General features: G+C 41.1%; 2 protein-coding genes and 1 long non-coding RNA gene across 3 annotated transcripts; all 3 read right to left on the minus strand.

Annotated features, from left to right (window-relative positions):
* Window positions 1–23,676: 23,676 nt before the first annotated feature.
* Window positions 23,677–27,684, minus strand: LOC138880432 (uncharacterized). Its single transcript, XR_011403073.1, has 2 exons — window positions 27,301–27,684; window positions 23,677–24,287 (listed from the first exon to the last, which is right to left on the minus strand). It is a non-coding gene; the product is annotated as an uncharacterized lncRNA (long non-coding RNA).
* Window positions 27,685–52,624: 24,940 nt separating this feature from the next.
* Window positions 52,625–53,568, minus strand: LOC138880076 (uncharacterized). Its single transcript, XM_070159729.1, has 2 exons — window positions 52,768–53,568; window positions 52,625–52,663 (listed from the first exon to the last, which is right to left on the minus strand). Exons 1-2 carry the CDS (start codon window positions 53,566–53,568, stop codon window positions 52,625–52,627), a joined length of 840 nt encoding a protein of 279 aa, XP_070015830.1.
* A 3,623-nt stretch (window positions 53,569–57,191) lies between these two features.
* LOC138880077 (gamma-gliadin-like) lies at window positions 57,192–57,536 on the minus strand. The gene has a single exon (XM_070159730.1). It carries the CDS (start codon window positions 57,534–57,536, stop codon window positions 57,192–57,194), a length of 345 nt encoding a protein of 114 aa, XP_070015831.1.
* Between the last annotated feature and the right edge of the window lie 14,553 nt (window positions 57,537–72,089).

The raw sequence follows: 72,089 nt of genomic DNA on the forward strand, positions 1-72,089 counted from the left end.
CCTCACCAATAGCCTTGATTATTGCCGCTCCAATTGCCTTGATTATTTGGATTATTCCAATTTTCTTGATTGCCGTGACTGTTCCAATTCCCTTGGTTGTTCCAATTCCCTTGGTTGTTTTGATTGTTCCAACCACCTTGATTGCTTGAATTCCAATTTCCTTGATTTCTTTATGGTCGCCATTATTGTTGATTTTGTCCCTGAGCATTGTTTCTTTGGACTTGATAATTGTTGACATATTGCAATTCGTTGTCTTGCTCATTAAATGGATCACCCTGTTCATACCTACTATCATCTTGCATGAATTGTTCCGGATGGCTTTGTATTTGTTGACCTTTTTGCCGTCTCTTGTTTATCATCATATTTACACCTTCCATTGCATTCACTTGTTTCGGCCCTTGAACTTAATGAAGCTGAGCTTTATCCAATTGGTTAATTGTAGTTGTCAACTTGGCAATAGCTTGCCCATGATCATGTAGTTACTTGTGTAGGTGAATGACATTTGGGTCACCTTGAGGAACATTGGCTCTACTTTTCCATGCCGATAAGGTATCCGCCATCTCATCCAAAATTTCACAAGCTTTGGCATAAGGCGTATTCATGAAGTTCCCATCGACGAGTTGATTAACCACACATTGATTTGTTGTGTTGATCCCCCTATAAAAGGTTTGTTGGATCATGACCTTGGTCATATCATTGTTCGGGCACTCTTTAACCATGGTACGATATCTTTCCCAAATCTTGTGCAATGGCTCATTGGTTTCTTGCTTGAACGCAAGAATCTCATTCCGAAGTGTCGCCATATGCCCCGGAAAGAAGAATTTGGCAATGAATTTTTTTGCCAACTCATCCCATGTATGGATGGAATAATTGGGCAATCTCTCTAACAGTCCATTGCCTTTCCTTGTAGAGAAAAAGGAAATAACCTCTACCGTAATGCGTCCTCGAAGACATTAGTTTGCTTGCTCCCCCAACAAGTATCGATGAACCCTTTGAGATGCTTATAAGCATTTTGAGTCGGAACCTCGGTGAAGAATCCCCGTTGCTAAAGTAGTGTAAGCATCACATTGGTTATTTGGAAGTTGCCCACCCTAATGTGGGGTGGGACTATAGCACTTGCATAACCCTCATTTGGCAACACCTGGTGACCTGTCGCTCTTGGCAGAGGTGGGGAGAGATGAGAACATTATCATGAGGTGGTCGGCCTCGCCTATTTACTTGAGGTTCAGGAGGAACCTCATCCATTTGGTCATCATCCATGTTCTCCCCCATGGGCAAATTCCCGATGCGCTTGTTGTTAAGAGCCATTCTCGTACGTAAAATCAATTTAAAAACAAAGTTAGTGACTTGGAAGGAAAATAAAACAAATCACACAAAAACCTAGATATATAGCTAAATCCATTTAACTCCCCCGCAATGGCATAAAAAATTGATGTCGCCCAAACTCACACCACAAATATAGGTTATGAGGCGGTCAGAGCAATAATAAAAATCCAACGCAAGTCGGGGTCGAATCCATAGGGAGTTTGATATGGAATTACATTTATAACTATAATAGGTGTCTGATGTGCCCAATATTGCACTTCCACATATTCAGTTGTTGTTTCTACTTCTACTTTTAAACTATTGATTGAAATTGAAAAGCTAAAAGACAATATTTATAGTGTTGTTGTTTTTCAAGTTGATAAAAGATCTAGGGCTGTGACTTCCTCCTAGGTGGTTACCTAACAGGTTGTAAACTCTAGGGCAAGGTTGATTGGTCACCCCAATTCCTTGTTAGCTAAGTTTTCCTAGATTTAGTCTCTCTTTCTCTAGTAGAGACTAAACCAAATAGGCATGAATCAATATTTACAACCATTGATTCTTTAATTCACGCAAGAACCAGGCTGGATATCACTACTCCAATCACAAACAAGCCCCAACTCAAACACCCATTAGGTACCCATACTAGGGTTGGGTCACAACCCTAGCTAGACATTTAGATACTCATAAAAAATGCAGAAATTAAAGAAGAAATTAACATAGAATGCATAATAATTGATTAAGAAAGAAAATCTAATATTTAGAAGCTAATCTAGTACAATATTACTCAAACAGTAAAGAAAAACGTCCTAGGTGATCTGTACTCATGAAACTTGACCTAAAAATGACTAAAAGTTCTATTTATACCGAGCTAACAATATCTGACAAAATTGCCCCTGCGGAGATTGTGCGGCTGGAAAATTATGTGTGTGGTCCGCACTTTGAGCTTGACTGGTCAACTGGGCCTCCTGCGGTCGCATAAAAATAGGATGTGTCCGCACGTAATTTGATTATGTAGACCATACATTTCTGCGTGCCATCGCACACTTGAACTTGGTCTGGAACATGGCTCTCTGATTCTTCTATTCAGCGGGCCGCATAATTGTGAGTGTGGCCGTACTTGTCATCCTGCGGCCGCACAATTATGGTGCGATCCGCATATCTTCAGCCAACCCAAAAACCAACTCTCTGAATCTCTTCTTCTGTGGCCATACAATAACTGCGCGGTCGGCATACTCTGAAGGAAATCTGACAGTGCTCTCTCAATGTTTGCGGCCGCACACAGTATTGTGCGGTCCGCACTGTAGGCCTTTTTGCTTTGTTTTGGTCTTTGTCCACTTTTGACTCCTTTATGAGTTGATTTTCACTTCTTTGGATCATTTCCCAATATTCCTGCAAGAAAGCACATTTCATTAGTTCTCGGGAATACCTTTAAGCATTTTTAGCTTAAATGCAAGTAAAAAAGAGCAAACAAGCGGTCAAGTGCAAATAAACAATAAACTCACAGTGTAAGAGGGGTAAAGTACTTTTGCATCAACCCCTAGAAGGTTCACCCCTCCCCTTTGAAGTATCTCCATAGCCTCGAGATCTAACCATTATTTGTAACAAGCAGCAACATGAATCAGTTGCAATTCAAGTGCAAATAGACAGTAAACTCACAGTGTAAGAAATGCTTGTAGGGTGAGGAGGTGTGTTCCGCACAATTTCAAGTGCGGCCATAGGCTGTGCTGTGCGGACCGCATAAATGGATCTTGTGACCGTAGAATTGGTGTTGCGGTCCGCAAATCTATTAGTGCGACCCAGAACTACGGTGCAGTCCGCACTTTTATCATTACGGCCACACAATAGATATCCCAAAATTTCAACTCTCTAAAGGCAGGGATTGGGTTGTTTTTCAGCTGCACTCACTTTTCTGCAGCCGCGATGGGGTTTCTGTGGTCCGCAATTTTCAAGTGTTATTCGAACATTCATGCTTGAACAATCCCTCTAATCTCAATTTCTGCAGACCGCACAATTTCTTGTAAGGCCGCAGAATACAAAACATTTACGCACAGAGGCCTAAGGTTTTTATTTTTAGCACAAATTCGATATGGTATTAACAATTAAGCATGAAAATTAAGTTACCCACCCCCAAAGATTAATTATCAGTCTACCCACAACATATTCACCCCACGTGGACTAAGAAACTCAGCATGCCCTTTACTGAAGTTGTAGGTGGAAGTTTATAAATCACCTCAATCATTGCCTTGTCGACTTTAATACCATTCTTTGAGATATTGTTCCCAAGGTCAATGCCTTCCTCGACCATGAAATGACATTTCTCCCAATTGAGTATCAGATTTGTTTCTTCACATCTTGCCAAAACTTTATCCAAGTTTGCGAGACAATCGTCAAAAGAATTCTCGACCACCGAAAAATTATCCATGAAAACTTCAAGATAATCTTCCAACATGTCCTGAAGATCGCCATCATACACCTTTGAAAAGTTGTTGGTGCATTGCACAACCCAAATGGCATCTGCTTGAAAGCAAAAGTACCATAAGGACATGTAAAGGTAGCTTTCTCTTGATCCTTCGGAGTAATAAAAATTTAGTTGTAGCCGGAATACCCATCAAGGAAACAATAGAAAGCACAGCCGGTTAATCTATCAAGCATTTGATCTAGGAAGGGAAGTGGAAAATGATCCTTCCTTAAGAATTTTTTGAGCTTACTATAGTCCATACACACTCTCCAGCCGGTTACCATTCTTGTAGGAATCAACTCATTCTTGTCATTGGTGACCACCGTCATGGCCCCTTTCTTTGGGACACATTGAACCGGAGAAGCCCATGAACTATTGGAAATGGGGTAGACAACCTCGATATCCAATAACTTGATGATCTCCTTTTTGACAACCTCTTGCATGGCTTCATTAAGTTTCCTTTGATGTTCAATAGATGGTTGGGCACCTTCCTCCAAATTAATCTTTTTCATGCAAAATGCGGGGAATATCTCTTGAATATCTACCAATATCCATCCAATATCCTTCTCTCTCTTTTGTAGCACCACCAATGTCCTGCACATTAATCAAACAAGAGGAAAGAATAACCGGTAAAGTAGAAGAAGGGCCAAGAAATTCAAACCAAAGATGTGGAGGTAATGGCTTCAACTTCAAGATAGGAGGCTCTTCAATTGAAGGCTTTGTAGGAGAAGTTATCCTATTTTCAAAATCCAAGGACAATTTGGTGGGTTCATAAGTGTATGACTCATTCATTGCAAAAAGTTCACACATTCTACGAAGCCATCCATCCTGTTATCATCAAAGTTGAGCAAGACGGCATCGAACATATCATTAGCATTTATCACATCACTTATTTCATCCACAATCACATCGTCAAGTCAACGAAAGAGCACACCTCATTGCTATATGGTTGCCTCATGGACTTACACACATGGAAAACCACTTTTTTATCACCAACCCGGAAGGTAAGTTCTCCGACTTTAACATCTACTAGAGCCTTTCCCATAGAAAGAAAAGGTCTTCCAAGAATAATCGGCACCTCATAGTCCACTTCACGATCAAGAATGAAAAAATCTGCCGGGAGAATGAATTTATCAACATGAACCAAACATCCTCAATCACTCCCAATTGTTTCTTTATGGTACTATCGGCCATTTGTAATATTATAGATGTGGGTCTTGGTTTCCCAATTCCCAAAGTCTTGAATACCGAATAGGGCATCAAATTGATACTTGCCCCAAGTTCACAAAGAGCTTCAAAAAACTCGGCATTTCCAATGGTACAATGGATTGTGAAAGCACCAGGATCTTCCAATTTAGGAGCCATTGAATGAATAATTGCACTCACTTAGTGAGTGACTTTGTGTTACATCCCGCAATATTACGTCAATGTTATATTCTGCAGTATTATATTACAATGATGTTACACCCCGTAGTATTACGTAAATGTTAGGTTTTGTAGTATTATATTACAATGATGTTATGCTCCACAATATTATATTACGATGATGTTACACCCTATAGTATTGTACGTTGAAATTGTGATAAGATAATTGGCCCCAGCTCAAGGACACAATTATTTTGGGATTATAAATATTATGCTATATCAAACAAGTGAAAGTAAATTTGTGAAGGTGAGAGGGTAAGAGAATATAAGGAAATAAGTTTTTATCGAAGTTTGGCATTTTGAGAAAATACGGTCCGAACTATAATACCCGGTATTTATGGACTAGTTCCATATAAGGCACCACATGATCATGATGGTATGATGTATAAAGTGTGTTAAAAATGAGTAGTATTTTAAGTAATTTGAGATAATTCTTAATTATATGGGTAATTGGTTAATTATTAGTTTAATGGGAGATTAACCATGTAATTAATGATTTGTGGATAATTAATAGGTGGGGACAATGCCCCCCACGTGGCAGCAACTGGAAAAGATCTAATAACTCTTGACTTTAGGCAATTAAATAAGAAGGACACATGGATAATACATTCATTGCAAACACGTAGAAGGGAAGTTTACATTAGTCATCTTTACACTTATATTCAATTGAGATCAAAATTCATTTGGAGGGGATTTAGGACTGCCACTCTTTCTTCTAACTCTAGATCGTTTGGTAGAGCTCAGTTGTAAGAACTCAATTTCCTAAATTCTATCTTATTCGTAATACGACGATTCCTACATCCAGAAAGACGGTTGGTAAGAGATATAGCTGTGGAAGAGTTGTGTCAGAGGAACTCGATTTTTGCATCATGCTTATGATGAATAAGTATGAGGTATTCACCAGATCATGTGTGTATTATGACATGTAAGCTTCTTTAAAAGGATCCCTAAGGCAAGAATATCTATCCACCCATATGATGAAAAACAATGAGAGATTCAGAAGGTATATACAAGCTTCAACTAGTAAAATAAGCAAGATGAGAAGGGTACGAGGTACCCAGTTAATGAAGATTATCGGTATTTTCAACTCAAGCAGAAAAATATATGCATTGTGAGTTACCTTCAATAGTAACAGAAGTAGAATAAGAGACAGACGGATATCAGGATCCGATTGGGGTGGGAGTGACCCGAAATGGTGGATGGATTTTTTGCATTAGTTGACATTTCTGAAGGATATTACAAAAGTGCTAATAGATCTCCTTGTGAGATACGCAGATGGTGCACTCTAGAATATTACTAAATGTAAACACTAGCATGATCAAAAATTCAGAAGATAGGTACTAAAAGATTGGAAGGGACAAATATTACCTTTGTGTGCTCCCGTCCCTAGTAGAGCGAGAATGTTGAGCAACCCGAAGAGCCACTAGATAGAGCAAAGGGGAGATAAAAGCAAAAGAATGTCTTGTTGAAGTTTTCAGAATAAAGTGATAGACATAAATGTTAGGAGGAAATAAGAAGAGAGTCAATGAAGCATTATGAGTAACATATGATACATGGATGACAACAATAGATCAAAAAGATTACAGTATTATAGAGTCTATAGTCAAGTGAAGGAAAAGACGAGAGGTGACAGGCCTTGAGACAACAAAAGAATATAGGCCATAAAGTTATCTCCTCATTTCAAAAAAATAAGTTCGTGACTCTAACGCGATTACCAAAAGGAAAAATTAGACCCCCAGAGTAATAGAAATCAGTATGGACTGGTGAATAAAATAAACTGAACATGAATTAGTGACTAGGTGATCTAATAATGGTTGGCATCATGAGAATTTCAGACTGCGTTATGAAACTAATAGAATGAAAAATAGAAGTAGATTCATGGGAAATTCAGAGAATGACCATTCAGGAAAACGCTTCCCTAAAGCAAGCAAGGCGAGCAAAGTTAGGCTTAAGGGACTATATGTGCCAGTTACACTAGGTGTCACCCTCGTGAATAAGGAATTTTGTTATCCTTGGCACAAAAGGATTTGCGCAAGGCGAGTAAGGGTCGTTGATAATGTGAAAAGAAGCCAAAGATAAAGAGGTAAAACATCTATATGTAGATAATCGTAGTACTAAATCTTAGCACCTTCCTAAAAGGGGGAATATGGAGTGATGTAGCATTAAGTCAGAATTAAGTGGTTGTAGTAACTATGGAATAATAAACAAAGAATGCGATAAGACTGAGAAAAGGGATAAGATTGCACTTATTCAAATCCTAAAGATATGGTACAATTCCAGAACATTATGCAATCACGACGTCAAGGAAAGGAAGTATGGGTTCCTGCCCCACATATTATTGATAGATAAGGAGCTAGTGTGAGACGTAAGCTAAGACAAAGAAAATAACCCAAGAGAGATTACACGGAATATTGATATGAGCATGGTCCAATGAGTAGTTAGTAGTTGATTCAGGAAGGGCCTAGTTATGGCTAGACAAGAGGACACAGACGAATCAGCAGATTGTGCGAGATAAACATAGTAAACCCCAATATAATGAATTCAGCCTCACGGTTATGACATTGTAATACTTGAGATATATTCAGATAGGAGTTGGGGTAGTTAAAGGTGACGTATAAGTGTTATGAAAATAAAAGAGAGTTCCACTAGGAAACAATCAAAATATCAGTTCAGAAGCAACTGTACAAGCACACGGGTGTGGAGTTAAGTAACTACGGATAATTATAGGTGAGTACGAACATAAAAATTCTATCAGGAATGCAATGTAATGAGTTCACAACTAGTCAGAGGATCCTTTCTAAATACTACAATGATAGACTAGCTTAGGAAGTAAAAGAAGGATTCAACCTAAGCTCAGTAACCCAAGGAGGAAATGATCTTATAACAACAGTCTCACAACAACAGTGTATGCACTCTATAAGAAAATGGCACCTACGGTGGCTAATGGATGGGAAGTAAAATCAGAAGTGATATTCAAGACCATATGAGTTGCACGAAAATTCTAGCATGTGTGGGAACTAAGATAAGCTATGTATGCACGCAACAAGGGGCAGAAAGTCCAGGAAAAGTAATTACCCACGTTTAAAAAAAGCTGAGATGGAAAGAAAGGGACTATTTGATCAATGATACAGAGTTAGTTACGTTATGAACACACTTAAGAGTTTGGAATATTTTCCATGCAGCATATATGTTGACAATTATATAGCCACAGAAGAGTTTGGTATAAGTTAAAAGGAAGAATTGAGCCCAGGTTAGAGACAAAAAATTGAATTGTTAAAAGATTGTATCATGGATATTCCATAGTGCCCATGAAAGGATAAAAATAATAACTAATACCATGAGCCGCAGATCAGAAGATAACTTAAGCCTACATAAAAGTTGATCGGAGAAAAGAGGAAACTAAGGAGTTACATCAACTAAGTAATTCAGGAGTTTGATTATTGAATCCAAAATTAAAGAAATAGTGATTAAGATCATTGCAGAATTACTCTAATATCAGAGGTACAAGAGAGATAGTACAATAACCATATTCATTAACGACTCTACGATAAAGCCAGTTAGAAGAAGTACCAGCCTCATAAGAAGACAATATGAAGCTCTTACCGGATTGTGTATGCACCAGAGGTGCAGGTTTTATAATAGAGTTTCAAGTTGTATATGTGAATTATATCTATGTGGAAGGAAGTTCATGAGAGAGATAGAAGACGTGATGTGAGATTTTAAGGTAAATAAGATAAAGATGAACAACATACGAGATACTAAGGTGCAGAAGGTGTGAATAGTTCGTACCACAGATAGAAGAGTATCAAAGAATGATAGCGCTGTCGTCAGTGGCATATCTTCCAGTGAAAGATTTTTAGGTATCGAAAGGTCCAACTAAAAGAGTAAAGAAGAATTAGAGAGGATGTGATGTCTTGATTGATGTTCTAAAATAACACAAGGAAATCTATAGTTCAAGCAAGTTGAAGAAAGGTTGCGAGAAGTATAAATAGATATGTATATGTCACAAGCTAAAGTATGGTAAAGGGAAAAGGTTTTAGGAAAACAGGAGTAAGGATAAGAAAGGGCGAGTGAGAAGATGACGAGAATGGATAAGTCCTTGGGATTAAGCCCATGAGAACTAGAATTATAGAAAGCTCAGTATAGCCTGAATATACTCAAAGGAGCCTAAGTCTAGTAGAATTTAAAATATATGGAATGCTGCCAGAATAAGGGTGTAATTGTGATAGATAATGATGATGTTTGGGCCTTCGATTGAGTAATGATTTCATGAACAGGATTAGAATACCCAAATAAGGTGAGTCACATTGGGATGCTATAAAATACAATCATGGAAGTATAGTATTGCCCATGGGTGTATCAAGCTAATTACTCTAGATGTCCCCGATGAGACATAAGCCCTAGCGGAAGTGTTACATAAGAGATCAAGTTATCAGTGCTAGATGATAGATCAACATTAAGGTGAATCAAAAATAGATGGAAAAAATTCAACTGTATGAGATGAGATCAGGTTGTCATTCTTAAGATAAATAGTGACGGAGATGCATTAAATGACTTAGATCTATACATACACGATAAATAGCGAGAGAGAACCTGGAGTTTGGTAGCAGACCTTAGTAATGATAAATTAAAGTAAAAGTTATGGCATAGTATAGCCTATCTAGATGCAGTAAAGTCATACAGATAGATAACCGAGTCTATAAAACAAGATATAGCAATGTTCGTAAGATCAACAAAGTACCGAGTGAAGAACTTTAGTATACCTATAGATGCCCAAAGGGACATCTTATCAAGCTCTGTATATGTTTACAAAGTGAGGCTTGGAGATTGGCTAAAAATTTGAGGGAAAAGAGATAAGAGTCGCATAGGCGCACTTACAAAGTCAATAGTCGTACCTGCTGCATGATAGAAGGTAGCAATAGTTACGAGATTGGAAGGTTTCCGACTACAAGTCATGGAGTGAGAAAGAGACCTAAAGGGGGGAATGCCTTGGACTTTGAATTTATTCACAGAACAGTTGCCTAAATAGCAAGGACAATATTAAAACTATTCGTAAGAGCTATCTAGTTATGAGACCGATAAATGTATAAGTCAACATTCGAGGATGAATGTTCCAAAGAGGGGAAAGATATTACACCCTGCAGTATTATGTCAATGTTATGTTCTGCAATATTAGATTACGATGATGTTACACCTTGCATTATTACGTTAATGTGACGTTCTGTAGTATTATATTACGATGACGTTACGCTCCGCATTATTATATTACGACGATGTTACACCATGCAGTATTGTATGTTGAAATTGTCATAAGATAATTGACCCCAACTCAAGGACAAGATTATTTTGGGATTATGAGTATTATGCTATTTCAAAGAAGTGATAAGTAAATTCGTGAAGGTGAGAGGGTAAGCGAATCGAAGGAAATGCGTTTTCGTCGAAGTTTGGCATTTTGAGAAAATACGGCCCTAACTATAATACCCGGTATTTATGGACTAGTGACATACAAGGTACCACATGATCACGATGGTATGATATATAAAGTGTGTTAAAATGAGTAGTATTTTAAGTAATTTGAGATAATTCTTAATTATGTTGGTAATTGGTTAATTATTGATTTAATGAAGATTAACCATGTAATTAAAGATTCATGGATAATTAATAGGTGGGGACAAAGCCCCCCCCCCTTCCCGCCCACATGGCAGCAAGTGGAGAAAGATCTAATGACTCTTGACTTTAGGCAATTAAATAAGGAGACATGGAAAATACATTCCTTGAAAACACATAGAAGGGAAGTTTACATTAGTCATCTTTACACTTATATTCAATTGAGATCAAAATTTATTTGCAGGGAGTTTGAAAATTCAACAAGACGCCATATTGTAACAGCACCGGTAGTTCTTGGTTAAGAAAAATTTCATACAAAATTATACGGCGTAACTGGATCGGGTTTTTGCGATTCTAAGGGAATACGATAAAATCCTTCTCAAGAATATCATACGGATTTTCTCCTACTTCGATCTGCTGTCACATGTTTTGTCGCAATCAACGTGTGTTGGAGGAATTATCTAGGGAATCAGATAAGGTATGTTAAGGCTAAACCTTTCCTTTATTTTGGCATGATCCAGTAACTACATGTGTTTGGTAATGAGACATAAAGAGAAGATCATATTCCTGAATTTATAAAAATTTTCCTAGTCTCATAAGTTACACTATTCTCCCTTATCGGGACTTCATATTCAATTGAGTATTTTATTCTTCTAGTCAAGAGAGCAGAGAGTCTATATATGTACAGTATTATAGTATTTTCACTACCATCGAGCTATAATCGATGGGCAAGCCCCTATTGGGCAACCACAGATTAGATGGTAAGTTATATACTGAGCCTACTCTGGTCGAGCGCCTATGAGCAAGCCTAACATGGTTGAGATACAGAGCCTAGTATAACCGAGCTCCTATGAGCAAGCCTGCTATGGCAGAACAATTATATATATACCGAGTCTTATAAGGTTGGACAACTGTTTTACTTACTATATTGAGAGAGTTGATTCAGTATCACCAGGTGAGCATATCATCAGATTATCTTTGACTCCAATTACTTTTAGTTATTATATTATCGGTTCAGTTTCAGCTTTTAGTATGTTGCCTTACATACTCGGTACATTATTTCGTACTAACGTCCCTTTTCTGGGGGTGCTGCGTTTCATGCGTGCATGTTCAGACAGACAGACGGGTAGACCTCCTCATTAGGTGTTGCTCGAGTTCAGCTTGATCGGTAAGCTCCATGCCCTTAGTAGTTTATGGGTCTAGAGCTTTATGTACATCTTGTGTAAATATATATGTTATGGGTAGGTCGGGGCTCTATTCCGATCATAGTACATCCATCAGTAGAGGTTTATGGACATGTCCTGTCAGTTAGTGCAGTATGTTGAGCTTGTAGGCCTTGTATGTATAATTTTTTGGTTTGCCAGCTGTAGTAGTTATGACGGCCTTGTCAGCTCAACTTTATACTGATGCTTAGCATTTGCATATTGTCTTGCAATGTGTCCCATGGCCAATGTATGATATTATATGTTCAGAGTACCTTAGTTTCAAGTTGGTACACAAAGATAGTGAGGCACCGGTTGCTGGTCTCCCCCCCCCCCCCCAGGTTCGGGGCGTGACACTTTGATAGTTTCAATATTCATCGACCGCTTCTTTTTCACCAAATCCTTTATAAACTTTGCATAATCGGGTATTTTCTCCAAAGTTTCAACCAATGGCACATTGATCGATAGACTATTCATCATGTCAATGAACTTTTTGAATTAATTCTCCCCATTTTGCTTGGAAAGCCTTTGAGGATATGGAGGTGGAGGCTTAGGAAATGGTGCCTTTGCCTTTTGCACTATCGATTTCGGCATGTCAATAGTGTGATCTCTAGACGGGTTCACTTCCTCTTTAGTCTCTTCCACATTGTCATCAATATCAATTTGCACTTCATAATTTTCTTGTACCACATTGGTCATGTTCTCATCTTCTTGTACTACTTGCTCTTCATCCACAAGTTGCCTTTTGCTTGAAGTGAATTCATTCCCACCTTTTACACTCCTGGTAGTAACGGCCATGGTATGTCCCGTGTTGTTCCCACCCTTTGGGTTCACCACTGTGTCATTTGGTAGTGCCACCTTAGGACGACTATTTAGAGCTTGAGAGATTTTCCCCATTTGAACTTCCAAGATATGGATTGATGTATTTTGGGAGGCAAGTTGAGCATCAGAATCAACATTCTTCTCCGTCATTTGCCTGAACATACTCTCAATATGTCCCATTTCATTGTTGGAAGTACTTGGACCATGGGAAGGATAAAAGGTGGGTCGTTCGATTGTTGATACATTAGGGGCCTTTGAAAACCCAACCCCCGATTGCCTTGATTATTTTTCCATCCCCCTTGATTGTTACCTCCCCAATATCCTTGATTGTTGCCACTCCAATTGCCTTGTTTATTTCCACCACTCCAATTTCTTTAATTGTTGTTATTATTCCAATTCCCATGATTGTTGTTATTATGCCAATTCCCTTGATTGTTGCTACCACTCTAATTATCTTGGTTGTTAGAATTCCAATTACCTTGAGGTCGCCAGTGTGTTGATTCGGGCCTTGAGAGTTGTGTTACATCTCACGTTTTTGTACTTTAAAATTTTATTTTCAGTTAACCGTCGTAGACTCGGGGATGAAATCATCTTGACGTTAACATACTTACGCTATTTATAACAAGCGATAAATAAGTGTTATGAAGGATAAAGGGGTACATGGATTAAAGAAAATGAGTTTCGTTGAAAGTGGCCAATTTGAAATAAAATACGGGTCGAGCGATAATGCCCGATGGTGTTGAGGGTCCCACTTATTAGGATCCCTGATCAGCGAGAGTTGGCGTGCTCCATTTGATCTGGAGCTGCTATGGATTTTGGTACGATATATATATATATATATATATATATATATATATATATATATATATATATATATATATATATATATATATATATGTATATGTATATGGGTATGATGTGGCTCAGTCCCGTCTTTGTACAGTTATATTCTGTTAGAGGTCTATGGACAGTAGGTCTAGTTGGGTTGTATGTGGCCTTGTCGGCTTTCAGTTTTGGATGTGTAGTTGTCTATAGCAGTCTTGCCGGCTCACCCACTGTATTCTGCATGTATACGTACATATGCCTTGATGGCAGGTTTCCTTCATGTATGTTATTTTTGTAATGCAGAAGATATTATACAGGTTCATATCTTTGACGCACGCTTAGGGGTGTTTGACAGATAGGACTCAAGCACCCGTCGCGTCCCATCGGTTTGGGTCGTGACAAGTTGTTTCTTTGCCCTTGAAAGTTGTTTACATATTGCACTTCCTCCTCTTGTTCATTGTAAGATTCATCTTGATCAAATCCACTATCTTCTTGCACATATTCTCCATTTGGTTTTGCACTTGTTGACCATTGGTCCTTCTTTTGTTCACCATCATGCTTACTCCCTCCATGGCATTAACTTGCTTAAGACTTTGCACTTGTTGTAGTTGAGCCTTTGCTAATTGATTCATTGTGGTGGTCAATTTGGCAGTGGCTTGCCCATGGTCATGCAACTCTTTATGGAGGTGAATCATATTCAGATCACCTTGTAGTTATGCCAATGATATATTCACCATTTTATCTAAAGTCTCACAAGCTTTCACATATGGCGTTATCATGAAATTTCCACCGGCAAGTTGATTTAACACGCACTGATTGGTCGTATTGATCCCCCGATAGAAAATTTGTTGAATCATAGCGTTCATCATGTCATTATTGGGGAACTCTTTGACCATTGTCCTATATAGCTCCCATATCTCATGTAATAACTCATTGGGCTCTTGTTTGAATGCTAGAGTCTCGTCTCTAAGAGTAGCCATATTCCCGAGAGAAAAGAACCTGAAAATAAATTTCTCTGACAACTCATCCCACGTATAGATAGAATGATATGGCAATTTTTCCAACCAATCTAAGGCTTTCCCCCGTAGAGAGAAGGGAAATAGCCTTAACCTTAAAGCATCCTCAGAGGCGTTTGTCTATTTACTCCCTCAACAAGTGTCCACAAACCCCTTCAAGTATTTGTATGCATTTTAACTTGGAGCCCCGGTGAAGAATCCTCGTTACTCCAGCAATGTGAGCATTTCATTTGTGATTTTGAAAGTTTCCCGCCCTAATATGGAGCGTGACTGTGGCACTTGCATACCCTTCATTCGGAAACACCCAGTGTGGAGCTGCTCGTGGCGGAGGTGGGGTTGAATTGGAATGTTGTCTTGCAGCACCCGACCTCTTCTATTTGCTTGAGGTTCAAGAGGAACCTCTTTGACTTGGTCATCATCAACGTCCAAATCCCCCAAAGACATGTTTCCGAGTTCATTTGCTGCCATAATTATACCTGCAATTGATTCTTACAAAAACTAGTAACACGGAAGGAAAAGAAGATAATCCACACACAAAACCAAATATATAGCTAAATCCGTTTTTTTAGCTCCCCGGCAACGGTGCCAAAAATTGATCTCGTCCAATTCACACCTCAAATCAAGGTTATGAAATGGTCGATTGCAATAGTAATACCCAACAAGGAGTCAGAATGGAATTCCATAGGGAGCTATACGCGGAATTTAGGAGTATATATTATCGTAATTGAGTTTGAACTATTTCAATTTACATTTCACAATTTGGGGTTGTTTCTATATCTATTTTAAACTAATATTGCAAAGTTAAGAAATGAAACTAGGATTATTTTTGTTGTTTTTTTTTCAAGTTTTGTAAAAAGCCTAGGGTTCTGACCATTACGTATGTATTTGTCTAATGGGATATAAACCTTAATGCATGTTTTACTGATCGGGGTGTATTATATCTATCAACACTCAATTACCCACTCAATACCTCTGGGTCAGGGAGTGATTTTGCCCAATTTGGCTTTCTCAAGATTAAATGGGTATTGCACAAAACGGTTGATAAAAGTTTAAGTCGGGTTATTATTATCTCTAGGTTGAACCCTTTAATTGGGATTATCAATCTCTCGATTGACCACGTTTCTTATTAGCCAAGTTTTCCTAGACTAAGTCACTCTTTCTCAAGTAGAGACTAAGTCAAATAAGCGTGAACTAATGTTTGCAACCATTATTTCCATAAATAAAAGCATGAACAAGGCTAAATAATAAATACCCAACCATAAACAAGCACTAAATCAAACACCCATAAGGTTTACACACTAGTGTTGGGTTACAACCCTAGTAAAAGTCTAACTACTCATGCTTGAAATTGAAGAAATAGAAGAAGAATGCTAATTAAATGCATATTGTAAAATCAGAATGATAAATCTATGATAAAATATCCCAAAATATGGAAAGCTACTAAAAGAAGTAAAGAGAAACATCTACTATAGCTGTTGATGTCCAAACTTGACCTAAAAATATGAAACTCATCTATTTATAAAGGGCTAGAAATTTCAGACAAAAATGCCCTTCGAGAGGTTCTGCGACCGCACAATTTCATGTGCGGTCCGCATAATTCTTCAATTTGTAAGGAACTGGAAGTCTGCGGCCGCATAATTCTAATCTACGATAGCATGGCCCTCTTTTTGCGGTCCACAGAATTGTAACTAAGGATGCATCTTGCTCTTCTGCGGTACGCACTTTTACATCTGCGGCTGAACAATCCTTATGTGGTCTGCACTTTTAGTGGACTTAGAATGCACATTCTCTGAACTTTGCTCATGGACTAGCTTTTGAGGCCGCACATTTTATGTGCGGAATGCACTTTATACCTTTTTCTGCTGACCTTTCCTTCATACTCTGCGGCCGCAGATGATATTCTGCGGTACGCACTTCTGAGCTTCTAGTACCTTTTGTGTCCTTGAGTTCAGATTACTCTTTCTTGAGTTAGATTTCATCTCGGGAGTTTATCTTCCATTATTCTTGCAATTACACACATTTCATCAGTTTTTGGGAACACAATTAAACACTTTTAGACTAAAACAAAAGCTAAAAAATGCACTAATAAGTATTCAAAATCCCCACTTATCACGTGTCTACCAGTAACGGTATAAAATGAGTTAGACCTTGCCAGAAAACACTTTTTAGTTGTTTTACCTGTTCATTCTTTTCAAAAAGCTCTCTGCTTAGTGCTTTGGTGAAGATATCTGCAATTTGAACTCCCTTGTTGCAAAACTTCATGCAAACAGGCCCTTTTTCAACATTGGTTCTGAGAAAATAATGTCGCACATCAATGTGCTTAGGTCTTTTATGCTGAACTAGGTTCCTTGCTATGCTGAGAGCACTGATGTTATCACACAGTAATGGAATACAATCAGAAAATACACCAAAGTCCTCCAACTGCTGCTTGATCCATAACAATTGAGCATAGCAAGAGGCAGCTGCCAGATACTCAGCTTCTATAGTTGAAAGAGCCACATAGTTTAGTTTCCGTGTAACCCATGAAATCAGACGTGATCCCAAAAATGTGCCATTCCAGAAGTGCTTTTTCTATCCACCAAATAACCAGCATAATCAACGTCGGCATATTCGATCAAGTCAAAATTGTCTCCTGAGGGATAGTAGGGACTCAGGTCTTGTGTACCTTTGAGATACCTTAGAATTCTCTTGGCAACCTTTAGATGAGATTCCTTTGGATTAAATTGAAATCTAGAACATTATCCCACACTAAATACAATGTCTGGTTTGCTTGCGGTGAGATACAAGAGTGAACCAATGATACCTCTGTACATGGTATCCATGTCAAGACGAGTGGTAGTGACAATAGGAGTATCAATGATCTTTGAACTTTCCATCTCAAATATCTTCAGAAGCTCTTTAATGTACTTCTGCTGACTTATCATTTTGCCTTTTGAAGCTGGCTTAGCTTACAGGCCTAAGAAGAAATTCAATTCCCCTATAATGCTCATCTCGAACTCATTTCCCGTGAGCTTTGCAAACTCTTCACACAGAGAATCATTTGTTGCACCAAAGATGATGTCGTCAACATAGACTTGCACAATGAGCAAGTTCCTCCCCCATCTCTTCAAAAATAAGGTATTATCTATTTTTCCTCTTGTAAAGCCATTTTTAAGAAGGAATTTGGACAACCTTTCATACCATGCACGAAGAGCCTTCTCCAGCCCATATAAAGCCTTGTCAAGTTTGAATACATGCTCAGGATGCTTATGACATTCAAAACTAGGTGGTTATTTGAGGATGACTTCTTCTTTTAGATATCCATTCATAAATGCACTTTTGACATCCATTTTGAACAATTTGGATTCCATATGAGATGAAAAGGCAATAAGGATTCTGATGGCTTCCATTCGAGCAACTGGAGCAAACGTTTCATCATGTCGGCAACTCCGAAGGACCTGGAGCTTACCGATCAAGCTGAACTCGGGCAACACCTATTGAGAAGGTCTACATGTCTGTCTATTTGAACCTGCACTCATGAAATGCAGCGTCCCTAAAAAAGGGACATCAGTATGAAATAATGTACCAAATATGTACGACAATAAAAAACGGAAAGCTAAAACTGAACTGATAATATAATAATTGAAAGTAACTAGGAGTCAAAGATGATCTCGAGATATAATTACCTGCTGATACTGACCCAACTCTCTCAGTATAGTAAGTAAAATAAATGTTCGCCCCTATAAGGCTCGGAACGTGTGACAGCTCTGCCGTAGTAGACTCGCTCATAGGCGCTCGGCCATACTAGGCTCTGTATCTCGACAATTCTGGGCTCACTAATAGGCGCTTGGCCAAAGTAGGCTCGGTATATAAATTACTATCTGATCAGAGGTTGTCCAATAGTGGCCTGCCCACTGATTATAACTCGATGGTGGTGAAAATACTATAATATTGTGCGCATATAGACCCTCTGGTTTCTTGACTAGAAGAAGATAATACTCAATTGAATTAAAGTCTCGATAAAGGAGAATACTATAACTTATGAGACTAGTATAATGTATATAAATTCAAAAGTATGAACTTCTCTTTATGCCTCATTATCAAACATATGTAGTTACGAGATCTTGCTGAAATGAAGGAAGGGCTTAGCCTTAACATACCTTATCACAATATTTCCAATCACCAAGTTGAACTCGTCTCTTTGAGCCTTAATATACAACAATGATAATTATACTATCATTAAGTTATGAAAGGTATAACTATCGCACAACAAACAACAAACTTATTTTGTATTAAAACGGGCAACATCTCCTTTATAATCCTTACTTACTCAAAATTGAAGATAACACCAACAATACAAGAACACAACAATAACAACATACATACATTATTTTCCAACCTTATATACACCAAAAAATACTACAAAATAGCCCAACATACCCCAATCTCTTAATACATAAAACAACCACTGTAATAGTGTCAAACAATCCAAAAATGTTACGACGAACGACCATCCCACCATACTGCATTTATGTGGTGTTTCTCCATACCCTTACTCCTCCAAAACTCTATAAAACAGTAGTAAAACACGCAGCCCAACAATAGTACAAAAAGTCCACAAAACAGTTTGCTACAAGTGAATATCTCTCTGCTAAGTATATTGGGACAAAATCGCAGTTATATTTGACCCAAATTTTCAGTAAAACTCATGAACGTAACTTGTGATGACTTTCATTGACTTTTGTTCCACAACTCGCTTTACCTTAAAAAATAACACACGGCTATTGTACGACTAACATATAGCGTAACCTCATTATAATGTTAAGAACCCTAGTCTCACCCCAAAGGTACATGTTATAATATTATCAACTTGTCGACTGTCGACAAAACATTATTTTCTTCAATTCCTTAGCTTCTGAATCTTCCAACCCTCTTTGTACTTGTTGTTCATGATCTTCAATATTTGTAACCTCCGAGGTAATATGGTAACTTACTTTATATGCTTCCAAAGATGATTTCATTTTTGGTCTTATAGTAGTTTGCTTGCGATGATGCACTTTTATGTACGAAAATGGTGTAACATCATTCCCCCCTTGTGAACATTCGTCCTCGAATGTTTACTCTTAGAGACTTGGGAAAATTGTGCCAGAGTCTCCTCCATACACTAGACTAAAACCAACATGCACGCATATAGCAAATATACTATACATGCCATATATGGCAAATGTCTATATAGCAACACTTGGCCTCACACGGCCGTCAATCATAAATACTGAAAGTAAAATCAAAAGATCAAAAGAGCTTACTTGATGACCTACTTGCCTGAATAGAGCTATGCTAAAGTATCCTATCTAGAGCCATATCTTCAGTTCGAAATAGTTAGGGGTATTTAGACTTCATTTTTTCCTCTGCTTCCCACGTCATCTGATCACGCCTAAATATGCCTAATAAAAAGGACTAAAAGGTCATTGTAAATATATTCCGATTTACAAGTCCGGAGTCGAATCCCACAGAGAACTAAGGCTTAGCTACAAGTGTTTAGTATGACTAGGAAGCCCAAGTCCAAATAATTTCCTAATTATAAAGATTATAATGTTTATTATATCTAATTAACTATGACGACCCGGCCAGTCGTCTCATGAGTTACCGCTCCATTTTGCCCAATTCAGTTTCTTTACACTTCATTATTCGTATTTTATGTGATCGAGTTTATTAGTTCAAGCTCGGAGAGGACATTTGGTAAGAAATGAGACACTTAGTCTCTTTTAAGAAGGCTTAAGTTGGAAAAGTCAACCGGATGTTGACTTATGTGTTAGAAGGCCCGGAAGTGAGTTCCGATGGTTCGGTTAGCTTCGGGAGGTGATTTGTGACTTAGGAGCGCGATTAGAATGAGTTTTGGAGTTGTAGAGAAGATTTAGGCTTGAATTGGCAAAATTGATATTTGGCAATTTCCGGCTGATAGGCGAGATTTTGATATAGGGGTCGGAATGGAATTCCGAGAGTTGCACTAGCTTCATTGTGTCATTTGGGATGTGTGTGCAAAATTTCAGGTCATTCGGACGAGATTTGATAGACCTTTTGATCGAAAACATAATTTAATAGTTCTTGGAGTTCTTAGGCCTGAATCCTAAGTTAAATTGGTGATTTGATGTTATTGTGAGCGTTCCGAAGTTTTGAGAAAGTTTGAACGATGTCATGAGATGTGTTGGTACAATTTGTTTGAAGTTTCGAGAGTTCCGGGTAGGTTCCGGGATGTTTTAGTGCAAAAATCATAGTTGTAGCAGGCCTACAGGGGTTGCAGGCCCCAGAACTCACCCATGCGGTCCGCACAAAAATAGGTGCGCCCACGTTGAGTGCTGTGCGGACCGCACAAAGTGGGGCGCGGCCGCGGTGAAGAACATTCCGCTGGTCCTACTTCGGAAGCTCATATCATTTGATATACAAGGAATTTTGAGGTGACTCAAACACGAAAGTTGTAGCCCTTCGTGTCTAGTTTCCAGAAAGGTAAACATATCGCAATTTTGACATCTGTAGCAAAAGTTATGGCTAAAATACTAAAGCCTATCACTGTAGAAGGAGGCATGTGCATCCGCATGTTGCCTTTGCACGGACCGCACTGGCTTGCACGGATCGCGTGAGTTTTAGTGCGGCACGCATGAGTTTGACCTGAAGGGTACTCTATATAAATACGAGGTTTTGGGTTTTATTTGATATTTTGACCTAGAGAGCTCGGATTTTGGCGAGATTTCGATGGGTTTTCAAGAAATTCATCAAGGTAAGTGATTTTAACTCAGATTTGGCTAGAATACATGAATCTATCACTGAATTCATCATTTAAATCGTGATTTGAGATGGAATTTGGGAAGAAAATTGTGGAACCTTTCAAAAATGTAAAATGATGATTTGAAGGACCAAATGGTATCGGAATTGGATAATTTTGGTATGGTTAGACTCATGAGGGTATGAGGATTCTGAAAATATAAATTTTACCCGATTCCGAGAGGTGGGCCCGAGGCTCGGGTTTTGCTAATTTCGGGATTTTTGATATTTTTTCGAATGTTTTCGCTTGGGCTATGTTCCCTTAGCATATTGTGACCTATTCGTTCTGATTTTGGATAGATTCTACGCGCGTAGAGGTCAATTTGAGAGGCAAGGGCATAGCGAGCTAGGGTTTTGGCCAGTTTAAGGTGAGTAATGATTTTAAATGATGTCCTGAGGGTTTGAAACCCCGGAATTGCACAATGTAGTGCTATACTAAGTTGAGATACACGCTGTGTGACGAGCGTGAGGTTCAATGCTATGGGGATTATGACTTGATCCATCCCGAATGATACTTTACTACATTTTTTGATTGAGAAATATACTTTATTATTGTGAATTGGGCTTGTTGCCAAGCTTGGGGCCTTGTGCCTACCTATAGAACCCTTAGGGGATTTTTGACTGGTTATCCTCACTTATTTTGTTAAAGAATTTATATCCTCAGTCATGTTTCCAATTGTTTAAGAATGATATGAACCAAATTTTTGAAATGTTAATCATAAATAGAGAGAGATATGAGGGCTGAGATCCCGACCGTACATTATGCCCGAGAGGCTGTGATTTTTAAATGACTGGTAGGGGTCGAGGACCCAATAGTGAGGATATTTTATATGATATGGATCGGGCTGCGCGCCGCAGCAGATATATATATATATATTATACATATTATGGATCGGGCTGCACACCACAACAACTACTTATATGGATCGAGCTGCATGCCATAGCAATTAAATAGCGCTTGGGCTGAAGGAGCCCCTCCAGAGTCTGCACACCCCCAGTGAGTGCAATCGACTATTATTATTATGGATCGGGCTGTACGCCACAATGATATACGGATCGGGCTGCACGCCGCAGCGGTATATATATATTTTGATTCGGTTATTGTGAGAAGTATATGAAATTAAGAACTGAGGATAAGAACGAATAAATGAACTGAAAGGCTTGAGGAGCTGATTCATACTGATTATATCTGTTTTACCTAGTTTAAGGAATTTCACATGATTTCCTCATTCACTGTTGCTTAAATGATTTTACTGTTTTGATATAGAACTGCTTAGTGCCTTTACGTGATTTCACACTGTCAGCCATTATTTATTGTTATTACTCACTTGGTTGGAGTACTCACATTACTCCCTGCACCATGTGTGCAGGTACAGGTATTCCTGAGGCATAGAGCGAGCTTTCCTACCGTTCAGTCTTCATCAGAGTTATCGAGGTAGCTGCATGACGTTCACAGACCCGATTCCTCCTTCTATCTCCACTTATCATTCCGCATTTTAGACAAAATTATGTATTAGATTGTTGAAACCTTGTATTAGAGGCTCAGACTTGTGACACCGGATCAGTGGACTGTTTTACAGATATTTTTCGTGATTATGGTTTTCGCACATTTCATCTGTTAAATTCATACTTCTATTTATATTAAATTGGTATTAAATATCGAAAATTGGTATTGAATTATAAAGAAAGAGATTGTGAGATGTTAGTTGGTCGGGCTTGCCTAGCATTGTGTTGGGCGTCATCACGGCCGGGGGTTGGGGTTGTGACATTAACTAAAAAATTTAAAAAGTAGTAAAACTATCTATTAACAAGGATAATGATTGGAGACAAGATTAAGGAGATTTAGAGTTATGATTTCCCCAATTGTCGTAATCCTTCCCGTTTCATCTTCTACACTTTCTCCTAAGTATTCTCTATCGATCGTGAGTAATTCAGGTGTCATAATTCTCTTTCAAGAAACTACCACAATTTACTAGACGTATTCTTCCGAATTACGCTAGCTGGCACTAGTACACTGCTCACTAAGATCGCACCAAGGCTTCGTTATTCCTAATCCCACCTTTAAACCCTCTGCATTGATCCCTCACATACACTAGGAGTGATGTTTTTAAATAACTACATAAATATGTACCTTTTTCCAAGCAATGCACACTAAATAGGCATAGTCAATTGATGGTCATTCAATCAACAACAACAAATACATAGTTGAACAAGTAGAGAAATCCAACGACTCAATTATATAAAAATATAACAAGAATTCATCCTCCAAAAGGTTCCACCAAAACCCTAGATTACAAATTAGCTATTCATAATAGTATGCAAAACTACAATACTAGAATTCATAACCAATAATGGAAATAGAGGAAGCAAGAGGGAAAAACATGAAGTTGAATCCTTCTCCTTCTCCTTCTTGCTCCTAGTGTGTTCTTGCCTCCCTAAAGTCTTCTATCCTTCCAAACTGGTGTTTCTCCCTCAAAATCACGTTTTAGGATGTAATTTGTCACGACCCAAAAATTCCTCTGAAGGAGTCGTGATGGCACCTAGTCTCTAAACTAGGTAAGCCTAACATAAACTGAAATAACATTGATGTTAACTTACTTTAAATTACATTACTCTGAACAAATTACAATTTTCAAAACCGGTGGTACAAGTCACAAGCCTTTCTAAGAGTAGTTATACAAAATAAATACATCATTGCTCCGAAACAAAAGGAACAAATGGAAATAAATACAAATGAAGGTGACTCCGAGGCTTGCGAACGCTGTAACAGGTTTACCTTGAGTCTCCATCGCAACGCCCCACATAGCTACTATGATCAAATACCTGGATCTGTACACAAAAATGTATAGAAGTATAGTATGAGCACACCACGGCGGTGACCAGTAAGTATCAAGACTAATCTCGATGGGGTAGTGATGAGGAACAGTCAAGACACCTACTAGTCAAATTAAATGAACACGACATGATAAAAAAATATCGAGATAAAGATAATGAGGTAATACCAACAACAGAGAGAAATCAAAATACAAACAGTAGGAACAATAAGGGAGAACACGGATAGTAATGAACGATAACCAAGTAAATCAGATAACCAAGTAAATCAGATAATCAAGTATATCAACACTGACATAACAAGAATAGAGACAAGTAAGAATGTATCCAACTAAAGAAAGCAATGCAAACTAAATCAATCACATCATGCCTAGTACACTTCCCGACCATCTCAACCCTCGATTTCTCATATCATAATCTCAACTTTCGAACCTTCAACACACATGGCACCTTGTGCCCCAATATTTTATTTTCCATTTCACTTCTAACAATAAAATCCACATGCAATACAATACATAACGTCTGTACAATGCACTCAATATCTCCAAGAAGTCCCATTTACCTAATATAGGTAAAATTACAATTTCTAAGTTAATTAGGAAAGCCAGCGAGAAAAAATGAAGTTGTTTCTTTGGAAATCCTTTGAGTAAAGAAAATACCCATTTTAATTTAAAATACAACATCGAATGGATTATTGCCTTTAACGTGAGAGTTAGCAACTTAAAACGTAGTAGAAATTCCTTTTTAAGAAAAATACAACCTCAGACGGTTTAAGGGGATATAATTGAGAAACTAATTGAATTAAGGACGTAACAATTATTGAAGTTTGAAATATTGAAACATATATATATATATATATATATATATATATATATATATATATATATATATATATATATATATATATATATATATATATATATATACGGTGAGGTATTGAAACATTGTGGGTTCTAAAACAAAGGATCATAGCAATAAAGGAATTAAACAGTTTAAACATTTGAATTGATAACAACAAATAAACACAACAGCAGAAAGTGCACGACATCACCCTTCGTGCTTTTACTCTCGTTCTCACCATAAGAATCAATATTCACTTTTATTCTTTATTTTTCAGCGTGCAACCCAATCCCAATCATATAGTACTATTGCGGCATGCAACCCGAAGCAAATCATATAGTGATGTTGAGGCGTGCAACCCGAGCCAAATCATATAATATTGTTGCGGCGTGCAACCCAATCCGAATCATATAATGATGTTGTGGTGTGCAACCCGATCCATATAATGTCGTTGCGGCGTGCAACCCGATCCATATAATATTGTTGCGGCGTGCAACCCGATTCCAATATACAAATCAACACAAATCACAAAAGAATCCCAACAAGGGAATAATAAGGAAACAACAATATCCCGGCAAGGGAGTCAACAACAAGAATAAACATGTCCCGGCAAGGGAACCAACAGTAAGAATTACATATGTCCCGGCAAGGGAATCAACTATTAACAAACTTGTACCAACAATTAACTTCACAATGAAACCTCAACTAAACAACAAGACATAATAAGCACGTGATAACTACACCGGCAACCACAACAATTGGACACGTAACCTTTTTGCACGAAGTCATAGAGGAACTCACAATCACGAAGTACCAGAACAATAAGGAAGGCAATCACTTCAATTAAGGCAATTAAGGGTCAATGTAACACGTAAGAATTAGAGGAAAGCTAACAACGTCATATGGAGCATATAGAGGCAATTTAAGCAACTAGTGTCACACCTCCTTTTTACCTACACCCCAGAAGGGTGTATAAAGGCGTTTTCCAATTTAAGTGACAATCGAAACATGATTTATTTTTTATTAAATTCAGAGTCGCCACTTGGGATAATTTTATGGTGTCCCAAGTTACCGGTTCAAATCCCGAATCGAGGAAAAGATTGACTCTGTTTTACAGTCCGCGAACACAGAAATCCGGGTAAGGAATTCTGTTAACCCGGGAGAAGGTGTTAGGCATTCCCGAGTTCCGTGGTTCTAGCACGGTCGCTCAACTGTTATTATTGGCCTAATTATCTGATTTTAAAACAGTTTTGAACCTATGTGCATTTTTTAACTTTAAACCGCTTTTAATTATTTCAAGGAAGATTTTAACGTCATCTAAAACACGTATTTGGACCACGCCACATGAAATGCACCCACAATCCGAGACACATTTTATTTAACATTGTCAAGATTTGGATTTGGGTCACATGAAATGCACACCCGAATTGGGGATTATGTATCATGACTATGTCATGGGAACCATACTCATAGTCACGATAATTTATTATTAATCGCCCCTAGAACAAGCTACTATGTTTGTAATTATTTTTCTAAGGCTAACTTGAGATTGTTGCGAGGACATGATTTACGGATATCGAATTTGTGAAAGAAGTGTAATTACTACTAAGCATCACTTGGTTTTGAAGTATTGCAATTATTTATAAAACAAAACTAAACTTTCCTATTTCACGGTCAGTGACAAAATGACATGACGTAGCTAATTTCTAAAACTCAACCGAATAAGTTAATGAATTTAGCCTAAACCCTCTTAGTATTAAGATATTACCATTATTTTACATTCAAACACTTATTATAATGAAAATCAACTAGCAGAGAAGGATCTACTATAACAATTATACATATCCAAGTACAACCAAACAAAAACACTATTCAACATAATTGTTAACGAAAATCAATTCAAAAAATGATCATGAAATTTAGTATAATCAAACAATACTCAATCTATCCAAACAAACCCACAGATAAACACCAAATAGCATGACTAAGAAATAGCTTAAAATTAAAATAGAATCTCCATCTTCTTATAGCTTAGAGGATTCAAAACTGCACAGTTCCATATTCTATACCAAACATAAAAGAAATGAACTTCACCATGAGCATAGCAAACAACTTTCATGGACAGAAGCAAAAAATGAATTGCAACATAGTGAGAAGGCAGAAATCGGACCTTTGTATTAAATGTATTAAGTTGTAAATACAAGCTTAGCAACTGGGCAATTCCGGACAGGAGATTTTACCGGCGACAACAAGCGGAACCAGTAATTCGATACCTCAATGGAAATCTCGAGATCCACTTCGATGGAGTGTTCACATGGCGCGAGAAATAACTTTTGCAACAAAATTTCAAATACAATTCAAAGGAAAAATACCAAGCATTCAATCCCTCTTTCCCTCTTGGTGGTCGCTAGCTGCTCAAGAATTTTTGGGTTAAAGTGTGGCTGACTAGGGGTGTTTTGGTGAACACGACAGATTTAGCTCCTTAGGCGTTTTTGTTCGGCACCGATTTTTTGAAGTCTAAGGTCTTAGGCTCTCATTTGTTGTATTCCCTTTTTTTCGCTCCTCCCCCAGGCATTAGTCTCTATTTTTCTTTTATAGGTTTAGGATTTTGGGGTTGTATTTAGGTTAAGAGGTATGAGCCTAAGAATTATAGGCTAGGTCCAAAAACTAGGTCTAAACAAATAGGTTGCTCGAGCCCAAATTTTATTCTTTCCCTGTGAACGAGATTAAAAATGCAATCTCATTTATTAATTAATCCTACTTAAATAAAATAACTATTAAAGTAAGACAGACCGTTAAAATAAACTATTTTTGGTATTTTCAAAATATCATACTAAAAGATAAAAAAATGGAAAAATCATTAAGATAAAATTCATAGAATTATTTTTTGTATTTTTGAATTTAATAGACAAATTAAAAGTAACCAGATAAAAATATTAACTTGCTAAATAAGAGAAAATATTTTTTGTGATTTTCCTTTTTTGTGATAAAATAAAGCAAATAGAGTCGAAATTAGTTGAAATACCTATATTAAGCCTAAATTAAATATTTACATGCTAAAGTGGGTGAAATTTCGGGGAGGGTTTTACATACTAAATTAAAACCACATCTCTACAGCTGCCCCTCTTTCACTGAAAACGCGAAGAGTTTCAGACAAAGAATGACTAGACAGGTTTTTTGACCCGACCCTTATTTAAGGAGACAAAAAACTAAGAGAAAGGAGAATGTGACCGAACCCTGGTATCTGAGCTGCCTACAAATCCTTGGCTATAAAGGAATCAGGCCACGTATAGTTCAGAAGTGAGTGAGGTGATGGAGTACTGAGGTGGAGAGTCGGTCGAGGTGTCGTTCCGCTGAGTTTCCGATCTGCGGTCCCGTTAATACATCAAAATCAAAAATGAAAAAGACTAACTAAGACTATCAACTACGAGTTACAAGATTCCTATCTATGAGTCTTCTGAAGCTTGATCTTGAGTCTTGGTTGGTTCTTCATGCGGACAGTGATCTGAATCTTGATGCTTGTTAGCCGCAGGTGTTGGTTCAATCTTCTTCAGCTTTTCAAACCAAGACGGGACATGCAGAGCTTGTGACTTCAGCCCTGTCTTGAGCAGCTCACATCTTTCATTAACTTCTTTATTTGGATTCACTTCTTGTCTTTCTTTTTGTTTTTTTTCTTTTTATTCTGGATTGTGACTAACTTCTGTTTATCATCTTGGACTGCTGACTCGCATTCTTGACGCGAGCTTCTTTTGTTGCTGACCTGAATTGTATTCTGAATTGAATTCCCTCTTTTTTCCAGGTGGGCGCCTGATTGCTGAACTTGAATTGTCTTCTCTTGTTACTTGACACTGTTTTCCCTTGCACCTTGAACCATTTTCCCTGAAACTTGAACTATCTTCCTTCAAAACTGCTTTTCCTTCAAACTCGAGTTATCTTCCTTCAACACTGCTTTCCCTAGAAACTTGAGTTGTCTTCCTTTGTTCTCCAGGTGGGCGCCTGATTACAACAAAACAGACAAAACAAAAGAAATTTTTTCTGTCCCAGTTTGCACTAGGAAGATTTGTGAGCTGTTAGCAAAATTGTAAACCACTTGTACTATTGATGCAATGATGAGAGTAAACTAAAGAATAGACTAGTAAAACTATAAACTAAGCTAGACTAAAGTAAAAACTCACCCCATTTTCCAGGCGACCCCCCCTGATTTCAGGAGAACTAAACATTGATAATCTTAAGAAAACTAAAAAAAATGACCCCCTTTTTTCAAATTCAGACTTCCCTTTATTTAAAAAATTATTATCCTAGGAGAAAATTCATGGGACTAGGTTTTTTATCTTAGGAGAAAGATTTATCAGACTAAGATTTCTATCCTAGGAAAAAATTCATCAGACTAGGTCTCATTTCTTATCTTAGGAGAAAGATTCATCAGACTAAGATTTTGATCCTAGGAGAAAGTTCATCAGACTAGGTCTTCTATCTTAGGAGAAAGATTCATCAGACTAAGATTTTGATTTGTGACGACACAAAGGGGTCATCACCTGTTTTCTTATCCATTCTGAGCTTTCGAGGCCTTGAAAACCTCATTTATAGTTGCCTCGATTTGCGTGCATAGTCCGGGCGCATAGCCGGAAGCTCAAATATGAAATTCTGTGAAAATTTGCTAAGTTTTGATATTAAAATGAATAACTTTGACTTCGGTCAACATTTTGAATAAATGAACCCGGACTTAGGAAAATATGGGACTTAGGCGTATGCCCGGAATCGAATTCCGAGGTCTCAGGCCCGAGAAATGAATTTTTGAGTAAAATTGTTTTCTGAAAATATTTAAGAAAAATGGAAATGAAATTTGAGTAGAAAGTGATGGTATCGGGCCCGTATTTTGGTTCTGGCGCCTGGTACAAGTCTTATACATGGTTTAAGTACTTTTTGTAAAGTTTGGTTGAAAACGGACGTCGTTTGACGTGTTTCGGACTCAAAATGGAAAATTTGATGTTTTAAGAAAATTTGAAAGAATTCTTGGATTTTAAAGCTTAATTCATGGTATATGATGTTAGTTTGGCAATCTGATCGCACGGTTAAGTTTGTAGGATGTTGTTGGGTTAGTGCATGTGTTTGGTTAGGAGCCCCGAGGGCTCAGGAGTGTTTCAGAGGTGTCTCGGAGTGATTTCGGACATAGGAAACAGAAAAATTGTAGAAATAGTACCCCGTGTGTACAGTACCCCGTGAACAGTGCCATACAGTACCCCATGAACAGTGCCGTATAGTACCGTGAACAGTATCGTATACAGTACCCCATGAACAGTGAAAACGCGTGAACAGTACCCGGAATTTTTCTGGACAGAACATTAAGTTTTGAAAATGGGATTTCCATTTTTAGCGAATTGGAGCTCGGGAAGAGGCGATTTTCGGGAGATTTTCAGAGAACACAACGGGGTAAGTGTTATTAACTTAATTTTGGTTAGATTACCCTAATCTATTTCTAGTTTTGGCATTTAATTGGTGATTTAGTTGGGAAAATTTTGAAAACCCTCTTAGTTTAATTTGAAGATTTGAGGGTCGAGTTGATGTCGGATTTTAGTAAAATTGGTATGACTGGACTCGTGGTTGGATGAGGTTTCATATTCCGTAATTTTTGTCGGGTTCTGATACGTGGGCCCCACGGGTGAATTTTTAGTGCAATTTCGGATTTTTAATGAAAAATGTAGAATTTCATATGGAATTAATTCCTATAATTTTTATTGACTGCATCAAATTGCTTATGACTAGATTTGAGAATTTCGGGCACGAATTCGCGAGACAAAAGCTTGTTGGAATTTTGAATTAGTTGCAAAGCGAGGTAAGTGTTTGGTCTAACCTTAGCTTGAGGGATTAGGAGTTGTGTCTTATTTGCTACATGTTAATTGCGGAGTACGACGTATAGGCATTGTGACGAGTATCTATACGTTGGTGTCAAGCATGCCCGTGAGTCTTGTATTATAATTGTTATGACTCCGTTGTGGTTTATTGCGCTTCATATGTTATTATCACCATTGTTCCCTTGCCGGGATGTTGTTTGATATTATTGTTCCCTTGTCGGGATATTTGTTTGATATTATTGTTCCCTTGCCGGGATGTTTGTTTTGATAGTATTGTTCCCTTGTCGGAATGTTGTTGAAATATCATTGTTCCCTTGCCGGGAAGTTGTTATATTGCTCTTGTTCCCTTGCCGGGATTCCTTGTCATTATTGTTGGCTTGTAATTGGGAGCGGGTGGTACGCCTACCACAAGATATAATGAAATGGGAGCGGGTGGTACGCCTACCACAAGATATAATGAAATGGGAGCAGGTGGTACGCCTACCACAAGATATAATGAAATGGGAGCGGGTGGTACGCCTACCACAAGATACAAAAAATGGGAGCGGGTGGCACGCCTGCCACGAGATACAGGAAATGGGATCGGGTTGCATGCCTGAAACAAGATGTGAAAAGAAAGTGAAATTGTTACACCCCAAGTTTTCATACGTGAGAGTACGTCGTAAGTCATTGATGTAAGCTCGGAAATGAGATTATATTTGGAAGCAAATAAAGTAAGTTAATCATGTTACCTTGGAGATTACAAATATTTAAGATCATGAATAACGAGTACCAAGAGGGTTGGAAATCTTAGAAGCTAAACCAATTGAAGAAAATAAGTTTAGTCGAAAGTCGACAAGTTTCGAATGTTATAACATGTACTTTGGGGTGATACTAGGGTTATTAACATGATAAGGAGGTTATTCTATAAGTTATTTTAGTCGTGTGATATTCATTTTCTACATTTTAAAGGCAAACAAGTTGTGGAACAAGAGTTGGCAAAGGTCATCACAAGTTACATTCATAAATTTGCTGAAATTTAGGTCAAATGTATCTGAGAATTTCTCCAAATATACTTGGAATCATGGGGTGTTCTACCTACAAAATTAAAGGTCTACGAGTCTAGTTTCTAACGCATTAAACCGTTCGTCAATACGACATTGGAGTAGAGAGATATTCGCGTTTCGCGAGACCGCGCAAGCAGCTCCCAATGGGACCCACTTAGGCGGTGGTTGACTTACTTCAATTTATAAATGATTTGGACACCTATTTTTGCTCATTTTTCAACTAAATTTCGTCTCCAAACATCTCCTAACCCTCCTAAACATATACCACACGGGTTTGAAGTGATTCCAATGTGATTACATCATATTTCAACATCAAAACTTAGTTCTAGTGAAGAACAACACCTCTTTGAGGTTGTGTTGTCATTGAGGATTGTTGTGGGCTGTATTTGGATGAAATTCCAAGTTGTTGCTACTATCTAAGGTGATTATAACAGCCTACGAATTGTGCTTAATCTTGCTTGTATGTTGGTTAAGTTGTTAGGATGATAAACTACAAGATAATACTTGGATTAGTTTAAGTCACTTCTATGGTGTTGTATTGCTATTAAGGGTTGTTGTAAACTGAATATAACTTGGATTTTGACTTGAAGTTACTGTATAAGGTATGTATATTGTGATCTTGCTTGTGCCTAAGGTTATCTTGATGTTGATTAAGTTAAATGGATGGGCTAGACATGAACTAGTGAATAAAGTTGCTAATTGAGGATAGTTGAAGTTGTGGATTATTTTCGTTGTTATAAATATATGGTTTAAGGCTGGAATCATTGATTAATGACTTCATTATCATGTTAATGATACTTTTATGTTGAAGTAAGAAGTCTATAAGGATTGATAAGGGGTATACGGATTCCAATCGGAGCTTGCCGCTCGTCGTAATGTAGTTGTGACTTGTTGTTGTTATATGGTGTCTTGATATTGATAATTATGTATTGATGGATTGCTCTGGTCATTGTTGTTTGTATATGGTATTGGAGGAGGCCCTTGTTACAAGGGAGATGCTGCCAAAATTTACGTAAACGAGCTACTAGCTTAAGTCATAGACTTAGCCTTTGCTCGGCACTGATTTTGAATCTCCTTATACTATGATAGATTGAGTTGACTTGTTTGAAGAGTTGCTTTGAAGTGATTAAGGACTCAACGGGTTTAAGGTATGTTAAGGCACTTTCTTCTTTCTTTTGGCATGATCTAAAGTGAAATGAATACGCTACTTCATAACGGATCTACTCCTAGCAACTAAGGTTGTCCATGTTGTTCTTTCCTTATAAAATTATTCTAAGCAAGTGTGTATGATCCTTGAATCCTACTAAGGTTCATATTGAGGGTATGGATGTCCATAGTGCTCTTAAGTCACTCCAAAAGGTTTAGAAGGTGATTCCATGAGTTGAGCATGCATTATATATATGTATCTATTTTACTCTACCGAGCCGCACTATAGTCGGCCGGGTACGGCACATATTGTGCAACCACTGGTCAGTGGGTTTACCGAGCTCCATGTGGTCGGGTACGATTCTACCGAACCTTATGATGGCCGAGTACGCTTTTACCGAGTCCTCTTTGAGGCCGGGTACGATATGATGATGATGATGATGCCCACAGAGGCGAATGTTTTAAAAAGTTTATGTATATATATGTATTATGCATTTCATATCCGTAACCCCCAGAGGCACTCTTATGTTATAGGTTGTATCTCCTCTATCTCTCTCTTTACATTACTGTTCTTGTTTATGCTTTCCTGCCTAACATACTCGGTACTTTATTCGTACTGATGTCCCTTTTGCCTGGGGACGCTGCATTTCATGCCCGCAGGTCTTGATTGATAGGTTGACAGTCCTCCAGTAGGCTATCAGCTCAGCGAAGGTGTTGGTGCACTCCGCTTGCTCCGGAGTTGCCTATTTGGTCAGTATGCTTTGGATATGTATTGATTGGTATGGCGGGGCCCTATCCCGACCTTTATGATTTTTTGTACTCTTAGAGACTTGTAGATAGATGTCAGGTGTATGGATACTTGTATGGCCTTGTCGGCCTATGTTTCGAGTTTACTAATGGTCATGACGGCCTTATAGGCCCGTATGTCACATATATTAGTTTGTATATCATGTTGGGTCTTTATATGTTGAGTATTCTCTTATGTTTTATTCTTGTTATCTCATGACGGGTTTTCTGGCTCATTTACTCATGATAACATGATAAGAAAGATATGTTACGTTGGTACTCGGTTGAGTAAAACACCGGGTGCCCGTCGTGAGGTTTGGGTCGTGACAGAAGTGGTATCAGAGCAGTTCTGTCCTAGGGAGTCTACAAGCCGTGTCTAGTAGAGTCTTATTTATGGGTGTGTTGTGCACCACACTAATAAGCAGGAGGCTACATGACATTAGGTCTGTCACTCTTTCTTCTTACTATAGATCGTGCAGTAGAGCTCAGTTGTATGAATTCAAACTCCTAAATTTGACTTTAGTCGTAATACAATGATACATACATCCACAACGACAGTTGGTAAGAGATTGCATGTGGATGTGGAAGAGTTTAGTCAGAGGAACTCGATTTCACATCATGCTTATGATGTGTAAATGTGAGGTCTTCAACAGATCATGTGTGTACTAAGATGTGTATGCTTCTTAATAAGGAGCCTTAAGGCAAGGATATCTATTCATGAATATGGTGAAAATCTATGAGGGATTCAGAAGCTAGATACAAGTTTCAACAAGTAAAAGAAGTAAGGTGAAGAGGGGTACGAGGCACCCAGATAATGAAGATTATCAATATTTTCAAATCAGGCAGAGAAATATAAGCATTTTGGTAATTTCATTAATGACATAGTTAAGTACAATTGGTCACACCCATCTCAGTTATGTTCTATGGGAGCTAACAGATATTATTTAAGAGAAAGATGGGATATCAGGATCCAGTTGGAGTTAGAGTAACCCAAAAATTGTGGATAGGTTGTTATCATTAACTGACGTTTCCAAAAGATGGTGCAAATGTGGTAATAGATCTCCTTCTAAGACACCCAGATGGTGAACTCTAGAGTAGTACAATCAGATACGAATACTGGAATATTCAAAACTTTCAGAAGATAGGCAGTGGGATCCTAGAAGGGACAAATATTTACCTTAGTATGACTCTAGCCCCGAGTAAAAAAAAGGAATGTTAGGCATTCCCAAGAGCTAGTGAGATGAAGCTAGGGGAGTTATAGGGAATATTTGGCAAAAGGCGACTAGGGAATGGAGGCCCTATGTCTAAAATCTCAACTTAGGGATTGGAGCTATAATGTTGGCAAAGGTGACTAGGGAATGGAGGCCCTATGTTTAAAATCTCAAATTAGCGATTGGAACCCTAATGTTGGCAAAGGTGACTAGGGAATGGAGGCTCTATGTCTAAAATCTCAACTCAGGGATTGGAACCCTAATATTGGCAAAAGACGACTAGGGAATGGAGGCCCTATGTCTAAAATCTCAACTTAGGGATTGGAGCCCTAATGTTGGCAAGGGTGACTAGGGGATAGAGCCCTATGTCTAAAATCTCAACTCAGGGATTGGAACCCTAATCTTGGCAAAAGGCGACTAGGGAATGGAGGCCCTATGTGTAAAATCTCAACTTAGGTATTGGAGCCCTAATGTTGGCAAAGGTGACTAGGGAATGGAGGCCCTATGTCTAAAATCTCAACTTAGGGATTGGAGCCCTAATGTTGGCAAATGTGACTAGGGAATGGAGGCCCTATGTCTAAAATCTCAACTTAGGGATTGGAGCCCTAATGTTGGCAAAGGTGACTAGGGAATGGAGGCCCTATATCTAAAATCTCAACTCAGGGATTAGAGCCCTAATGTTGGCAAAGGTGACTAGGGAATGGAGGCCCTATGTCTAAAATCTCAACTCAGGTATTGGAGCCCCAATGTTGGCAAAAGGCGACTACGGAATGGAGGCCATATGTCTAAAATCTCAACGTAGGGATTGGATCCCTAATGTTGGCAAAGGTGACTAGGGAATGGAGGCCCTATGTCTAAAATCTCAACTCAGGGATTGGAGCCGTAATGTTGGCAAAAGGCAACTAGGGAATGGAGGCCTTATGTCTAAAATATCAACTTAGGGATTGGAGCCCTAATGTTGGAAAGGGTGACTACGGGATGGAGGCCCTATGTCTAAAATCTCAACTCAGGGATTGGAACCCTAATGTTGGAAAAAGGCGACTAGGGAATGGAGGCCCTTTGTCTAAAATCTCAACTTAGGGATTGGAGCTCTAATATTGGCAAAGGTGACTAGGGAATGGAGGCCCTATGTCTAAAACCTCAACTTAGGGATTGGAGCCCTAATGTTGGCAAAAGGCGACTAGGTAATGGATGCCCTATGTCTAAAATCTTAACTTAGGGATTGGAGTCCTAATGTTGGCAAGGGTGACTAGGGGATGGAGGCCCTATGTCTAAAATCTCAACTCAGGAATTGGAACCCTAATGTTGGCAAAAGGCGACTAGGGAATGGAGGCCCTATGTCTAAAATCTCAACTTAGGGATTGAAGCTCTAATGTTGGCAAAGGTGACTAGGGAATGGAGGCCCTATGTTTAAAATCTCACCTTAGGGATTAGAACCCTAATGTTGGCAAAGGTAACTAGGGAATGAAGGCCCTATGTCTAAAATCTCAACTCAGGGAATGGAACTCTAATATTGGCAAAAGACGACTAGGGAATGGAGGCCCTATGTCTAAAATCTCAAATTAGGGATTTGAGCCCTAATGTTGGCAAGGGTGACTAGGGGATGGATGCCCTATGTCTAAAATCTCAACTCAGGGATTGGAACCGTAATGTTGGAAATAGGCGACTAGGGAATGGAGGCCCTATGTCTAAAATCTCAACTTAGGGATTGGAGCCCTAATATTGGCAAAAGACGACTAGGAAATGGATGCCCTATGTATAAAATCTCAACTTAGGGATTGGAGCCCTAATGTTGGCAAGGGTGACTAGGGGATAGAGGCCTTATGTCTAAAATCTCAACTCAGGGATTGGAACCTTAATCTTGGCAAAAGACGACTAGGGAATGGAGGCCCTATGTGTAAAATCTCAACTTAGGTATTGGAGCCCTAATGTTGGCAAAGGTGACTAGGGAATGGAGGCCCTATATCTAAAATCTCAACTTAGGGATTGGAGCCCTAATGTTTGCAAATGTGACTAGGGAATGGAGGCCCTATGTCTAAAATCTCAACTTAGGGATTGGAGCCCTAATGTTGGCAAAGGTGACTAGGGAATGGAGGCCCTATATCTAAAATCTCAACTCAGGGAATGGAGCCCTAATGTTGGCAAAGGTGACTAGGGAATGGAGGCCCTATGTCTAAAATCTCAACTCAGGTATTGGAGCCCCAATGTTGGCAAAAGGCGACTACGGAATGGAGACCATATGTCTAAAATCTCAACGTAGGGATTGGATCCCTAATGTTGGAAAAGGTTACTAGGGAATGGAGGCCCTATGTCTAAAATCTCAACTCAGGTATTGGAGCCCTAATGTTGGCAAAAGGCAACTAGGGAATGGAGGCCATAATGTCTAAAATATCAACTTAGGGATTGGAGCCCTAATGTTGGAAAGGGTGACTACGGGATGGAGGCCCTATGTCTAAAATCTCAACTCAGGGATTGGAACCCTAATGTTGGAAAAAGGCGACTAGGGAATGGAGGCCCTATGTCTAAAATCTCAACTTAGGGATTGGAGCCCTAATATTGGCAAAGGTGACTAGGGAATGGAGGCCCTATGTCTAAAACCTCAACTTAGGGATTGGAGCCCTAATGTTGGCAAAATGCGACTAGGTAATGGATGCCCTATGTCTAAAATCTCAACTTAGGGATTGGAGTCCTAATGTTGGCAAGGGTGACTAGGGGATGGAGGCCCTATGTCTAAAATCTCAACTCAGTGATTGGAACACTAATGTTGGCAAAAGGCGACTAGGGAATGGAGGCCCTATGTCTAAAATCTCAACTTAGGGATTGGAGCTCTAATGTTGGCAAAGGTGACTAAGGAATGGAGGCCCTATGTTTAAAATCTCAACTTAGGGATTAGAACCCTAATGTTGGCAAAGGTGACTAGGGAATGGAGGCCCTATGTCTAAAATCTGAACTTAGGGATTGGAGCTCTAATGTTGGCAAAGGTGACTAGGGAATGGAGGCCCTATGTCTAAAATCTCAACTTAGGGATTGGAGCTCTAATGTTGACAAAGGTGACTAAGGAATGGAGGCCCTATGTCTAAAATCTCAACTCAGGGATTAGAACCCTAATGTTGGCAAAAGGCGACTAGGGAATGGAGGCCCTATGTCTAAAATCTCAACTTATGGATTGGAGCTCTAATGTTGGCAAAGGTGACTACGGAATGGAGGCCCTATGTCTAAAATCTCAACTTAGGGATTGGAGCCCTAATATTGGCAAAGGTGACTAGGGAATGGAGGCCCTATGTCTAAAACCTCAACTTAGGGATTGGAGCCCTAATGTTGGCAAAAGGCGACTAGGAAATGGATGCCCTATGTCTAAAATCTTAACTTAGGGATTGGAGTCCTAATGTTGGCAAGGGTGACTAGGGGATGGAGGCCCTATGTCTAAAATCTCAACTCAGGGATTGGAACCCTAATGTTGGCAAAAGGCGACTAGGGAATGGAGGCCCTATGTCTAAAATCTCAACTTAGGGATTGGAGCTCTAATGTTGGCAAAGGTGACTAGGGAATGGAGGCCCTATGTTTATAATCTCAACTTAGGGATTAGAACCCTAATGTTGGCAAAGGTAACTAGGGAATGGAGGCCCTGTGTCTAAAATCTCAACTTAGTGATTGAAACCCTAATATTGGCAAAAGACGACTAGGGAATGGATGCCCTATGTCTAAAATCTCAACTTTGGGATTGGAGACCTAATGTTGGCAAGGGTGACTAGGGGATGGAGGCCCTATGTCTAAAATCTCAACTGAGGGATTGGAACCCTAATGTTGGCAATAGGCGACTAGGGAATGGAGGCCCTATGTCTAAAATCTCAACTTAGGGATTGGAGCCCTAATATTGGCAAAAGACGACTAGGAAATGGATGCCCTATGTCTAAAATCTCAACTTAGGGATTGGAGCCCTAATGTTGGCAAGAGTGACTAGGGGATAGAGGCCCTATGTCTAAAATCTCAACTCAGGGATTGGAACCCTAATCTTGGCAAAAGGCGACTAGGGAATGGAGGCCCTATGTGTAAAATCTCAACTTAGGTATTGGAGCCCTAATGTTGGCAAAGGTGACTAGGGAATGGAGGCCCTATGTCTAAAATCTCAACTTAGGGATTGGAACCCTAATCTTGGCAAAAGGCGACTAGGGAATGGAGGCCCTATGTCTAAAATCTCAACTTAGGGATTGGAGACCTAATGTTGGCAAAGGTGACTAGGGAATGGAGGCCCTATATCTAAAATCTCAACTCAGGGATTGGAGCCCTAATGTTGGCAAAGGTGACTAGGGAATGGAGGCCCTATGTCTAAAATCTCAACTCAGGTATTGGAGCCTCAATGTTGGCAAAAGGCGACTACGGAATGGAGGCCATATGTCTAAAATCTCAACGTAGGGATTGGATCCCTAATGTTGGCAAAGGAGACTAGGGAATGGAGGCCCTATGTCTAAAATCTCAACTCAGGGATTGGAGCCCTAATGTTGGCAAAAGGCAACTAGGGAATGGAGGCCCTATGTCTAAAATATCAAGTTAGGGATTGGAGCCCTAATGTTGGAAAGGGTGACTACGGGATTGAGGCCCTATGTCTAAAATCTCAACTCAGGGATTGGAACCCTAATGTTGGAAAACGGCGACTAGGGAATGGAGGCCCTATGTCTAAAATCTCAAATTAGGGATTGGAGCCCTAATATTGGCAAAGGTGACTAGGGAATGGAGGCCCTATGTCTAAAACCTCAACTTAGGGATTGGAGCCCTAATATTGGCAAAAGGCGACTAGGTAGTGGATGCCCTATGTCTAAAATCTCAACTTAGGGATTGGAGTCCTAATGTTGGCAAGTGTGACTAGGGGATGGAGGCCCTATGTCTAAAATCTCAACTCAGGGATTGGAACCCTAATGTTGGCAAAAGGCGACTAGGGAATGGATGCCCTATGTCTAAAATCTCAACTTAGGGATTGGAGCTCTAATGTTGGCAAAGGTGACTAAGGAATGGAGGCCCTATGTTTAAAATCTCAACTTAGGGATTAGAACCCTAATGTTGGCAAAGGTGACTAGGGAATGGAGGCCCTGTGTCTAAAATCTCAACTTAGGGATTGAAACCCTAATATTGGCAAAAGACGACTAGGGAATGGATGCCCTATGTCTAAAATCTCAACTTTGGGATTGGAGACCTAATGTTGGCAAGGGTGACTAGGGGATAGAGGCCCTATGTCTAAAATCTCAACTCAGGGATTGGAACCCTAATCTTGGCAAAAGACGACTAGGGAATGGAGGCCCTATGTCTAAAATCTCAACTGAGGGATTGGAACCCTAATGTTGGCAATAAGCGACTAGGGAATGGAGGCCCTATGTCTAAAATCTCAACTTAGGGATTGGAGCCCTAATATTGGCAAAAGACGACTAGGAAATGGATGCCCTATGTCTAAAATCTCAACTTAGGGATTGGAGCCCTAATGTTGGCAAGAGTGACTAGGGGATAGAGGCCCTATGTCTAAAATCTCAACTCAGGGATTGGAACCCTAATCTTGGCAAAAGGCGACTAGGGAATGGAGGCCCTATGTGTAAAATCTCAACTTAGGTATTGGAGCCCTAATGTTGGCAAAGGTGACTAGGGAATGGAGGCCCTATGTCTAAAATCTCAACTTAGGGATTGGAACCCTAATCTTGGCAAAAGGCGACTAGGGAATGGAGGCCCTATGTCTAAAATCTCAACTTAGGGATTGGAGACCTAATGTTGGCAAAGGTGACTAGGGAATGGAGGCCCTATATCTAAAATCTCAACTCAGGGATTGGAGCCCTAATGTTGGCAAAGGTGACTAGGGAATGGAGGCCCTATGTCTAAAATCTCAACTCAGGTATTGGAGCCTCAATGTTGGCAAAAGGCGACTACGGAATGGAGGCCATATGTCTAAAATCTCAACGTAGGGATTGGATCCCTAATGTTGGCAAAGGAGACTAGGGAATGGAGGCCCTATGTCTAAAATCTCAACTCAGGGATTGGAGCCCTAATGTTGGCAAAAGGCAACTAGGGAATGGAGGCCCTATGTCTAAAATATCAAGTTAGGGATTGGAGCCCTAATGTTGGAAAGGGTGACTACGGGATTGAGGCCCTATGTCTAAAATCTCAACTCAGGGATTGGAACCCTAATCTTGGCAAAAGACGACTAGGGAATGGAGGCCCTATGTCTAAAATCTCAACTGAGGGATTGGAACCCTAATGTTGGCAATAGGCGACTAGGGAATGGAGGCCCTATGTCTAAAATCTAAACTTAGGGATTGGAGCCCTAATATTGGCAAAAGACGACTAGGAAATGGATGCCCTATGTCTAAAATCTCAACTTAGGGATTGGAGCCCTAATGTTGGCAAGAGTGACTAGGGGATAGAGGCCCTATGTCTAAAATCTCAACTCAGGGATTGGAACCCTAATCTTGGCAAAAGGCGACTAGGGAATGGAGGCCCTATGTGTAAAATCTCAACTTAGGTATTGGAGCCCTAATGTTGGCAAAGGTGACTAGGGAATGGAGGCCCTATGTCTAAAATCTCAACTTAGGGATTGGAACCCTAATCTTGGCAAAAGGCGACTAGGGAATGGAGGCCCTATGTCTAAAATCTCAACTTAGGGATTGGAGACCTAATGTTGGCAAAGGTGACTAGGGAATGGAGGCCCTATATCTAAAATCTCAACTCAGGGATTGGAGCCCTAATGTTGGCAAAGGTGACTAGGGAATGGAGGCCCTATGTCTAAAATCTCAACTCAGGTATTGGAGCCTCAATGTTGGCAAAAGGCGACTACGGAATGGAGGCCATATGTCTAAAATCTCAACGTAGGGATTGGATCCCTAATGTTGGCAAAGGAGACTAGGGAATGGAGGCCCTATGTCTAAAATCTCAACTCAGGGATTGGAGCCCTAATGTTGGCAAAAGGCAACTAGGGAATGGAGGCCCTATGTCTAAAATATCAAGTTAGGGATTGGAGCCCTAATGTTGGAAAGGGTGACTACGGGATTGAGGCCCTATGTCTAAAATCTCAACTCAGGGATTGGAACCCTAATGTTGGAAAACGGCGACTAGGGAATGGAGGCCCTATGTCTAAAATCTCAAATTAGGGATTGGAGCCCTAATATTGGCAAAGGTGACTAGGGAATGGAGGCCCTATGTCTAAAACCTCAACTTAGGGATTGGAGCCCTAATATTGGCAAAAGGCGACTAGGTAGTGGATGCCCTATGTCTAAAATCTCAACTTAGGGATTGGAGTCCTAATGTTGGCAAGTGTGACTAGGGGATGGAGGCCCTATGTCTAAAATCTCAACTCAGGGATTGGAACCCTAATGTTGGCAAAAGGCGACTAGGGAATGGATGCCCTATGTCTAAAATCTCAACTTAGGGATTGGAGCTCTAATGTTGGCAAAGGTGACTAAGGAATGGAGGCCCTATGTTTAAAATCTCAACTTAGGGATTAGAACCCTAATGTTGGCAAAGGTGACTAGGGAATGGAGGCCCTGTGTCTAAAATCTCAACTTAGGGATTGAAACCCTAATATTGGCAAAAGACGACTAGGGAATGGATGCCCTATGTCTAAAATCTCAACTTTGGGATTGGAGACCTAATGTTGGCAAGGGTGACTAGGGGATAGAGGCCCTATGTCTAAAATCTCAACTCAGGGATTGGAACCCTAATCTTGGCAAAAGACGACTAGGGAATGGAGGCCCTATGCCTAAAATCTCAACTTAGGTATTGGAGCCCTAATGTTGGCAAAGGTGACTAGGGAATGGAGGCCCTATGTCTAAAATCTCAACTTAGGGATTGGAGCCCTAATATTGGCAAAAGATGACTAGGAAATGGATGCCCTATGTCTAAAATCTCAACTTAGGGATTGGAGTCCTCATGTTGGCAAGGGTGACTACAGGATGGAGGCCCTATGTCTAAAATTTCAACTCAGAGATTGGAACCCTAATGTTGGCAAAACGCGACTAGGGAATGGAGGCCCTATGTCTAAAATCTCAACTTAGGGATTGGAGCTCTAATGTTGGCAAAGGTGACTAGGGAATGGAGGCCCTATGTTTAAAATCTCAACTTAGGGATTGGAACCCTAATGTTGGCAAGGGTGACTAGGGGATAGAGGCCCTATGTCTAAAATCTCAACTCAGGGATTAGAACCCTAATCTTGGCAAAAGGCGACTAGGGAATGGAGGCCCTATGTCTAAAATCTCAACATAGGTATTGGAGCCCTAATATTGGCAAAAGACGACTAGGGAATGGAGGCCCTATGTCTAAAATCTCAACTTAGGGATTGGAGACCTAATGTTGGCAAGGGTGACTAGGGGATAGAGGCCCTATGTCTAAAATCTCAACTCACGGATTGAAACCCTAATCTTGGCAAAAGACGACTAGGGAATGGAGGCCCTATGTCTAAAATCTCAACTTAGGTATTGGAGCCCTAATATTGGCAAAGGTGACTAGGGAATGGAGGCCCTATGTCTAAAACCTCAACTTAGGGATTGGAGCCCTAATGTTGGCAAAAGGAGACTAGGTAATGGATGCCCTATGTCTAAAATCTCAACTTAGGGATTGGAGTCCTAATGTTGGCAAAGTGACTACGGGATGGAGGCCCTATGTCTAAAATCTCAACTCAGGGATTGGAACCCTAATGTTGGAAAAAGGCGACTAGGGAATGGAGGCCCTATGTCTAAAATCTCAACTTAGGGATTGGAGCCCTAAATATTGGAAAAGCTGACTAGGGAATGGAGGCCCTATGTGTAAAATCTCAACTTAGGTATTGGAGCCCTAATGTTGGCAAAAGGCGACTAGGAAATGGATACCCTATGTCTAAAATCTCAACTTAGGGATTGGAGTCCTAATGTTGGCAAGGGTGACTAGGGGATGGAGGCCCTATGTCTAAAATCTCAACTCAGGGATTAGAACCCTAATGTTGGCAAAAGGAGACTAGGGAATGGAGGCCCTATGTCTAAAATCTCAACTTAGGGATTGGAGCTCTAATGTTGGCAAAGGTGACTAGGGAATGGAGGCCCTATGTTTAAAATCTCAACTTAGGGATTGGAACCCTAATGTTGGCAAAGGTGACTAGGGAATGGAGGCCCTATGTCTAAAATCTCAACTCAGGGATTGGAACCCTAATATTGGCAAAAGACGACTAGGGAACGGAGGCCCTATGTCTAAAATCTCAACTTAGGGATTGGAGCTCTAATGTTGGCAAGGGTGACTAGGGGATAGAGGCCCTATGTCAAAAATCTCAACTCAGGGATTGGAACCCTAATCTTGGCAAAAGGCGACTAGGGAATGGAGACCCTATGTCTAAAATCTCAACTTAGGTATTGGAGCCCTAATGTTGGCAAAGGTGACTAGGGAATGGAGGCCCTATGTCTAAAATCTCAAATTAGGGATTGGAACCCTAATGTTGGCAAATGTGACTAGGGAATGGAGTCCCTGTGTCTAAAATCTCAACTTAGGGATTGGAGCCCTAATGTTGCCAAAGGTGACTAGGGAATGGAGGCCCTATATCTAAAATCTCAACTCAGGGATTGGAGCCCTAATGTTGTCAAAGGTGACTAGGGAATGGAGGCCCTATGTCTAAAATCTCAACTCAGGGATTGGAGCCCCAATGTTGGCAAAAGGCGACTATGGAATGGAGGCCATATGTCTAAAATCTCAACGTAGGGATTGGATCCCTAATGTTGGCAAAGGTGACTAGGAATGGAGGCCCTATGTCTAAAATCTCAACTCAGGGATTGGAGCCCTAATGTTGGCAAAAGGCAACTAGGGAATGGAGGCCCTATGTCTAAAATATCAACTTAGGGATTGGAGCCCTAATGTTAGCAAGGGTGACTACGGGATGGAGGCTCTATGTCTAAAATCTCAACTCAGGGATTGGAACTCTAATGTTGGAAAAAAGGCAACTAGGGAATGGAGGCCCTATGTCTAAAATATCAACTTAGGGATTGGAGCCCTAATATTGGCAAAGGTGACTAGGGAATGGAGGCCCTATGTCTAAAATCTCAACTTAGGGATTGGAGCCCTAATGTTGGCAAAAGGCGACTAGGAAATGGATGCCCTATGTTTAAAATCTCAACTTAGGTATTGGAGTCCTAATGTTGGCAAGGGTGACTAGGGGATGGAGGCCCTATGTCTAAAATCTCAACTCAGGGATTGGAACCCTAATGTTGGCAAAAGGCGACTAGAGAATGGAGGCCCTATGTCTAAAATCTCAACTTAGGGATTGGAGCTCTAATGTTGGCAAAGGTGACTAGGAAATGGAGGTCCTATGTTTAAAATCTCAACTTAGGGATTGAAACCCTAATGTTGGCAAAGGTGACTAGGGAATGGAGGCCCTGTGTCTAAAATCTCAACTCAGGTATTGGAACCCTAATATTGGCAAAAGACGACTAGGGAATGGAGGTCCTATGTCAAAAATCTCAACTTAGGGATTGGAGACCTAATGTTGGCAAGGGTGACTAGGGGATAGAGGCCCTATGTCTAAAATCTCAACTCAGGGATTGGAACCCTAATCTTGGCAAATGGCGACTAGAGAATGGAGGCCGTATGTCTAAAATCTCAACTTAGGTATTGGAGCCCTAATGTTGGCAAAGGTGACTAGGGAATGAAGGCCCTATGTCTAAAATCTCAACTTAGGGATTGGAGCCCTAATGTAGGCAAATGTGACTAGGGAATGGTGGCCCTATGTGTAAAATCTCAACTAAGGGATTGGAGCCCTAATGTTGGCAAAGGTGACTAGGGAATGGAGGCCCTATGTCTAAAATCTCAACTTAGGGATTGGAGCCCTAATGTTGGCAAAGGCAACTAGGGAATGGAGGTCCTATGTCTAAAATCTCAACTCAGGGATTGGAGTCCTAATGTTGGCAAGGTGACTACGGGATGGCGGCCCTATGTCTAAAATCTCAACTCAGGGATTGGAACCCTAATGTTGGAAAAAGGCGACTAGGGAATGGAGGCCCTATGTCTAAAATCTCAACTTAGGGATTGGAGCCCTAAATATTGGAAAAGGTGATTAGGGAATGGAGGCCCTATGTGTAAAATCTCAACTTAGGGATTGGAGCCCTAATGTTGGCGAAAGGCGACTAGGAAATGGATACCCTATGTCTAAAATCTCAACTTAGGGATTGGAGTCCTAATGTTGGCAAGGGTGACTAGGGGATGGAGGCCCTATGTCTAAAATCTCAACTCAGGGATTAGAACCCTAATGTTGGCAAAAGGCGACTAGGGAATGGAGGCCCTATGTCTAAAATCTCAACTTAGGGATTGGAGCTCTAATGTTGGCAAAGGTGACTAGGGAATGGAGGCCCTATGTCTAAAATCTCAACTTAGGGATTGGAACCCTAATGTTGGCAAAGGTGACTAGGGAATGGAGGCCCTATGTCTAAAATCTTAACTCAGGGATTGGAACCCTAATATTGGCAAAAGACGACTAGGGAATGGAGGCCCTATGTCTAAAATCTCAACTTAGGGATTGGAGCTCTAATTTTGGCAAGGGTGACTAGGGGATAGAGGCCCTATGTCTAAAATCTCAACTCAGGGATTGGAACCCTAATCTTGGCAAAAGGCGACTAGGGAATGGAGGCCCTATGTCTAAAATCTCAACTTAGGTATTGGAGCCCTAATGTTGGCAAAGGTGACTAGGGAATGGAGGCCCTATGTCTAAAATCTCAACTTAGGGATTGGAGCCCTAATGTTGGCAAATGTGACTAGGGAATGTAGTCCCTATGTCTAAAATCTCAACTTAGGGATTGGAGCCCTAATGTTGGCAAATGTGACTAGGGAATGGAGGCCCTATATCTAAAATCTCAACTCAGGGATTGGAGCCCTAATGTTGGCAAAGGTGACTAGGGAATGGAGGCCCTATGTCTAAAATCTCAACTCAGGGATTGGAGCCCCAATGTTGGCAAAAGGCGACTACGGAATGGAGGTCATATGTCTAAAATCTCAACGTAGGGATTGGATCCCTAATGTTGGCAAAGGTGACTAGGGAATGGAGGCCCTATGTCTAAAACCTCAACTTAGGGATTGGAGCCCTAATGTTGGCAAAAGGCGACTAGGTAATGGATGCCCTATGTCTAAAATCTAAACTTAGGGATTGGAGTCCTAATGTTGGCAAGGTGACTACGGCATGGAGGCCCTATGTCTAAAATCTCAACTCAGGGATTGGAACCCTAATGTTGGAAAAAGGCGACTAGGGAATGGAGGCCCTATGTCTAAAATCTCAACTTTGGGATTGGAGCCCTTAATATTGGAAAAGGTGACTAGGGAATGGAGACCTTATGTGTAAAATCTCAATTTAGGGATTGGAGCCCTAATGTTGGCAAAAGCCGACTAGGAAATGGATACCCTATGTCTAAAATCTCAACTTAGGGATTGGAGTCCTAATGTTGGAAAGGGTGACTAGGGGATGGAGGCTCTATATCTTAAATCTCAACTCAGGGATTAGAACCCTAATGTTGGCAAAAGGCGACTAGGGAATGGAGGCCCTATGTCTAAAGTCTCAACTTAGGGATTGGAGCTCTAATGTTGGCAAAGGTGACTAGGGAATGGAGGCCCTATGTTTAAAATCTCAACTTAGGGATTAGAACCCTAATGTTGGCAAAGGTGACTAGGGAATGGAGGCCCTATGTCTAAAATCTCAACTCAGGGATTGGAACCCTAATATTGGCAAAAGGCGACTAGGGAATGGAGGCCCTATGTCTAAAATCTCAACTTAGGGATTGGAGCTCTAATGTTGGCAAGGGTGACTAGGGGATAGAGGCCCTATGTCTAAAATCTCAACTCAGGGATTGGAACCCTAATCTTGGCAAAAGGCGACTAGGGAATGGAGGCCCTATGTCTAAAATCTCAACTTAGGTATTGGAGCCCTAATGTTGGCAAAGGTGACTAGGGAATGGAGGCCCTATGTCTAAAATCTCAACTTAGGGATTGGAGCCCTAATGTTGGCAAATTTGACTAGGGAATGGAGTCCCTATGTCTAAAATCTCAACTTAGGGATTAGAGCCCTAATGTTGGCAAAGGTGACTAGGTAATGGAGGCCCTATATCTAAAATCTCAACTCATGGATTGGAGCCCTAATGTTGGCAAAGGTGACTAGGGAATGGAGACCCTATGTCTAAAATCTCAACTCAGGGATTGGAGCCCCAATGTTGGCAAAAGGCGACAACGGAATGGAGGCCATATGTCTAAAATCTCAACGTAGGGATTGGATCCCTAATGTTGGCAAAGGTGACTAGGAATGGAGGCCCTATGTCTCAAATCTCAACTCAGGGATTGGAGCCCTAATGCTGGCAAAAGGCAACTAGGGAATGGAGGCCCTATGTCTAAAATATCAACTTAGGGATTGGAGCCCTAATGTTAGCAAGGGTGACTACGGGATGGAGGCTCTATGTCTAAAATCTCAACTCAGGGATTGGAACCCTAATGTTGGAAAAAAGGCAAATAGGGAATGGAGGCCCTATGTCTAAAATATCAACTTAGGGATTGGAGCCCTAATATTGTCAAAGGTGACTAGGGAATGGAGGCCCTATGTCTAAAATCTCAACTCAGGGATTGGAACCCTAATGTTGGCAAAAGGCGACTAGGGAATGGAGGCCCTATGTCTAAAATCTCAACTTAGGGATTGGAGGTCAAATGTTGGCAAAGGTGACTAGGGAATGGAGGTCCTATGTTTAAAATCTCAACTTAGGGATTGAAACCCTAATGTTGGCAAAGGTGACTAGGGAATGGAGGCCCTGTGTCTAAAATCTCAACTCAGGTATTGGAACCCTAATATTGGCAAAAGACGACTAGGGAATGGAGGCCCTATGTCAAAAATCTCAACTTAGGGATTGGAGACCTAATGTTGGCAAGGGTGACTAGGGGATAGAGGCCCTATGTCTAAAATCTCAACTCAGGGATTGGAACCCTAATCTTGGCAAAAGGCGACTAGGGAATGGAGGCCCTATGTCTAAAATCTCAACTTAGGTATTGGAGCCCTAATGTTGGCAAAAGGCGACTAGGGAATGGAGGCCCTATGTCTAAAATATCAACTTAGGGATTGGAGCCCTAATGTTGGCAAATGTGACTAGGGAATGGTGGCCCTGTGTCTAAAATCTCAACTAAGGGATTGGAGCCCTAATGTTGGCAAAGGTGACTAGGGAATGGAGGCCCTATGTCTAAAATCTCAACTTAAGGATTGGAGCCCTAATGTTGGCAAAGGCAACTAGGGAATGGAGGCCCTATGTCTAAAATCTCAACTCAGGGATTGGAGCCCTAATGTTGGCAAAAGGCGACTAGGGAATGGAGGCCCTATGTCTAAAATCTCAACTTAGGGATTGGAACCCTAATGTTGGCAAAAGACGACTAGGGAATGGAAGCCCTATGTCTAAAATCTCAACTTAGGGATTGGAGCCCTAATGTTGGCAAAAGGCGACTAGGTAATGGAGGCCCTATGTCTAAAATCTCAACTTAGGGATTGGAGCCCTAATGTTGGCAAAAGGCGACTAGGGAATGGAGGCCCTATATCTAAAATCTCAACTTAGGGATTGGAGCCCTAATGTTGGCAAAGGCGACTATGGAATGGAGGCCCTATGTCTAAAATCTCAACTTAGGGATTGGAGCCCTAATATTGTCAAAGGTTACTAGGGAATGGAGGCCCTATGTCTAAAATCTTAACTCAGGGATTGGAGCCCTAATGTTGGCAAAGGTGACTAGGGAATGGAGGCCCTATGTCTAAAATCTCAACTCAGGGATTGGAACCCTAATGTTGGCAAAGGCGACTAGGGAATGGAGGCCCTATGTCTAAAGGTGACTATGGAATGGAGGCCCTATGTCTAAAATCTCAACTCAGGGATTGGAACCCTAATGTTGGCAAAGGCGACTAGGGAATGGAGGCCCTATGTCTAAAATCTCAACTCAGGGATTGGTACCCTAATGTTGGCAAAGGTGACTAGGGAATGGAGGCCCTATGTCTAAAATCTCAACTTAGGGATTGGAGCCCTAACGTTGGCAAAATAAATAGGTTGATATTGGGGATTCTAAACTAACCCCTTTTTGGAATTTTCTTCTTATTTCTCTTTTCGTTTTTTTTTAATATTTTTTCTAGTAAAAATGTAGGAAAGAATTTGGAGGAAACTTCCCTTTTGGGTTGATTCCTTGCTGCAAAGTTGTTTCTTGCACTTGTGCATTTCTTTTCCCTTTTGGTTGCACATGCTTCTTGCACGGTTGCTTTGGATTTCACCTATTTCAATTTTCCAAACAAAGAACAATTGTCAGTTTGAAAACGGTGGTTGGTTTGGTGGCCTTGATCATTCCAATTGTTTTGTCCCGGCCTCATTTCTGTTGAGAAACTTCGCCATTGATTGGCTTCAAAGGCGACCCCCTTTCAAACTGATAAGACTCAGATTTCAGGATTCATGATGACTCGCCCGTGTAAGGCTTTGGTTTTCATTCCGCTTTCCAGACCTTTGCCTTTGACTTTCTTCTCTTTTTTTTCTTTTTTTTCAATGACTTTACTTTGGAGGTAATCAAACATCATGATCAGTCGGGATTGGACTGACGCACCACTGAGGCTGGGTATTTTCTTCACCTCTTTCCAGACGGAGCTCTGTGAAACCGGTCCTACCACCTTTCTTCTAACACATTTTGGAATTTAGGGTTAAGCCGAAAGGGATTCAAGGAAAGGTAAACAAAGAGCGAAAAAACGAATTTAAAAGAGAAGTGTCCCTTTCGGGGAAAAAGAAGGACTTATCTGAGGTGCATGCTGGATTTAAACTGACATGACATGCTTTTTGGACTGGATGCCCGAACCTCACGAACTTGCATTTCCTCATGAACAAAAACGGATCTATGTTTCCCAACTAGGGAACCTTGCTAGAACTTTCTGTGGTGAAATCATATTTTCGGCCGATAGCGCCGTTTGCGGGTTTTCGCTAGTCGACCTCTCTCATTTCTCTTCTCACTGTTGCCTGATAGCACTCTTTACGAGTTTTCACTAAACAGGCTCTCTCATTTTCAATTTTTCTGCTCACCCTCGCCTTATGGTGTCCGTGTGGGTTTTCACCAATAAGACTCTCTCATTTTATTTCTCTCATTTTTATTGCATCAAATCCAAGTAGTTGTATCCTCTGATCCTTGAACATTCTCATTGATTGATCGGAAGGACTTGAAAGGATTTGGGTAAAAAATGATTTGGATTGATTTACAACCTTGGAACCATTCAAAACGGGATTACCGCGGGACCATTACAACATCTGCCCCAGTTTCATTTTTGAGGGAATTTGGATTTTTATTTTGGTGTGACTGAACCCTAGAGAGAGGATGCCTACGTATCCTTTCGGAATCAAGTCAGACGTAGTTCAGGCTAATAATTTTTTTTATTTTTGGTTTCAATGGTGCTTTTGGATTCCAAAAAGGGTAGCCAAAGAAATGTAACCGGCTCAAAGTGTTTGTAGAAAGAGTTGATAGTGTTTGGGTAGCGGGAATAAAAGCCTTCATCATCTCAAATGTGCCAACACATCACCGAAGTAGACTCAGACATAGTACCTTTTGACTACATTTGCGTCACAGCTGTTTCAGGATCATTTCATTCAATATCGCCCAGATACAACGCTCCTCTTTGCAATATCTTCCTGATGATGTACGGACCTTTCCAATTAGGAGCAAATTTTCCTTTCGCTTCCTGGTGATGTGGAAGAATACGCCTTAACACTAGTTGACCAACTTCCAAGTTCCTGGGTCGCACTTTCTTATTGTAAGCACGGGCCATTCTTTGTTGGTACAACTGCCCGTGACAGACCGCAGCCATTCGCTTTTCATCAATTAAGGTCAACTGCTCTAATCGAGTCTTAACCCATTCGTTATCTTCAATCTCTGCTTCAACAATGGTTCGGAGCGAAGGAATTTCTACCTCTGCCGGTATCACAGCCTCGGTCCCATAAACCAACAAGTATGGGGTTGCCCCTATTGATGTGCGTACTGTAGTGTGATATCCCAACAAGGCAAAAGGTAACTGTTCATGCCATTGTCTGGAACTCTGGATTGTCTTCCTCAAAATCTTCTTGATGTTTTTGTTTGCTGCTTCAACAGCGCCATTGGCCTTGGGCCGATAAGGAGTGGAGTTCCTATGCGTTATTTTGAACTGTTCGCATACATCCTCCATCAAGTGACTATTCAGGTTTGCCGCATTATCTGTGATGATAGTTGCAGGAATACCGAAACGACAGATAAGATTCGAATGTACAAAATCCACCACGGCTTTCTTAGTGACTGATTTGAGAGTGATAGCTTCGACCCATTTTGTGAAGTAATCAATAGCGACCAATATGAATCTGTGTCCATTTGAGGCTTTTGGCTCGATTGGCCCAATGACGTCCATGCCCCAAGCAACAAATGGCCAAGGTGCAGACATGGGATGCAGTTCTGTGGGAGGTGCATGAATCAAATCACTGTGCACCTGACACTGATGACACTTTCAAACGAAACTAAAACAGCCCTTTTCCATGGTCATCCAGTAATAACCCGCTCGAAGGATTTTCTTTGCCAAAACATACCCGTTCATATGGGGCCCACATACTCCCGCGTGTACCTCATGCATGATTCTTCCAGCCTCTTCTGTGTCAACACATCTTAACAAATTGAGGTCCGGAGTTCTCTTGTATAAGACATTCCCACTCAAAAAGAAACCACTCGCGTGCCGCCTAATGGTTATCTTTTGGTCTCCACTGGCTTGCTCGGGGTATTCTTGAGTTTTCAGAAACTTTTTGATGTCATGGTACCATGGTTGGGTATTTGGTGCTGCTTCAATTGTATTACAATAACCATGCCTTTCCCGGATTTGAATTTCTAAGGGATCTATGTGAGCGTTGCCGGGATATGGCAGCATTGAGGCCAAAGTAGCAAGTGCATCGGCTAATTCGTTGTGACAACGAGGAATGTACCTGAACTCTATTGACTTGAATCGCTTGCTGAGGTCTTCCACATACTTTTTGTAAGGGATAAGCTTAACATCTCGGGTTTCCCATTCTCCTTGGGCTTGCCGGATAATCAGATCTGAGTCTCCCATAATCAACAACTCTTCGACATTTTGGTCGATTGCCATGTTTATACCCATAATGCAAGCTTCATACTTGGCGGTGTTGATTGTATAGAAGAACCGAAGCCGAGCTGTGGCTGGATAGTGCTGACCAGTGGGTGAGATAAAAATTGCCCCAATTCCAACACCTTTTGTGTTTACCGCCCCATCAAAGAACATTTTCCAAGCATGAGTGTCTTTACATATTGCCTCAACTGAATTTACTTCTTCATCTGGGAAGTAAGTTCTCAAAGGTTGGTACTCATCATCAATCGGGTTCTCAGCCAAATGATCTGCTAACGCCTGGGCTTTCATTACCGTGCGAGTGACATAGACTATGTCGAATTCAGTAAGCAAGATTTGCCACTTTGCTAATCTCCCAGTAGGCATCGGTTTCTGGAATATGTACTTCAAAGGATCCAACCTGGTTATGAGGTAAGTAGTATGAGCTTGGATATAATGTCTCAATTTTTGAGCGACCCACGTCAAAGCACAACACGTTCTTTCCAACAAAGTGTACTTGACCTCATAAATGGTGAACTTATGGCTTAAGTAATAGATCGCCTGCTCTTTCTTTCCAGTTATGTCATGTTGTCCGAGGACACAACCGAAAGAATTTTCCAAGACTGTCAGATACAAGAACAGGGGTCTATCTGGCTCCGGCGGGACCAAAACTGGAGGATTTGAAAGATATTCTTTGATCTTGTCAAAAGCCTCTTGACATTCAACCGTCCATTTGATTGCTGCATCTTTGTTGGATCTAACTCGATACCTCTCCTGCTTACTATGAAACTCAGAAGCTTGCTCGATGGGACTCTGAAGGCGCACTTAGCCGGATTCAGCTTCAGGTCGTACTTTCTCCGCCTCTCAAAAAATTTCCTCAAGTCTCGAACATGATCGTCCTGAGTCCTGGACTTGACTATCACGTCTTCTACATACACCTCTATCTCTTGATGCATCATATCATGAAAAATGGCAGTCATGGCTATCATGTAAGTTGCCCCGACATTCTTTAAACCGAACGGCATAACTCAATAACAGTAAGTACCCCAAGGTGTAGTGAAGGCGGTTTTCTCGGCATCTTCTTCATCCATCAACACCTGATGATATCCAGCGTAACAATCTACGAAAGACTGTATCTCATGTTTGGCACAGTTATCAACAAGGATGTGGATGTTGGGCAACGGGAAATTGTCTTTGGGACTTGCCCTATTCAAATCTCGATAATCCACACACAGCCGAGTTTTCCCATCTTTCTTCGGTACAAGAACTACATTAGCCAACCACGTAGTATACTGGACTACTCGAATTACTCCTGTTTTCAACTACTTTGTGATTTCTTCTTTGATCTTATCACTGATATCAGTCTTGAACTTCCTCTGCTTCTGTTGAACTAGAGGACAATCAGGGTAAATTGGCAATTTATGCACCACTAGATCAACACCTAATCCTGGCATGTCATCGTATGACCAAGCAAACACATCTTTAAATTCAAAGAGGAGTTGAATTATTGCATCTCGCGTTTTCTCATCTGTGTGAATGCTTATTTTGGTTTCTCGAATTTCTTCAGGAGTTCCCAAATTAACCGGTTCAGTGTCATTCAAATTCGGCTTAGGTTTATTCTCAAAGTGTTCTAATTCTCGATTTATTTCCCTAAAAGCCTCTTCTTCGTCATATTCCGGTTCTTGGTTCATTATTTCACAATTAGACAACTCGTTTGGATCTGGGCGTGAAGTCCGCAAGCATGTCATATTATATAAAGTCGCATTATTATCACTAAAAGGAAAAGATAAAAGAAAAATAGCAAAAATCAGAAAGAATAAAGAAAAAATGATGAAATACTGATTTTATTCCTTGGAATTGGGAAGATAACAGGGTTTATATTTCAGGAAGTTAAAACAGGAAACTAAATAAAAACATCCGAGTTACACCCTGGGATAACTCGTGATGTAGGAAAGGTGGCAGGACGAGTCTACCCGAACTCCTGCCTGACTGGGAACGGTGTAGCCTCTCAATTTTGAAGCTTAGCATTTGGCCCCATGTATAGCACCTCAGCGGTGCTTGTGCCTTCTCCCAGCTGAACCATGTGGGTTTCATATAATATCTTTCTCATGGCTCCACAGATCTCCTCAATCTCTTCGGTAGTAAAGGCCTCATCTTCTTCTTTATTCTGGTATTTTGGCTTGACAAACGTTCTGTAAAGATGCGGAACCGACTGAGGCAAGACCCAACCATCCTTCTTTCTATCATTTTCCCATCTTATATAAGCTGGAATGGGTCTGAAGCCTACCTCGAGGAACTTTTCACTAGTGGGTAGGGTGATAAGTTCAACCATCCCTTGCAATGATTTCTCAAGTCCCTTCCCCAGTTTGAAGCCATGTCGGATCATTTATTTGGCCACCATGATTGATGCATTAGAAAGGAATGGTTGGGGGCAAGGTTTTCCTTCTTCATACTGCTCCGCCAGCACAACTTCAAAAGCCTGATAAACTGTGTGCTCACTCCCTTCCCTTGCTTCAAGATATGGGATGGATGGGTCCCGATAAATAGACTGTTCGTCTTCTCCGTGGACCACAATTTCCCGATCTTCATATTCAAACTTCACCATTTGGTGGAGAGTTGAGGGTACAGCCCCTGCAGCATGAATCCAAGGTCTTCCGAGGAGAAAGTTGTAAGATGTGTCCATATCCAGTACCTGGAAAGTTACTTCGAACTCCACCGGCCCGATAGTCAATATCATGTCTATTTCTCCGAGGGTGTCCCTCTTGATGCCATCAAAAGCTCTTACACAGACATTATTGGGGCGAATCCTTCCGGTCCCAATTTCCATTATTTGCAGCGTGGAGAGCGGACAAATGTCAACACCCGAACCCCCATCCAACATTACTCGCTTGACGTAGAAGTCTTCACACTTGACTGTCTGATATAAAGCCTTGTTGTAAGCTGCTCCCTCCAGAGGCAAATTGTTCTTGCTAAAAGAAACTTGATTAACCGCAAAGAACATTTCCGTCATTCTTTCAAGTTGTTCAATTGAAATCTCAGCCGGCACATACGCTTCATTCAAGGTTTTGAGCAGGATCTTCTGATGTTTGGCGGACCTCATTAGCAAAGATAGCATAGACACTTGTTCAGGGTATTTGCGCAACTGATCCACCACTTCATATTCAGGCATATTCATCTTCTGGAAGAAAGCCTCTGCTTCTTCAGCGCTTACAGGCTTCTTGGGTGGGAAGCGCTTCCATGTGGCATTGTTCACTTCTTGAATGTCTGAATATTTTCCAGCAGAAGTATTTTTTGGAAGTTCCCTCGTTATTTCTTTGCCTTTGTATGTAACCAATGTTTGTTGATAACTCCACGGTACAGTAGACGAGTCTATCATTGGCTTCTGTGGCACGCGACCGATAACCGCTGGCTCATTCAGCTGAGGCGGTTTAATCGTCCCCCGGACCACATAGGCCCCTTTCGACACGTACATCGGTATTCCCCTTTTTATTTCGAATCTCTGTGGCTTCTCTAATCGACCTCGTGGAATATAGAGAACCTCATTCTTCGAAGGCACCATCGTCTCTGTCTTTGTCTCAGCCTTCTTTTCGAGCTCAGCCTTGACAATATTAGTCTTTTTCCCCTTTCTCTTGCTTCGGGGCTGCTTTAGGCTTTCTCTCTGCATCGACAATGGCGATTATAGCTTTCAGGGCAGGATCAAACTCCTTGTCCTCACAGATCATCCCAATCAACTGCCCATTATTGTGAGCGGGCAACGGATTATTGGTCACATTTGGGACCTCCTCGTCCCTTAATACTATCTTTCCCTGTTCTATTAAGTTCTCTACTGCCCTTTTTAAAGTCCAACAATCATTGGTATCATGCCCTTCTGCTCCCGAATGATAAGCACACCTAACACCGGCTCTGTAAGTAGGTGATGTTGGATTTTGCCTTGTCTAAGGGACTGGTTGCAGGAAACCCATCTGGACCAGTTTTGGGAATAGGGTAGAATACGGTTCACCAATGGGTGTGAAAGTTTGTCTTCTGGGTGGTTCTTGAGGACGGAAGTTATTCTGGGGTAGTTGTGGATTATATTGGTATCGGTAAGGAGGCTGATTTCTGGGAGGTGGAGCTTGGCTCCGAATGGCTTGTTGCGGTGGTTGAACATAAGGCTGAGTATTCATGACCGAGTAAGGCTGAGGAGTATAGGCCAAATCTTGGTGAGGATAATAGTGCTGCGGGGTCCTCTCTGGGAAAAGGGATCTAGGAGTATAGTTTCTCCTTGTACCCGACGCTGCCATGAATGTTTCTTCCCTTTTCTTTCCCTTTGCTATTCCTCCAGACCCACCCTAAATGGCTTGGGAGGTAGCTCTGATAGCAGATTGTCTTAGAATTCGACCCGTTTTTAGCTCATTTTCAACCATTTCCCCGATCTTAATCGCTTCTGCGAAAGGTTTTCCCATGTCCGACGTCATGTTTTGGAAGTAATCTGATTCTTGAGCCTGGAGGAAAGTAGTGACCATTTCTATTTCATCCATGTGAGGTTTTACCCTTGATGCTTGCTCGCGCCATTTAATAGCTTATTCTCTGAAGCTTTCTGAGGGATTCTTCTTCAAGTTTGACAAAGAATTCCTGTCTGGCGCGATGTCAATATTATACTGAAACTGCCTTACAAAATCTCTAGCAAGATCGTCCCAAATGTGCCATCGAGATATGTCCTGATCCATATACCACTCTGAGGCTATGCCCACCAAGCTTTCTCCGAAGTATGCCATCAACAATTCTTTTTTGCCGCCAGCCCCACGCAATTGGTTGCAATACGTTTTGAGGTGAACAATGGGATCGCCATGCCCATCATATTTCTTAAACTTTGTTGTTTTGAACCCTACAGGAAGGTGCACGTGAGGGAACATGCACAGATCAGCATAGGAGACACTCTTCTGCCCGCTTAAGCCTTGCATATTTTTTAAGCTCTGCTCGAGGCTCCTCATTCTTCTCGCCATTTCATCTTGTTCAGGAGCTTTGGGATTTCGGTCTTGCCTAGGCGTAAACTCGCATTGAGGCTGTTGAGGGTGAGCGCTGGTGGCAAACCGAGTTGATTCCAGCGAGAAGGATGGTACTTGAAATGTGAATGAGGAAGAGTCAAAATTAGGCCTGTGTATAGCGGGTTGTGCCGCAATTGGACAGGGCGGTGCAGTGAATATGTTTGTAGCCACATCTGTCGTTGACACCCGGGGATAAGAATCGGAGGGTGATCCAGTGGAGTGGGCTGAAATAGTAGGATACCCGAATGGGGTAGTTGGATAACTTATGGGGACGTTGGAAGTCCCACTTGCCCTAGGGAACAGCTCGGGGAATCCAGGGATTACACTCGGCGGCTCTTTTCCATTGTTCCAGTCATCCAGCATTTCCAACATGCGAAGCCGCAAGATTCTGTTTTCTTCAGCAGTTGCTGATTCAGAAGTTGGGATGGCCGAGATTGAACTCTCTTCGGAAATAGAAATCGTTGGCAAAGGAATTTCTGAAGACATCTCTACACTTCCCTTTGATCTCATGAAGTAAGTGTGAATACTTCCTCTCGACTTAGTGACGGGTAGCTGAACACTTTCTTTCGACCTCGTAAAGTATGAATGTGAGGCCAGACCTCCACAAAACCAAACCACCTTTCTAAAAACCTGGACTTAGCAGCAAGCAAACGGTTAGTTTGAAACAAATAACAGACAGGTAATCTCACGTTGGGGTGTGATGCACCTATACAGTTAAGTGAGTTTCTACATGTTTGCATCGATGGCATGTGTCATTCCGGCTTCTCTTTATGCTCCCCTTTATTTATATTTTTTATTTATTTATTTATTTATTATATATATATATATATATTTTATCATTATTATATTATTTTGGTTTTACAACCTTTCTTCTTATTTAAAGTTCCGGTCGTATCACGGCCCCGCGTGAATCAGACCAAGCGTAGTTTGTGACAAACAAGTGCAAAAATAAAGAAACATTTTTTTTATTACTATAACATTCTATTACAAACTAAATATTTTTGAAAAAGGGAGAATAACAGACTGGAAATAAATACAAACTCAAAAACTACTGATACACCCTGATGCGAAAAGACAAACAAAAACGCTAAGATGGAAAATACAGACTCGACCTATAAATACATTAAAGCTTTAAAAATTGGTGCCCGCGGGGCATCGTTCGGCCTCGCCGCGAGCTTAGGTGCGAGGTCCCTTTCAAGTTGTTCCAGCTCATACATGGTTCGTTTGACATAAATCATCACTGCCGAGAAGAAGGTAGTGCGGGTCATATCTTCGCACCGTAGACACCTCCTAATGATGGCATGGGCAATGGTCTTAATCGTATCCCTGGTTTGCCCCTTTTCTATGAGTAGGCGCTCTATTTGATCATTACGGGCCTTCAAAACCCGAGAATCCTGGAGATGTTGATTCTGCCACTGCTGAATTTCTAATTCCATCTGGGCCAGTAAATCATAGCAATGTCTATTTTCAGCTTTAAAGGTTTGGGCTTGCTTAGCCTCTTTGTCCTCAAGAGTGGCTCCCTTTCTTTTCAAATTGGCAATGGTTTGCTCGTGATCCCTTTTCAACTGCTGCAGGTACCGGTTGCGCTCCTTTGTTCTTTTTGCCCAGTGTGCCTCGAGTCCTGCTATGGTATTCTCAAAATTCTCCAACTCACTCCGGCACTCACTAATTTCCATTTTTAAACCTTTTATCAGTCGCTCATCCGACCGGCTCCTTTGTTGGTTATCAGCGGCTATCCTTATTTGCTGTATTTGGGCCCTAAGCGCCTCATTTTCCTGGGCCAACCTGTTCTTTTCTCCCAGATCAGTAGCAACTTGCACGTTGTTCTCAAATTTTAGACCTTCAATTTGTTGTTTCAGCTTGCTGATTTCAGCCCTATAGCCTTTTTCTTATGCTAACCAATCACATTGCTCCTGTGATGACTCGGCAAAATTCAGGATATGGGGTCTTTTAGCCGGCCTTTTGTGCTCAAGTTCTCTACCACACAAGGTACCCTGGTGCTACTTCACCTTTGGCCCAATCCTGCACGCAAGTATCTGCTTTTAAACATTGGCATTCATTCCAGATCTGGCGGACTTTTGCTTCAGGAAATTGTCCGTCAGGGCTAATCTCAATTGCTTGAGCACTAAGATCTTCCTCGTATGGCACTATCTGGCATATCCCGAGTTGTCTCAAAACTCGATAGGGCGCGTAAGGCTGAATGCTCTTAAGTCCCATCAATATAAAGTGGGTCCTAGCTGCCGGCATATATATGACCTCATCAACAAGCAACCATCCCAGTGTCCACTGTATTTGGCTGGCGGTGAGGATTCGAAAGAATGACGTCCATGCCGTAACTCCCTCGGGTAGACTGACCTCCTTGATTCTCGTGTAAAACTCTTTTATGCAAGTCTTCTTCGAGGAACCATAACTCAAAAGCTCGGAACGGTGGCAGAGATGTTCAGTCATCCATATTTGTAGCAGCAAATTACACCCCTTGAAAAAATTCCCTCTGGCTTTGCAGGCTGTGAGAGCTCGAAATATATCAGATACTACCATAGGCGTGAGAGTTCTTTCATTTTGAGTGAGCAAAGTACTGACTGTGAGCATGTGATTTTTGCTTCACGGAAAAACTACTCCAAAAGAAATCAAAAATGAAACAAATTTCATCTGTGCACAATCTTGAGAATTTGCGTGACATTTTGATAAAGGTTTTGTCCGTAATGCTCGCCTCGCTATAGTTAAAAATACAAAGATACGTGTTGCAGGCATTTAGGAATAAATGATACATTTAGGAATTAATTAACCGTAATTGGGTTAAAAAGCGAAAATCACAAAAATATGCATTTTTCTTCTATTTGTTATCATGATGATTTTATTAAAGGTCTTAAATCATATGATAATTGTTGTTAAGTGTTAATTGATAATTGTATAATTTAATTTTGGGTTTTAGGAATTTTTGTTTAATTATAGGGAAAGGAAATACCGGATTTGGGCCAAAAAATTCAAATGAAAATCAGGCCCAATCCGCTGCACTGACCTAGTCCGATCACCTGACCCTTCAGATGCACCAAACGGTGCCGTTTTGGAGACTCAAATCAGAGTCGTTGATCTGTTGCAATCCAACGGTCCATGGCTTCCCTCGTGACCCGACCCACTCCCTTCTTAAACCGACTCCCCACTTAACCAAACGACACCGTATGGATAAGCTCCCCTAATCCTGGACATCCATCTGGTTTGATCCAGCGGCCAGGATTACACCATCCATCCCATATATAAACCTAACCTGCCACCCCACGCCCCAAACTAGACCCCCCCTTCACACATTATTCACCTTCGTCCCCAGAGCCCCCCCTCTCAAACCCTAGCCGCCTTAGGTTTCCCCCACCATAAACCCGGCCACCCGGACTCCGATGGCCACCAAAACAACACCCCTGATGCACCTAACCACCCTGAACACGAATCCACCAACTGTTTACCTCGAATCACCCTGCAACTTCTCGAATCTTCAATCGAAGATTCGAGCAACAAACAGATCTACACCCACCGACCCCAAACTCACACCGCAATACCTCTTGACCTTCCTCACCCCCCTGAATGACCGTGGTTCCGTTCGAATCTTAACAGAACTGAACAAATCCCAAATCTGACCCCCAAGAACCCTAGAACTCAGATTTATGGGGGTCTGTCCAAATCAACAAAATATGGGGGTCTAATAGACTTTAACCGAGGTGTTCTCAGTTGAGAACACTTCGATTAAAGTCCATTCGACCCCAAAAATGGTCGAGTCCGAGTTCGAGCTTGAGTCAATCTTAATTTCGAATCCAGAGGTAATTTTCCTTTCTCTTCTGTTCTCCTATAGATTCTATCTATCTTGCATGTTTGGTGGTTTGTTTCTGATTTTTCTGTCAAATCTGTGAACCCTGAGATAGTGTTTTGTTTGTTTTAATGTTTTATTTTATTGCCTGCTGTATATTATAGATTGTATAGTCGTTCAAATAAGTGTTGTCAATTAATTTGTTTAAAATCAGAGGATACATGATAATAGTTCATTGATGTTCTCCATGTATACACCAGTTCAGCATCTGCTATGCTAACTTGTAATGAACCCGTTGAATATGTTCAGTTTTTGTCTTTGAACTAGATTGCTCGTTTATTCAGTAATCCCATGTTCTTCATAGTTGGCCATAGAAACCTGATTGCCACTGTTTCATCATTTTTGCTCCCTGTTGTTTGTTTGATTTAAGTTGATCAGGATTGGTTCCCCAATTTGATCAACTTATTTCACCTGATTGACACCCCTTTGTAATCTGATGTTAAGTTGAACTTAGGGTGAGTATTGGATATAGCTATAGAAATCTAGGAGATCAATCAGAAATCAGTGTTAAGCTTATATAGTTGGTAAGTTCAGACGAGTAAGGCTTAGGGTAGTACAGTAATATGCAAGGGTTAAGGGGTAATTCTGGGAATTTAGTAACATACTAACAGGCTGTTAAGGATGGGGTCTAATTAGGGGTCACTCATTAAGCTTATTTTAATGACAATGGGAAACAAAACAACAAGACATGGGAATTAAGTGAGTATTATAATACACTCATGACTCTTGATTAAAACAAATAGGACAAGCATGGGGGACTACATAGTAGGGATCAATAAAGGACACTTGGGCATGGGAATCAAAGGGGTATGGGCAGGAAAAGCTGAAGGGATCAAGGCAGCCTGGGGGCTTGCCATTTCTGGCCTATTAATAGGCTGATTTTTAGAGAAAAAGGGGCTGGTTTTTTCTTTTGGCTAAAATCTTAAGAGACCAGAGAGAAAAGAAGAGGATAAAAACTGGAAATTTAACTTTAATATGGGGAGTAGGCTAGAGGTTCCTACACTAAAGTTTAGTGGTCTTGATATTTAAGAAGGAAAAATCTGCTTCATTTTACGATTAAAAAATCAGTATTTACTTCGGTTACTGTGGCATTGAGAGCTGTGGGAATTTTTTTGGAAATCTGTGGGTCTATCTTCTGTTGCAAACTCAAGTTTTTTTTTGGGTCATTTGGTGTTGCTGCATGGTATTTTCTGAAACTGTTGTGGGGTCTTGATCTATTCGCTGGGCTATTTTTGAACTGCTGTTTGCTGAATCTGCTATTGTGCTATTGCAACTGCAGCTGACTTCTTTTTTCTACTATGTTTCTGTTCCTCTATCAGGTACACGACTTTATCATGTTCGTTGTAAGCCGAAAAAATGTGAAGCATGAATTCATGTGAAAGTTGAAGTTGAAATGGAAACCAGAAAAAGCAAATCTATTTTGTTTAAAACCTGTTGTTACTATTTTATTTAGTTCCTTAAGGCATTGCTGAATCTGTAATTTGTAAAAATATAGTTTCATCATTCTGGTTGTTTGTAAGGGACTACATAAAACTGCTAGGCATTAGATCGTGTATTGGAGTAATGTAGTTTAGCTCGTATTTGATCAGAACTTGGCCATGTAATGAATGTTGGATATAACTTCCGATAATTTGCAAAATAGCACTTGCGGTTTGATCCCGGAAATGGCTAGTAGGTTGTTAACTAATCTCGGATTGTCGCATGATTGTTTGAGTTCTCGGTCAACTAGATCTTAGCATTAATCCTACCCTCGATTGTTACTCAAAAGGTATTGCAACACTTTAAGGAAAAAGAAGCATAGTTGTAAGTCTAAGATTGTTAGCTAAGGTAACGAGCAAGAGTAGACTCGCGTGATGTGGTGAGTTAGCAATTTCCGGTGGCTCGAATCATGCCAGGATTCCGGTACGTTTTACTCTGTAACGACATTTCGGAACTAATCGAATTTGCAGAAGTTATTAAAGGGCCCGGACTTTTCAAGCATGTTGAACTAATTAGGACTTTATTTTTTTTTATTTAGAGACAAATTTAATAGAGAACCTTAGCCACTTCTAGGATTGACCTTTTAATAATAAGAATGAGATGAGCCTCGCTGAATAAAAATGCAAAAAAAAAATTGCGGGTCCCTCAGTAAATATTTGCTTTAAAATTGCTTAGATTCTGGGACGGGCCGTTTAGCAAATTTCACGGCCCTACCCAAAATAATGATACGTTAGTCGCTTTAGGCGCGTATTTAATAAATTACCTTCTTAAACTCAGGTGCACATTTATGTGACCCAAATCCAAATCTCAACGGAGTCGAAATGTGTCTCTAATCACGGGTACATTGATTGTGACGTGGTCCGAGATGCATGTCCACGACGTCACGAATTCCTTTAAAAAATAAGAATGAGATGAGCCTCGCTGAATAAAAAATACAAAATTGCAGGGCCCTCAGTAAATATTTGCTTTAAAATTGCTTAGATTTCGGGATGGACTGTTTAGCAAAATTTCACGGCCCTACCCAAAGTAAATGATACGCTAGTCGCTTTAGGCGCTCCTTTAATAATTTAATCTTCTTAAACTCGGGTGCACATTTATGTGCCCCAAATCCAAATCTCAATTAAGTGAAAATATGCCAACAACCACGGGTGCATTGATGTGACGTGGTTCGAGATGTATTTCCATGACGTTGCAATTCCCTGTAAATAATAATAATAATAATGAAAGCGGTAAAGAGTTAAAATCTGCACATAAGTTCATATTTGTATAAAATCAGATAATCAAGCCGAATATGACAGTTGAGCGACCGTGCTAGAACCACGGAACTCGGGAATGCCTAACACCTTCTCTCGGGTTAACAGAATTCCTTATCCGGATTTCTGGTGCGCAGACTGTTAAATAAAGTCATTCTTTTCCTCGATTCGGGATTAAATTGGTGACTTGGGACACTCTAAAACTCCCAAGTGGCGACTCTGAAATAAATAAACAAATCCCATTTCGATTGTACTTTAATTGGAAAACTCCTTCACCCCTTGCGGGGGCGGAAAAAGGAGGTGTGACAACTCTGGCGACTCTACTGGGGACAACTTTGGTGGTTCAGGGATAGAAATTCGAGCTTAGAATAATTGTTCTATTTGGCTTTGTTTATTATCTGATATTTTTATGAGATATGTGCTTCATGTGCAAAATAATGTGTGTTACCGCTTTGATATTATTTGACTGTATATATAAACTGCGCCGAAACCCTTCTCTCCTTACCTTCGGGGATGCGGCTCACTGGTTTGAGACTCCCTGTTCTGTTAGTGTCATGCCCAAGTATAAAGAGGTTCGGATAAGTTACAAAGCCGAACGACCCCGCGGGTCCCCGGTAGGTAGCCCCCTCCTCGACTCGAGTTGTCCGCTCGGGTAAGCCAGGTCTAGAACAAAGCCCAGTTTGAAACTTAGTAAAACATGACTTCATGCCGGATCCCTAGTAGGAAAACGCTTATTTGCATCATGTTGCATTTGACTTAGGGGGCTCAACACAGGGGTTGGACCTGTCTAGGAATAGCAACCTGGAACAAAAGACCATCCTGCTGCATCTTATCTATTGGCGCATTTAATTTGCTTCGAATTTGCATGCTGACCGGTGGGTGAAAACGGGAATTTTGAAAAATTAAGAGCTGCTCATTTAAGAAAAACCAAATAGTGTGAAAACGCCGCCAAAATTTTGATTTTTGAGGAAAGAAAATTGGATTCGTGATTTAGCTAAATTTTCTTACCCGAACTACGTCGGTTTGATTCTCACCGGATGTGAGATACGTAGGCAACCCTTATCGGGTCCAACTTCCTATTTTTGCAAATAATAATATATATAATGAAAAATAAAAATAAAAATAAGAAATAATATATATACATATATTGCTTCTTTCATAAAAGAGTCGGGTGATGCCATTTTGCGGAAATAGCCGAATGTTCCCAAAAGGGACGCCGGAAGGCTGTCTTTGCACAAACGGCCGCTTTTGGCCATTTTTTCTTACCTTTTGGCCGGTTAAAACCCCACTGCCTTAAAATCTTCATCCCTGAATAGCTGAAAGGCCGTATTGGGAAAGTCAGACTTTCTTTACTCAAAAATTTAAGGAAAACGGGAAAAATAGTTTTGGAGTCAAAATAAAGATTTTTTGCTTTCGTCTAAATCACCTTAATAAATGTGCAGAATGAGCACAAGTAAGAGTTCGTCGGGGGCCATAATAAACAGAGTCCCTTTTGGCTTACGCATGTGGTAGAACGACTTGGAAGAATCAGGGCGAGATACAGTCAAGATATAATTAGGAAACTTGGTTGGATTGCTGGACATCGATCCGCGAGGGGACATTATAAGGGCTTTAATTTCATTCTGGGACTCGGCACACAATGTATTTCATTTCTCAGACTTTGAGCTCACACCAATGCAAGAGGAGCTGGCAGGGTACATCGGATGTCCTAAAATCCCCATGAGAGAGCAGTATCTTATTGCACCAAGGACCGTGACCATACACAGGTTCCTAGACACCGTGAAGATCCGCAGAACTGTACACAACCCAGAGTTGTCAGAAGGGTTTTGTAGTTTGGCATTTCTGTACGACAGGTACGGTCATCTTGGAGGGTTCAACAATCTCGAGAGTAAGATCTACAGTGGGGAAAGCCGGCCGAAATGGGAAAGACATAGGCGTATTGCTTTTATGATAGCCTTTCTGGGTTTTCTGGTGTTTCCTAGAAAGGATGGGAAAATTAACATACAAATCGCTGGGGTCGTCAGCACTTTGCTCAAGTAAGACAACAACACTCTGGCACCAATGATAATAGCAGACATTTTCCGCGCACTCACTGTTTGCAAAACCGGATGAGGTTTCTTTGAGGGATGCAATATACTACTGCAAATGTGGATGATAGAGCATCTATGTCATTGCCCTTAGTTTCTGAAATATGGGTCATCACAAAAGACTTGTATAGAAGAGTTTTCCACCAGGATCGACGGGTTCAGCCTGCCAGAAGGGGTCGCCTAATGGGTCACTCTGCTGCGCTCCGTCTCAGCAAACCAGATAGAATGGGCATTTGGGTGGCTACCCATAGATGAGGTCATACACATGTCAACCGTCGAGTCTCATTTGTTGTTGATGGGTCTCAAAAGTATCCAGCCTTATGCGCCAAACAGAGTGTTGAGGCAGTTGGGGCGATGTGTGGACTTTCCCGAAGGAAGAGGATCTCAGTAGCCAGGTGGTCGAAATCGGGCCTAGTGGGAAGTTCCCTAAAGCAGTCGTTTGGAGAATCTGGAATGAATGTCAAACCCTGAAAGTAGATACTTGTGTACAAGATCGGGCCAAGGGCGAAGTGTCGCCAAAATACCTCACGTGGTACAGAAGAGAGCTTGAGCACCAGAGACCAACTAAGAGAGCTCACGTCCAAGACTTTGCAGAATCGTCGCATGCACAGTGGGGCTGGTTAAGGAGGGAGGAAGGCTACCGGGCTGAAATCGGGAAGCTTAAGCAACAAGTTGAAAGGCTTATATTTGAGAACAACGTACAAGTCGCCTCTGAGCAGGGTGAAAAGAACAAATTAGCCAAAGAAAACCAGACACTGAAAGCCCACATTCACCAAGTCAGTAAGAGTAACAGCGACCGACAGAAACGTCGCTCCGACGAAAGATTGATAGCAGAGTTGAGAAATTATGTCAGCAAAAGCCGAGAAGAATTAGAGAGATCGGAAGCTTGCATAGCAAGAATAAAGGTCAGATGGGCAAAAGGTAAAATGGCCCGGAGGAAGCGTCTGCAACAAGTCATAAGGGATTCTGAAATGAGCATTGGGATATTAAGGAAAACAAACTCCACTCTTCAGGAGCGGATCTTCAAACAAGCACGAGATGCCCAAGCTGACAGAAGGAGCTGTTACGATGCGATGACCAGAATGGAAGGACAAATGTAGAAGTTCCAGGATCGACTCGCCGACAATGCTCAAGCACTGGGATTAAAGAACCGGCGAATAGAGCAATTGTTCGTCGAGAGGGACAACATTCGAGGAAGGATTGATGAGATTGGGCACTACATCTACATGAGATGCCTAGAATGTGAGCAAATACCTCGGGATACCCTTCTTGCTTCCATCTTGGGCTACGCCCACCGGATCATGAATGAGTTGAAGAGCTTGCAGAGAGGCCTTACACCGAAGTCTGCGAAAAGGCCGAACGATGCCTCGCGAGCCCCTAAGTTGGAATTTTAATGTATCCCTAGTTCGAGTCTTGTTTGTTGGCTTTATTGTCTTCCCATATGTTGTTTTCTTTTTCTTTTCATCGAGTCAGGTTAAGAACTTTGGAATCTGTACTATTGTTGTTCTTTGTTTGAGATAAATAATTTGTAATAGCAAATTTTGGTAATGAATTGAATGATTCCAAAAGAATTTTTTGTGTCTTTGCTTTGTGGCAGAACTACGCCCGGTCTGATTCACGCGGGGACGTGATACGTAGGCAATCCACATAAGATTCGACCGCCACTAAAAAGAAAGGAAAAGAAAAAAAGAGAAAGAAAGAAAAGGAAAAGAAAAATAAGAGAAAGAAAAGGAAAGAATAATGGAAAGAAATACAGGGGTTCCCAAGTACTTTAAAGGGGAAAATAAGCAAGTCGGGATAACGTATGTGTTTGAAGCAAAGCATGTTAGAAATGGTTAACTTCCTAGGAGCATGGCATCCCCAATGTGCTATTATCAAATCTGTTAAACTCTAACGCTAACAAGTTTGTTGTTTTCCACAAATACCAGACAGTTAGTTGTTAAAGCATTCTGGCAACACACCCTTATCAAACCAGATCCAAAGGACCGGTACCAACGAGCATGACTACTTCAGAAAATAGTACCGAGGAAGAAAGGCCGGTAAGCCAGTTGTTGAAAGAAGAGATGGAGAAGATAGAAAGGATGGGACTGGAGATGAATGCAATGCAGTTAGCTTTGGCCAAAGCACAAAAGAGCCCTGAACCACTAGGGCATATGCCGGAATACCCTCACTTTGGCCCTTCAACAAGCCTCCCGAATCACCGCTATCATTAGGAGAGAAGCCCCCATGATTCCCAAGCTCCACCACCCCATCAACCTCTCCCAACACCGAATGTTCCCACTTTTATGGGACCCACATCAGCCACCCTGCAAAGATCAACCAGCGAGCCGTTATTTCAGGCTCACGATACGCAATACTATCCCCCTGAACCAACATTCAATGCACCAGAACCCCATACCTACAATCCGCACTTGGAGGTACCGGCGGAGATTGAAAAGCCGGTTAAGGTCCCAGAGCAAGATGAGGTAATGAGGAAGTTCAAAAGCATGGAGCAATCCTTCAGGAGCCTGCATGTATTGGGCAACCAGGTCAGCGTGGCCTACAAGGATCCATGCCCTTTCCCCGACGTCCAACTCCCGGCTAGGTTCAAGATGCCTAAGTTTGATTTATATGAAGGGCACGGTGATCCCATGGCATATTTGCGGGGCTTTTGTAGCAAAATGAGGGGGGCAGGCGGCAAAGATGAGCTACTGATAGCTTATTTCGGTCAAAGCTTGAGTGGATCGGTATTGGAATGGTATACCAGGCAGGATTCCAGCAGATGGTACACTTGGGATGATCTAGCGCAGGCTTTCGCGGGTCACTTTCAATACAATCTCGAGATAGTCCCTGACTGTCTCACATTGCTGACGACCGAAAATAAGCCTGGGGAAAGCTTTCGTGAGTTTGGTTTCCGCTGGAGAGAACAGGCAGCCAGAGTTGATCCTCCCATGAGAGAGGGAGAAATGGTGGATTACTTCCTGCAAACACTGGATCCAACTTACTTTGGTCACTTGGTGACGACGGTTGGAAAATCCTTCAATGAAGTAGTAAAGATAGGGGTTATGATCGAGGAGGGGCTGAGGTCTGATAAAATCTTGAATTACTTAGCACTCAAGGCAACGACCCAAGCTATTCAGAACGGTACGGGAGGTGCGCTGGGAAGGAAGAAGAAAGAATAAGTCGCCACGGTTGAGGCAAGCCGTTGGTCCAGGTCCGGCAAACCATACTACAACCAACCCAGACCCCACAGGCCAAACTACCCATACAGCCCACCACAACACTATTATCCACCTCAAGAACCACACTTCTCCATGCACCAAGCCCAAACATACACTCAGCCTCCGGCTCGCCCGCAATGGCGCGCGCCGGCTCCCAAGAACACATATGCACCCCCACAAAACACCTACCCTCCACCACAAAACACCCATCCTCCACCAAGAGCATACAGGAACCCTCTAGGGGCGGGCTTTCGAGGAAATCACGCTGCTAGAAATTACAGGTTACTGAGATAGAGAGCTTTTACTGAGTTGGGAGAGACCTATACCGCCGTGTTCCACAAATTGAGATGGCTAGGTTTGGTGAGTTGGTGTATGAGGGAGGATAGCCGAGGAAGCCCTCACAGGCAGTGATGATGATCCAGGCCGCTCCGAAAGAAGAATCGACCGGTGGAAGACTAGGGGTACAGTTGAAGGGGGAAGGTGTCAAGCCAGTGGTGATATTGGGAAAGAGTCCGTCCACCGCAACAAAGAAACCAGAGCCAGCCAAATTAGTAATATCAGGGACATCACCCACACCCGTAGTTGTGTTGAAAGGGGTATGCAGGGAACTGGTCACCTTAAAGCCGGTAGTCCAATTGCCAATAATTAATAGCAAGGCCGTGCCTTGGAAGTATAAAAAGGCAGTGGTGATGTACAAGGGAAAACAAGTGGAGGAGGATAGTTGTGAGGCGCAGGGACTGACTCGATCAGGACGGTGTTTTGCTCCAGTGGAGTTGAGAAGATCCAACCCAACTGTGACAAAGAAACATGTGTCAGAAGAAGAAGCTGAGGAATTCTTGAAAAAGATGAAAGTGCAGGATTACTCCGTGGTCGAACAGTTGAAGAAAACACCGGCCCAGATCTCGCTGCTATCATTACTGATCCATTTGGATGAACATCGCCGGGCCCTGATGAAGATACTGAATGAAGCTCATGTGCCCAATGAAATTTCAATAAACCACTTTGAAACGATTGCCAACAAAATTTTTGAGGTGAACAGGGTAACATTCTCTGATGATGATCTACCAGTGGAAGGCACGGAACATAACAAAGCTCTCTACTTGACTGTCAAATGTGAAGATTCGGCAGTTACTCGAGCACTGGTGGATAACGGCTCAAGTGCCAATATTTGTCCACTATCCACCCAGAATCAGCTGAAGATCAACCATGGTAGAATCCACAAGAACAACATTTGCGTCCGAGGATTTGACAGAAATGGAACAACCACCGTGGGGGATATTATACTTGAGTTGACCATCGGTCCGGTCCAGTTTACCATGGAGTTCCAGGTATTAGATGTCGCGGTATCTTATAACCTTCTGTTGGGACAACCGTGGATCCACGCGGCTAAAGCAGTGCCATCCACCTTGCATCAAATGGTCAAGTTCGAGTGGGATAGACAAGAGGTCGTACTGCATGGCGAGGACACTGCGTGCACCATGGGAGGCGCCATTGTGCCCTTTATAGAGACCAATGATGAAAAAGGTCCCTGGGTTTACCATATTTTCGATGCAGTGTCGGCAAACAAGATTCCCGAGGGCGAGATCATTCAGCTCCCTAGGGTAGCTTCCGCAATGGTCATGATGGTTTCAGAAATGCTGGGTAATGGGTTTGTGCCGGGAAAAGGCCTGGGGGCTGAGCTTCAAGGGATTGTCCAACCTGTCTCCTTGCCCAAGAATTTGGACACCTTTGGACGGGGTTCAAACCGACTGCGGCAGATGTAAAGCGAGCGTGGAAAATGAAGAAGAGAGTTTGGTTTCTTCCCAAACCAATACCGCGTCTCTCAAGATCATTTATTAGAGCAAGTGCCAAGGGGTCACCGGTCCCAAAAATTCTCGGACCATTGATTGGGATGGACGGGGATTTGAATCAGAGTTTCGAAAGGCTGTTCGTTG

Source organism: Nicotiana sylvestris, chromosome 10 (genome assembly GCF_000393655.2).
Source record: "Nicotiana sylvestris chromosome 10, ASM39365v2, whole genome shotgun sequence".
Lineage (NCBI taxonomy): Eukaryota > Viridiplantae > Streptophyta > Magnoliopsida > Solanales > Solanaceae > Nicotiana > Nicotiana sylvestris.

Coding starts and splice junctions, on each gene's coding strand:
- LOC138880076 (XM_070159729.1), bottom strand. CDS start 53,568: ATGAAAGCCCAGGCGTTAGCAGATCATTTGGCTGAGAACCCGATTGAT. Junction 52,664..52,767: donor CTGGAAGAATCATGCATGAG/GTACACGCGGGA, acceptor GGGCTGTTTTAG/TTTCGTTTGAAAGTGTCATC.
- LOC138880077 (XM_070159730.1), bottom strand. CDS start 57,536: ATGGCAGCGTCGGGTACAAGGAGAAACTATACTCCTAGATCCCTTTTC.